Here is a 72089-nt window from a genome sequence, read left to right on the forward strand (position 1 = left end):
ACATCATTAACTTTTGATTTAGGTGATTGCCCGTATATACCAGTTTGGGAAAACCTTTAATGAAAAGGTGAAAAGATATCTAATGAGATGTCAAGTCCACCAACTTCTACTGTATTTTTCATTAGTCGTTAAGACCTCAAAATAAATAAAATAAACAAATAGAAAGCAGAACATTAAGGAAGTGAACTGGTTGGCATATATGGGTAGTAAATACTAATGGAGTATTACATGTGTATACAGAGTAGTAATTCTGAAAGCAGACAGCCAGAATCCAGACTAGTGGCTAGTTGTATAACTTCAAGAAAGACACTTGACAGGTCTGAGGTTCTGTTTTCTCCTTTGACAGGTGGGGTCATTAGAGCCTACTTCAGAGAGATGTGGTGAAAAGGAACTGCAGTGCTTTGTGTCACATACAAGTAGCCAGTGCTTGCCTGCTTGCATGTGCACACCATAAAGTACAACTATTTTATCCTGTATATACTATTTTTTAAAATTCCAGGCTAAGTTACAAAACAAGGAACACAAAAATAATATGCAAATGTGAAATTGTGTACTTACATAAAACAACTATTTTAACATGAGAGCCCACATATCTACATGGAGTGTCTTTCATTAAGGGAGCATTGCTTTGTTTGACCTTTCATTTATGAAAAGTATTAAATTATTATCAGAATAGCTGTCAACCTACAATATTATATTTTTGTAAACTATATGACCCAATAGCACTGTAAAACAGGCAAGTGACTAGAATGAATGCGGTATATGTGATTTAGCATTATGCCCATAGCTCCATTCAAGTTAGGTTACTTATATATTGTTTAAACATACCACTGATGAATAAAAAATTCCATTCTATTTATTTTAAAGGAATATTAATATAGTTTTTATTTGCCACAGTGAGGCATTTCTGCTATGCACTAAATTTCTCTAAATCTTTCTGTTCCCATAATTTGTATTTCTCAACTTCCTTTTTTATATTGGCTCAAAATTCTTGTCTACTATGACATTAACCTCTAATGATTCCATGTGATTCCGTTTATAACTCAGTTCAAAGCCTCTCAGACCTTTTGCATTAGAGCTATAATAAATTCGTATTGTAATATTTTGTTTTACAAAAACATACAAACTTTATCCTATTTATTTGGTACTGAACTAAAATATTCTGATAGTATTCTGAATGTGCAGTATCTTTGTATGTAATATATTATGAATTGACTAAAATGTCAATTTATATACCTTTACAAATTGAAATGTGGTCATTTACTTTTATAAATGAAAGACTCATCACAATGCAATTCTGGGCTGTGTTTTTAAGAGTATTAAAAAATGTGTGAGGAGATGTCAGATACATAAATTCAACAATAAAGATAACTAAAAAGGCATGTGTAAAGTTCAAAAATGGACTATTTATACCCAGGATTATTTTCTTCTCAATAATATTAATCATGTATATGTCTCCATCATAGATTATGTATAGGTGATCTATATCTACCTACATAGACATAGATTTACATATATAGGTATAGATTTACATATATAGGCATAGATTTACCTATATATTTCATACTTTACCACCAAATTCCTAGCCTACTCTCTAAGAACTTTATGAAGTTTTTTTTTTAATAATTTCCTTTTCATGTCCAAAATGTAGTCATTCCCTAATGGTGTTTCATTCCTTATCCTTAACTTCCTTTACTCAACTTCATTCGTTCTTCCTTCTCTGCTACACAGACCCCCTTCTAGCCATGTTTGTCACAGAGCAACATTCTCCGTCATTCAGACTCCATCTCCTTACCTTAACTATTTGTCAAAACTCTCCAATGCCTGGACCCCTAAACTCTGAATCACATTGCAAGATCAAAGCTGTCATGCAGCTTCTAACTCATCTGTTATGTCCTCAGAAGTGACCCAAATTTAATTAGTTTCCTGCTACCACACCCAGGGCATGCTCTACCACATCAACCAGTTTTGTTTCCTTATTAGCACTTCTTTGAAATTATTTTATTTTTTTATTTGATGTATTGTAAATATATATTTTTGCCCTCCTAGATTTTATGCATACTCAGCACTTAACAAACCATAGGTCCCTTAATAATAAATACTTGCTGAATGAATATGTGCTATAAAATTTTCACAAATAGACCTTCTAAACCATGAACTTAGTTGTTAACCCAAAACAAATCACCTTAAAATCAGAATTCTATAAAGTACATAGTTAAATTTTATATTAGGGATGTGAAAATAAAAGGAGCAATAATTCTTAACATCAAGAATCTTCTATATGCCAGACATCTAGATATCTTCACTATATTATATATCTTTTAATTACACTACTACCTGGGAGAAAATAATGACTATTCCTATTTTGTAGACTTAGAACCTGAGATTCATGTAAATTAAATAACCTGTTTATCTTTTCATCAAAAGTAGTTAGCAGACCCAGATGTGATCTCATCTCTGTTTTACTCCAATGACAAGCTCTTTCATGAATACTATGAGATTCTAAATGTTTTTTTAAATGAAGACTATATGCAACTTTTATTCACTTTCTAGTATATTATAAGTTATAGAGACAATAAAATCCTGATTTAAAATAAAAACTAAACTACCAAATTTGGTCCTAAGGCTTTCCAAGAACTGGCTTTTCCCAATTCTTAAATTTCTAATTCTATGTTTTGTACCCTATGCTTTGGCTGTGCTGGCCTTTCACTTTCTTAAGGACCTTAAATATGTCCACAACCCATTGCCTTTACCTGAAGTTTCTGATGTTTGGAATGTTTGTCTACAGACATTGCATGTCTGTCCCCTTTCATTATTGAAGTCCTCACTCCAATATTTCTCCTAAGAGTGCCCTACCTCTGTTACCTTGGCAAAAGAAGTCCCTCCTCAGCTATCTTCTCTGTGGTATTCAAAAGGAAGTCCACCATCTAGTGCTAGTCCAAGAACCGTGTATATCCAGGCAATAACAAGGTAAGTACAGAAAGTACAGAATGTGCTGAGCAAATTTTATATAGCAATTTCATATTGCTATAATATTGTGTTGTATTAAATAAAACTATTAGTCTGTAATTGCTTGGAGGAAGCCCCCAAATTACAGAGAATTTGAGAAGTACTGATGTATCACATTAACTATTTTTACGCTGTTGAGAACACTTATTGATATCTGGATTTGTTTGTTTCCTTTTAATTTCATTTTATTTTTTCCATTCTAACTAAAATTTAAACTCCTTGAGACTATAGATTTTGGGCAACTTCCTTACATGATAATCTCAATGCCTAGAACAGTGTTTAAGCGCTCAAAAGTGCTCAATGTAAATGTGTAAAAAGGCCATGTAATTTATATATTCTTGATTTTTAACCTAATTTTGGCAAACACCATTACAATAAGTCATGTAATTTGTGGAATTCTCTAACAGAAAAAATTGACAATAAATTTGTTCCAAAAATGCCAAAGAAAGTAGGTGGCTTTTCAATAAATTATGAGTGGTTAGTGGGTATCATACAAATATATCTGAATTCACTAGGATTTGCTTATTATCTTTGGATATTATTTGTAAAAAAAAATACAGACCCAATTCTATTTTTTATTAAATTTGATTTATAGAATTTAAATATAATTGGCCATGAAGAAGCAGTTGGTATTTTATTTTATTTCATTTTGCTATTTTTGTGTCTCCTATAAACATCAGATACCTGGATTTTTAAGCTTGCTTTCGTTATTTTGGATATTTAAAATTTTGTATATTCATTCATAATTCTTGCTAAGCTGTGCATTTAAAATGTGTTTATTATATATTGTCCAGCATAATTATTGGTTTCCCAGCAGAACATTTTTTTAGGATACTTAATACCCATACTCTCCTAAGTTGTGTTCTCAATCCATTTTCCCACTGCAGCAAGAATGAGTCAAAATACAAAAAAACTCTGAACATATCTATGTAATATCCTTAAATGACTTCCCCTTGTCCTTGTTGGTCCTTACAATACTATATGGAATGCTGCACTATGGGACCAGGCTGCTTATTTTTCGAGCTTCAACTTTTGTCAATCTTAAGATACACTTTTCATTCCAAACAAACTGCATTTTTTCAGACCTTTAAAATCATTATATTCTCTTACACTGCTTTGCCCTCTACCAAGAATTCATCACCTTCATTAGAAAGCTATCCCAGACTGTCCATAGGTTGAGTGACTTCCTTAAGTACTTCCATAATACCTGGCACTTTTCTTAACTTAGCACATTTTTTTAATTATAACATTCTTTTCTTATATGTATCCTTCATTAGACCTTCATATTATTTGAGAGCAAGTTTTGACCATTCTTATTTACTGTTTTATCTCTAGAGCCTGATCCAATATCCTATACATACTTATTAACTGGATGTGACATATTTCATAATGGGTCAACATTTGGTTAGATTTATGCTGAAATTATCTTTCCTCTGTATTATAAAAAGACAGGGCACTGGGTGGCTTGGTCAATTAAGTGTCTGCCTTCAGCTCAGGTCATCATACCGGAGTCCTGGGATCGAGCTCCGCATCGGGCTTCCTGCTGAGTGGGGAGTCTGCTTCTCCCTCTGCCTCTCCCCCTGGTTTGTGCGCTCTCTCTCTCGCTCATTCTCTCTCTCTTTCAAATAAATAAATAAAATCTTTAAAAAAAAAAAAAAGTCTACTGGGCGCCTGGGTGGCTCAGTTGGTTAAGCGACTGCCTTCGGCTCAGGTCATGATCCTGGAGTCCCTGGATCGAGTCCCGCATCGGGCTCCCTGCTCGGCAGGGAGTCTGCTTCTCCCTCTCCCACTCCCCGTTTGTGTTCCCTCTCTCGCTGTGTCTTTCTCTGTCAAATAAATAAATAAAATCTTAAAAAAAAAAAAAGTCTACTGAGAGGATATCTAACTGTTTTAAAGTCCAAATGTTTTCTGACATTTTGGATTTCTTTTATTTGAAACATTTGAAAGTACCAATTACAAAAATCTCCATTTTATCTATCATACAGGTTTTTTTTTGTGGAATTATATAATTTTAATTTTATGTACATACATGCAGGACAAGATTCAGAACCTGTGAGATGGAATATGGTGGAAAATTCCATTCCATATGGCATATGGAATATGTATATGGTGTACATACATGCAGTACAAGATTCAGAACCTGTGAGATGGAATATGGTGGAAAGTCTTCACCCCATGCTTGTCTTTAGACACATAATTACTCTTATCCAGAGGAATGCTTTTACCAGTTACTCATGAATCCATCAAAAAACAATGTACATACAACCATATAAGTCATCATACAGATATAAATATAGTTATAATGGCATCCAAAAAATTCTGTTGTGTTTTGCACTTAATGTATCTTCAAGATTGTTCCATATCAGGATCAGTATCTATAGAGCTCTCTCGTTATCTTTCCTTATTCATTATCATTCCATTCTATGGACATACTAGAATTTATTTAATTATCCTTTTATTGATGAGCACTTAGATTTTTCCACATTCTTTTGGGTTTATATGCATACAACAGTAACTATCTCTGTAAATATGTTTATTTCACACATGTGCCATTATACCTGTTAAATAAATCTCAAAAAATGAACTGCTGGGTCAAAAGGAATGTACATTTTATTATTAGTAGATATTTCCTAATAGCACTCCATAAAAGTGTTATTAATATACATTCCCACAGCAATGTTTGAGTGTCTGTTTCCTCACACCTTCACCTACCCAGTGAATTATTAAACTTGTCTATGGCCATACTACCCTGAACACACCCAATCTCGTCTATCATACAGTTCTATTACAGTGTGTGTGTGTGTGCATGCACATACATGTATGTGTGTGTGTGACCTCAAGTCTCCAAAGAAGCAGATATCAATAAGGAATAAGATATGTAAGATATTTATTGGAGGAAATATCTGTAAGGCACAAAGAAGAGAGAGATCAGATGTAGGCTGGGAATGTCTTCAAACCACAAATTGACCCTGGAGAGTTTTGAACTGTAAATAAGGTATCATAATGCCTACAGCTCTTTACTTTGCTAAGAGTGAAAAACCAGACACCCAGTCACTAGATATAAAGACAGAGCTTCACCAGTCCAGCTGTAAATCCATTAAATCTTGCATACTTTTCTAATCCCATATTCCATGAGAATAACCCTCTGCACAGCACCATAATCTATAGAGTACTTGATATTCTGTAAATATACCAGTACTGGGTCTTAGACATTTCCTTGCCACTTGCCTGATCGTTTCTAGCTATTGGAGTCTTTCCAGTATAGATATTTATAAGTGTATGTGTATCTCCCCTTGGGTTATGATCTACTTAAAGGCATGGTCCAATCTTATTCATTTAGTAGACATTTAATCACTGGAGATAATTACCCATTTGAAAACAGAAATTATCAAGAAAGTTTTTTTTTTTCCCACTTAGGCAGCAATATAAGCAATTTCACTTCAGAAACATGATCTACTATTTAGACTCTATAAGATCTAAAAGTAAACACATATTTTAGTCTCTAGTTTTTAAGTGCCCACATCCCATCTTTTAAAAGAGTCTGGTAAATATACCTAATCAGAATATTCCATTCTCTGATCCTCTGCATTTAATCTCCTGAAATTGGAGCTAATGCTACTGAAATCTATTTTAACCATCAGTCGCAGCTTCACAAAGTTGAATGCGTTGGAGAGAATGTAAAAGCAAAAGAGGCAATTGGTGACAATTTTCTGAATGAGAGGAGGAAAGTTCTTCAGCAACTCAAGTGTTGTGCGTGTAATTATTGTCTTTACCGCGGTTTTGAAGGTACTTTTTGTGATTTAAGTCCGACACAAGTACACAATCTTTTTCTAGATTAATACAGGTAGGCTGGCAGATGTACTAAGAGGATTGTCACTGCTCCATTCGAACCGTTGCCATTAATTAATCTTTGCACTTAATTAATAATCACTGCCTCTTGATTTGCTGATACCAGACCAGCCAAGTTCAGCATAGGTGATAGCATAGATCATTTTGTTTTCTATTCAAGAATAAATAAAATATTAATAATTTATTTTACTTCTCTTTTTAAAAAAACATTTGATAATGTAAAAGAGGCAGCAGCACCTGACTTTTGAGGAAAAAAAAGCAACGGAAATATCTGTTGTCCAAACTACAATTTTATAAACTTTAAAATATGTGGAATAAAGAAGAATTAGTCCCATGGAGAATTGAAAGTAGTAGTTACAGGGGTTAGAGCATATGGATTATGATTTGGGGCTTTTTACATAAATTTTGATGTTATTCGTTATACCTTTAATACTTGAAGTGCTATTGAAATCACTTTGAAGTCAATAGGTCATCTTGGTATTAGTTACTATTGGTACCTTAAAGAAAATGGATTATCTTGTCCTTTTACCTCTTCCCTGTGTTGTTTTGGGAAAATGACTCTCTACTAGACAGTATGTTTCATGATGCAGAAAATTTTTCTCTTAATTTATTGCTCTATCCCTGAATTTAATAGTGCTTGATACATTGCAGGTACTTAATAATTACTCATTTAATAGATTCAATGAAAAATTATTGTGACAAATAACTATAGTTAGCCAAATTTTCTCATATAACCTAATGCTTTTTTCACAAGTACACTGGAAGGATCTTCTTATTTTCTAAAGCTGAATAATCACCCCAAAATTTAATACCTTAAAACAAAAATAATCACTTTTTATCCCTAATGATTTTTGTGGGTCAGCAATTTAGAAACAGCCTTCCTAGGTGTCTTAGTCCATTTAGGTTGCTATGACAGAAATACCATAGACAAGGTGGCTTATAAACAACTTTTTATAACTTTTTATAACACAGTTTCAGTTATGCCATGCTATATTTGTAGAAAAAAAACTCACAAAATTCAGCCCAACTTGAAAGGAAGAAGACATACATACACATACAATTCACTGTGAATAATAACAAAGAAATTTTTACATACTTTTACAACTACCACAGAAAATTAAGATAAAGAATATAAAGATGTCTTGGGCATAATCAGAATCTACTATTTGTTTGACAATATATAACTAATTGAATTAAATGAACAATTTTAAATTTTTAAAAGACCTGTGTTTATTTATAAATGAATATCCAGTCAAAATAATAAAAAAAATCCCAATGACCTATCTATTGTAAACTTAAAATATAAACTCATACAGAATCTTTGTATGGATAAGTATAGCAATTTTCTTATAATTATCATCTTATATGTGTGATTGGATATTTTATATTCAAGTTCATGTTTGAACAGTAGTTCCAAAAATACATCACATCAATCAAGTGTCATTAAAAAAAAAAAAAAACTAAGAAAGGAGAAATCTATCAGGCTATTGTTTTGTGTCTGCAAGATCCCTGACTTCCCTGGTCCTTATATTACCTGATCATATTACTTGGGGGAATAGAGAGCCACGGTATGCCTTAATGCCAATAATGTCATTCCCAACAAATAGAATTACTGACAAAGCTTGATTCCAGTAATTCCAGTCTCAATAAAAATGTAGGCTGGAAAATTAATTCTAAGGTTAAAGGTTATTTCTAAGTGATGACTTTTCACTGTTCAAATTAGTGAGAATTATGTGCAAAAGTTCTTATTGTCCAAGCCAATTTCTTCTAGTAGTTTTCTGTTGAAATCCCTAAGCAGCAGTTATGCTGGGCTTAAACACACAAACTACCTAACTAACCAAGTAACTAACTAAGTAAAACCTCCTAAAGCTGCCCTGTCCTAGAACTGTCTTGTCTTGAAACCTTCTGACGCAAGCCATCCTTCAAGGGTAGCCTTGAAAACATACACCCAAAAGTCACTTGCTGTTTAGATTGACACATTCTATCACACAAACCATCACAAGGAGGAAATAATCATCTCAGAATTCAACACCCTAGGGTGTTGCTTTTTATATGAGTTGCTGGTATACCAGAAATAATGCATACAGAAGAAGAAGAAACTGTATTTTTTTCTTTAAGATAAAAAAAGAAACAAATGGCATGAAAGTAATTTGATATTAAATCAAGATGACAGTGTTGTATTAACTCCTCTTGTTGAACCTGTAGATGCACTGGGAAGTCAGCAATTACATGAAAGAAGCCCTTGCAAATTGAAAGAAAGAAAAGGAGCAGACAATGATAATTTGGGATAAGTGTAGGGAAAGATGGTAGAGTTGGCATCTTAGGTTTCATGTAAAAGATTCTGAATAGTGTTGATAGGGAGGAAACGAGGCAAAGGATGCATTTCCTTACTTCTGAAGTCCTAGAGAAGCACCCATACGCCCATCAGCTCGATTCTGATTCTATTAGATACTTAATGTTTATATTTTCCTCAAAGATTGCCTAAAGATACACTAGTGAAGGCATTTAAGACAGATCTAGATAAATATAGAATTATTTATGACTATTGAAATTAAAATTGAATTAAAATGACTATTAAGTAGTTCAATAAAATCTGGTTATTTAGCATTATTTAGACAGAACAGATTTTTTTGTGAATGGGGGCTGATACTCAACATATTGTTTTGGTATTATGGAGAAAGTCTGAATCTCTCTTTAAATATAAGACTGGACTGAAACGAATATCTATGCATTTTTGAGAACAGGAAACTGAGGTTTTTATGGACCATTTAAGAAAAGTAGGCAATTTCTAGCCAAACTATAAATGTTGGCTGTTTCAAGAAACGAGAGGGTATAAAGTCCCCAAATCCAATAGTTACCAGGCTCTTCTTAGTTTGAGTGAAAGAGTTACCAGTGGACAATCAGAAGGAATAAAGAACCCCAAGTAAATCTTCTTATAAATATTCTAATGCAATGACTCCCCTTCTGCACCAGACCTCCTCATTTTTTTCCTTCCTATAATATTTAATGCTTTAATGGAATATTTATTAAAGTTTTGGAGGACTATTAACCAGAAGGGGAGAAAAAGTTCAACATAAGAAGAAGCAATAGATTTAGCACCTCTGGTATAAAACATTACTATTTTTAGATCACTATTAAAAATATATATTTGCATGTTGCCTTTTGGACCTTATTTCTCCAGATAAAAAACAGCTTAGTGAAGATAAAATAAATGATCCAATGGAAGCTTTAAGCAATCCATAAAAATATGGGTTACCATTATTGTTTTCTCTTTATAGAGAATGTTCCATTTTTATATCTCATTCCCCTCAATGGTATAGGTTTTGACACGGAATCATACTAGTAGGTAAACTAAAACAAAACATTAAAACAATTCAATCTACTTAAATTTTTTTTAAAGATTTTATTTATTTGAGAGAGAGAGTGAGAGAGAGAGCACAAGAGGGAGGAGCGGGAGAGGGAGAAGCAGACTCCCTGCTGAGCAGGTAGCCCAATGCGGGACTCGATCCCTGGATTCCAGGATCATGACCTGAGCCGAAGGCAGTCGCTTAACCAACTGAGCCACCCAGGCGCCCTCAATCTACTTAAATTTAAATGAATTTGTTTTCCTTTTTTTATTTGGTATTACAATCTATTTACAGAACTGTCTGGGGATAGAGTGAACATATGATATGAACATATATATATATATTCATTAGATGCTTTAAAAGCAAAATAGATCTCTATGAAAAAGTGAAATGTATGTTCCATCTACTTTATTTAATGTTTTTAGGGAAAATCCTATGGAAGTGTAATATATAAGTTAAGATTTGAAATATGAGTAGAAGTCTTGCTTATTTTATTCAATTATTGAGTTGCTTTCTCTGTATATAAAGATTAACAATGTAGTAGCTTACAAAATCATTCAAAAATATATCCAAAGGATTTGAATAAAATATATTCGTGAGAAGCCTCAAGTCTACTCAAGTCTTTATTCACTGTTTAATTTTCATAGGTTGAAGTATTTCAAGAAATACTGGATTGAAAGTTTGTCAAGAGCAGGGATGATATCTTATTTTTTTTTTCCTCTGGCACAAGCTTGGTGCTAATTCTCAATATAGAACCACAGAGGGCATTTCTAACAATAGAACTAATCAGCAAGTCTTCATTAGTACCCTGCTTTAATAAAATTTTTGCATGTTATTTTAAGTATAGTTGACATTTTTCTCCCTTTGATGAATATAATCATTCAAGTAGCAACAGCTACTTCACTGTATGAGAAAGTTAAGCATATTTTAAAATCATATTAACTCTTTTGAGTATGCTATTTTAATAGTCTACTGTTCAGAGCAGTCATTCCCATCCCAGGAGCAATCAAAATGATTTAGTCACTATTGCCTAATAGAAAAAATTGTTTAAATAATAGCTTATATTCTCCCAAAAATAGAAAGCAACAATTTTTGAGGTGAAGGAGGACTACCTCTTACTCAAGAACTACTTCTAGTAATATAAATTGGTTTCAATATCTAAATCTAAATTTTGGTAATATATAACAAATTGACATGCTTTAAGAAAAGCTTACACAATTAAAAATAATTGCAAATAGTACCTAATTCTGTTCTATTTAATTAAATTTTATTATGATATATTGAAGAAAATATTGAGTGGAAAATAAAGTCCAACAGTTTATTAGTAATGTTCAGCTAATACATTTTAATCAGTAAACACACACACACACACACACACAGAAACTTTCGGCACTTCTCTGGGGGCTTAAATGAAAAGCTACAAAGTGTACAAAACATGTAAGTTAGGGGAAATTTCTAAGAATTTTTGTCATTTATTTAAATCTAAATAAAAGTTTATCTTTGGCACGATTCCTAAGAAACCACTTGGAAAAAATAATACACATACAAACAGATACATAAATGTAAATAATTTATGTTGATAAAAATACCTCAAGGTTGCTGGGGGGTTACATGAGATAACTTCTAAAAAGTGCTTCATATATTTTTCAAATTTTTGAATTGATTAAAAAACGAGGCCCCCCAAATAAAACTTTTAATGTGTAATTCACAGCCTCTTTTCTTCTGTCTTCTAAAGAACACTCTATGGTTGGCTATTAAATTTGTGTTATTACGTTTACAGCTGATATAATGTATTTTGTTGTTGACAGTGAAGAAGAAAGTGAGGAGAAACCTAAAAATGTTAAATTAATTTATATAAAAAGAGGTGGAGGTGCTACTGATAGGAAAGTTTGGTATCAAGGCGTAAGAAGACGAAGGATAGAGCTTAGGAAAATGTGTTATTGGGCTGGGTATGGTAAGTATGGCTGATATAATGAGTGGCACTCTGAAGACAGAAATGTTTAAGAAGAAATTGAGAAAAATGCTGAATTGCACATACAGAAATAGGAAGTGGACATACTTTTCCTACTCCTATTGAGTAAGGCTAAAATCTCTCGATATTATATAATAAAATGAACATAAAAGGACTCTGAAAAGTGGGAAAAAAAAGAAGGCAGACTGGCTAGAGACCTTAAGACCCAAGGAACAATATAAATGTTTTTTGTTTGTTTGTTTGTTTCTTGCTTTATGTACTCCAGACTGGGTTCTAGAGAAATCAGCAACTGGGAAGACCAATGGATGTAGACACAAAATGCCGCAGGAAAATCCTGCTCCCTCTAATGAACGGAATGGAAAAGGGCAGTCCAGAAAAACAGAAGACTTTTAGACAATAACTACTCTACTCCAGGCAAATACCACAGGAAGAACAGTGGCCCTCCTGTCATCCCCACCAGCCCGGCCCAGCTAGAGTTCTGAATATCCTGACTCAGTCCACTTGTATGACCTTGAAGTCATTGAAGTGTTGCCATCAGTAGCCTGTAGCCAAAAGCACCTGGCAAAGTCCTTTCCTTCAGGGCTATGAGACTTCCATCTTTGTTAAAGATAAAGCCCACGGGTCTGGGGCTGATTGCAAGAGCCTTCAGGGAAGCATCAGAGCAAAACAAAAAAAGCATCTGTAGATGACAGAACATTAAATTGTTGAACATTAGATGTCCATGACATGTTCCTACAGGGTTGATGGACTTTTGTAACTGGAGAAAGGAGCCTGATACTTATTCCAAAGAGACACAGGGAGCAGAAAGTAAATCAGAATAGATATTGATCCTCCAGATTGCTATCTTGAATGACACTTCTCTCTTATGCACACTTGGACTGACAATAGACAATGATAGCAGCAAATCCCCAGGATCCTCTCCTGCTGGAATTTCTGAGAAGAGCCTATTCTTAATTTGACAGAATTTGGAAGAAAAATTGTAGCGATTGTACCACATGCTTAGACATAGCAATGAATAAAGGGCCAGGGGTCATTTGAGAGCTATTTTTCCATTTTGCAGACACTATAAAACTGTCCCTTCTCCTCACTATTCAAAAAAGGAAACAACAGGGCGCCTGGGTGGCTCAGTTGGTTAAGCGACTGCCTTCGGCTCAGGTCATGATCCTGGAGTCCCGGGATCGAGTCCCGCATCGGGCTCCCTGCTCGGCAGGGAGTCTGCTTCTCCCTCTGACCCTCCTCCCTCTCATGCTCTCTGTCTCTCATTCTCTCTGTCTCAAATAAATAAATAAAATCTTAAAAAAAAAAAAAAAAGGAAACAACAATCAAAATTGCCTACTGAGTCCCTGAAGCCAGTGACTATATATTCTTTCCTTCCCCAGCACACAGTAGCCTGTCAACTCATGTTATTGGTTATAATCTATAAATTGGTTTTACAAAGCTGATAAGGAAGTAATGATTTATTTTAGGACTTTGAATTCTTTTTTTAGCATATCATAACTAAAGTGTATGTTTGCCTGATTTTAGATATCTATGGACATATAGATAGATATACACACACATATACATACATACATATATATGCATTTACATATATATTTATTTACTTATTTTTTGTGGACAAGTGTCTTTAGTTAAAAATCATACATTTTCTTCATTTAAGTAACTTTCACTTTTGGTAAATTTACCTAAATGGGAGGTCAGCCAACATATTGTGCAAGGAAAGCCAGTTGCCAAGATGTTAGTAAAAGATAAGTCTGGGGGCACCTGAGTGGCTCAGTCGGTTAAGTGTCTGCCTTTTGATCAGGTCATGATCTCAGAATCCTGGAATCCAGCCCTACCTTGGTCTGCTCAGTGGGGAGTCTGCTTCTCCCTCTGCCCCTCCCTCCTGCTGGTGTTCTCTCTCTCTCTTTCTCTCAAATAAATAAATAAATAAATAAATAAATAAATAAATAAAATCTTAAAAAAAGATAAGTCTGTAATTTAATAAGACTTTGTGTTGGGGGAGGTCAAGAAAAGGACAACCACCAACTGACCTAAGCAATGGCAGGCTCTCCACCCTCTCCTCAGTCCTTGAAATGTACATCTCATTTGCCTTCCCTGCTCCCAGAAGCTGCCCCTAGGATACAGGCCTAGAATAGAAATGTGATGTGGAAGGCTATTTGCATGGTATATATGACTGAAGACAGTTAAGGCCGATATATAATCTTTTAAGATTTGCTGGTCTTGCAGCTGCAGAAGACAAACCTTGTAACTAAGTTCTTTTGCTTATTAAACTGCTACCTACCAATCTGAAATGATCTGCCTCTTTCATTGGTCTCTCCTTGCCCTCTGTAAAGGGGCCCAGTTTCCAATTACACCCGGGAGGCTCCTGGGCTGGTCTGGGAACCAACACTTTGATATAGCCCCTTCAGATGAACACAATGGTTTAAACAATTATCAATTCAAATTAATTATGTTTTCTTTAAATTATAGACTATCTCATAAGATTGTATAGGTATATGCAAATCCTAGAAGATGAATCATAATTTATACTATTTCAACAGAATATTTCCTGGCTTGAAACAATTAATTTTAAATGAATCTTAGCAATAAAAATAATATACTATTCCATGATATGAATGCAAAATATATTGATAAATATCAATGACAATTATGGATTGATGAGGAAAAAGTAAATCAAATAAGACTTTCTTATTTAAAAATATGGTTTGAAATCATAACAGCCAGAATACATGGAACAGATTGCTTTAAAATTCTCACAGGTGTCAGAAATCTTGGACCTCAAAGCCAGAAAGTTTGGGATGGAAAATGTGGGTAGGTGTGGGTAAGTGAGAACCCAATCATTGCCTTTGTGTTATGCAGCGTACTATTGTCTACAGTGTATGCAGTCAGACATATATATAGTTATTATTTAGGACCCAATGTCTCTGAAACTAACCCAGTCTGGTTCAATTAAATTCTGAAACTTAGGGTTAGGGAGCTAGAATGTAGATTGCCACCAAATCATCTAAGCGGGAGCATTAGAACAGACCCTGGGACCAACTGACAGCAGTGAATATTTAAGAAAAGTTTGGAGCAAATTAAAGACAATTGTTTTTAAACAATTTTAATAGTTCTAACAACTTGTTTCAACAATCCTAATGAACTCCTTCCAATGGCTTAGTAGTCCTATACATTTGTAATAATGCAATGTATTCAAATTTTAAGATACTTCCAACAGTTGTGGTCCTAGGTCACTATGGGTGGCATGAGCCTCCCAAATATTTCAACAGAAGATTTTAGAGAGTAGAGCAAATTCTGGCTTGTAAATGTGAGATAAATGCAAATAGTCTCACCAGTGGGTAAAACTGGTAATAAAATAGGAAACTCCAGAAATAAAGGTAGTCCTTATGGACTGAATGTGTATTTCACTTTATAGGCTTGAGCACTGAATTAGTTTGGAAAGGCAAAAGGTTTCTCAGACATGTACATCTCCACTGAGAGTTGGCCTCATCTTTTTTTTTTTTTTTTAAAGATTTTTTATTTATTTGAGAGCGAGAGAATGAGAGAGAGCACATGAGAGGGCGGAGGGTCAGAGGGAGAAGCAGACTCCCTGCTGAGCAGGGAGCCCGATGCGGGACTCGATCCAGGGACTCCAGGATCATGACCCGAGCCAAAGGCAGTCGCTTAACCAACTGAGCCACCCAGGCACCCTCATCTTTTTCTCCATATTGACTTTACCTGGAGGCCTTGGCTAACTGAAAAGTATCTATATGAAATTCTGGAATAGGAAAGAAAAGATAAATGTCAAGATATGTCCTGGATCTTAAAGCTTCTCCTTTGCAGGAACACTAATCCCTTCCACAAATACTTCACTGGGTAAAAGATATTTCATGACAACTGAGGATAAAAATGACTACATATTTACATCTTTTTTCTCTTTGTCTTATGTTAAATTGAAATAAATTGTGATCATACTTTTCTCACAAATATAAATTTCACCTTGATACAAATAGAACATGTTATATTTGCAAACTTCCTGTCATAAATTCCATTTTTAACTATTGTTTGAAAAAAGATGGTTTAATATTGCTACCAAAGAATAAAAAGTTGCCAACATAAGCTTCAGGTGAAGTAATGGAATTATGACTGGATATATTTCTGGCCTTTTCTTCTGTTTTAAGGTAGATAAAAAGGGTATGTGAATGCTACCTTCCCAACCCTGCATTTAAGCAGGTGAACCTGCAGGCCAAACTATATTTCTGCCCACTCAGGTTCTATTTATGGTCAGACATGAAAAGGACTGAAATCTCACTGACAGAGGGATAAAAACAGCATGATCATATTGAATATAATAGATAAACAAGTTTTTAAGATTAATTAATAAAAGCCATTTTTTTGAGTAGAGAACAAAGGGGCAATAGAAGAACCTTTGGTTTTTAGGAATGTGATATCCTAAGATTTTCATCTCATTGTTTATTTTTAAATAAATTAGATTTTAAATAAATTTGATTTTAAATAAATCAAATAATAATGTTTAATCTAGAGAAAAGATATACTCTGGGTTTTGGATCTAGATAGCCAGAGAATGTTTGAGTGTCAAATGATCAAGACTTCTTCTGTTGAATTTAGGGCTATGAATGCTGAGAAAGAATGATTTCTTTGCCTATGACAAGCCAATCTTTGAGAAAATTGCAGAAGGACAGTACTACCTGGCAGGTCGCAGTGTAGCAGACATGTATGAGGGGTATATGATTTTTTTTTTCTCTTGCTCTTTCTGCATGGAAGAGAGTTAAAAAAACATATTTTTTTCGTTATCTTTAGAATGCAATATTTTATCATTATATGGCTATGTGTGCACTTCTTTTTCCAATTCAATAGGATTTTGATGTGACATTTTGATTTGGAGTCCTCTTCAAAAACCAGGGACCTTTCCTTTTAGTATTTATCTTTGCTGTTCTTTGAACTCTTAGGTCTATACGTAAGTATCCTTCAAGTCTCTTTTCTTTTCTAATATTGGTATTCCAATTTGTTTATTGTTTTCCTTGTGATATTTCCTGTACTTGGTTTTCAGGTCATTATTATTTATGGGTCTCAACAATAACTTTCCTCCCCTTTAAGTCATGTATTGAATATTTTTTCAAAATAATTTTTAAGTTTTATAATGTATATAGTTAAGCAGATGCATAAGCAGATGATCTGCTGGCAAAACCATATTACTGCCTCACTTGGGTCTATTTCTGGTCTAACATGATCATGGAGAGAGAGAGAGAGAAATAGAGATAATGATGAATATACACAGTGATGTTGCACTTGGATCTTTTATTTCACTGGTGTAATAGTTTGAGTTCTATCTAAGAACAGACCCACTTTTGGGAATATATATTTTGGGAATACAGTAAAAGAGCGGAATGAGGGTTTATATGAATATAAAGCTGGAAAAATGAAGGTACAGGAAGATACTCAGAGAATCAGATAATCTGTAGCAGGAAGGTCAGGGAGGCAAACAATTAGGAACTCAGCCTAAAGCACCTAAGCAGGTGGTTCACTGAAGTGCATCCGGAAACTAAAGCCATTCTTGAGAGTGTTGAGTTCGTTCCCAAGCAAGGTCTTTCTACATCTGTGGCAGTGAACTGGACGATGGTCAAACCGTGTATAAAAAAGCTGCTGCGAACATCATGGTTGCAACCTTTTTCAGAATAATGAACTTCCTTCCATTCCACTTTTACATTCTCACTCAAGATCCTCTCTTGGAGAAAACTCTTAAAACCAAACAGGAAAGACTTGGGAAAACACAGCTCCAAGTTTCTTCTCTAAAATGCAGAGGAGGTCCTAGAAGGAGTGGTGACGCCAAGCTGATGAGAGACAATCTGGTACGAAGGGCTCATGTTCTTATTGCTCTTTGTATTCCGTTTTGTGTGTGGTTGATGGAGTCCTTCAAGTTGACCCGTTTGCTGATTTGAGGCTCAAATCTATTAACATATATGTTTTTAAATGACAGGAATTATTCCTAAAAGACAAAGAGGCCCCTGGACTTTGGGAATCATATTGCAAGGGGAGGCTGTTATCTGGAGAAAGGAATTGTTTTCTTTACTAGACTTCACATTCACCTACCTTTTATATTAGTGACTAATTTAACTTTCTCTTTGTCAGTGAATAAATCAGTCTGCACTCTCTTTGCCAGATGCACACAGAGCTGAACGCCCAGCTTGTTCCAACATCAGTGCTGGGGTCCATTCCCTGGGCCCCAGTGTAGCACTTCTGTGGACTGGCCAGCTCACGAAGAAGGAAGCAGCACCCCAGTGCTCTCTCTGGGAACCAAACAAGCTATGGCTTAACTCTTATCCAGTCAGCTTATATTCACCAGAACTGCTTGGCTCAGGCACAATTGAGATTTGGAAACTGGAGAGGAAGTGAAAATAGTCAGGTTGCCATATTCTAAGATTAGCTTCTGAAATATGATTTTTTTCTTGGTGAAGTATTTTTAAATGGAATATTATTAATTAACCTTTTAAAGAACTGTTAGGTTATATATATATATATGTTTATATATATATTCAATCATATATATACGGAAACTAGTTAATTCAAAAATATTATACCATGTTCTTACTGATTACATATTTAGAAGGTTTTTAAAAATACTTTATACAGCTTTCTCTCTAAATGATGGGGATAGGGGCGCCTGGGTGGCTCAGTTGGTTAAGCGACTGCCTTCGGCTCAGGTCATGATCCTGGAGTCCCTGGATCGAGTCCCGCATCAGGCTCCCTGCTCAGCAGGGAGTCTGCTTCTCCCTCTCCCACTCCCCCTGCTTGTGTTCCCTCTCTCGCTGTGTCTTTCTCTGTCAAATAAATAAATAAAATCTTAAAAAATAAATAAATAAATAAATAAATAAATAAATAAATAAATAAATGATGGGGATAATTCCTAATTATTTCTAAAAAATAAGTGAGTTGAAAATAATGTATTTTGTTATAAATTAGACTGTTAAATAAAAGACACAAGCATACATTTTGAAGAAATTATATGGTGATTATATATATTTTATTGTGCATTTTAAGAAATTAAAAGATAAAATCAAAACATAATGCTTTATGTTGTGTTGTATATTCTGCTTTAATTTGAAACTTTTTTTAATGTGGCAAAATATCATAGTTTATTCTTTCATTCTCCAATGTGAAATTCTTAGAGTAGTAGTAGAATGATCTTGGCTCAATATTTATTGAATGCCTACTAGAATTATTTTATAGAGCAAATATCATAGTAATAATAAAAAAAAGCTGTTTTTTTCAAAAAAATTTGAAATACTATCAAATTCCTTTCCTAAAATTTTACTCAGAATAAAGGGTTAAGAAAAAAATCTCAAAATAATTGCACTGATATTACTTTTACAGTGCAAATGACTATATGTGCAATAAAGTTTTTTAAATGATGGCTAATGAAATGTTTGAACTATTAAAAGCCTGCAAATCTTACATGCTTCCCACCAGTGAAATTTAATGACAAGTTGTCTGTTGAACTGGCTTGTTCAGTGAACAAATCTGAAATGCAACAATTATGCAAAAGCAATACAGTACATACAGTGACATTTTCATAAACAAGTACCTACTGTGACAAATTTTTCTATTATTATTTTTGATGTTTCAGAGTCAATCAACCTGGAACACTCAATTTTGTGAGGTTAAGTTTTGCATGACTTCCTTTCTCATAATTGTACCAACTTGACTCTACAATAGTCATATGGGAACAGCTTATGCCTCGGAGCTTGTTCTTAATTGTAACTAACATCTTTTTCAAACAAGCAAGACAATGCCTTTTCATATTTCTATTAAATTACTGTAGACATGGAACTCTCTAGGCCCCATGAGCTAGTAGAGTATGATAAGTAGAAATTTGACTATGCAATTTGAATGATGGGGTGCAGTTTCTAGCTCTTGGAGAGCTAAAAGCTGTGTGGCTTTAAATACACTGGGAAGCATCTTTGAGGATAAACTATATATAATTTGTAATTTATCAGATTTTAGTTGATGAAGAGGAATTAGGTGGGAAGGAGTTGCTGAAAAGGACACTGCTGTGGGATACATGAAAAGGAGAGAAACTCAGAAACCTAAGATCCCTCCCTAACATCTCTGCTAAATAGCTTTAAATGGGGGGGGGTGGGGGGCAAATCACTTCCTGGTTTTGTTTCTAATTTCTTTATAGTAATCTAAAGGGCTCAGATTAGATGATCAAATCCTATTCTTCTAGCAATTCTAGATTTAATTCAGGTTATAAATTAGTTAGGCTTACAGATACACGTCACGTTTAACTAAGAGAATGTGCACAGAATCTGGAATGTAGGAGAGTTCCTCACTGTCCATGATAAGAAACCTGTGCTGTAAGGCTGATTAGAGCAGCTGAGTGTCACAAATATCCCATCAGAAATCATTCTTCTTCCATGTCTAGTAGGTTCTAGCTGCACTGATACCGAAGAGATCATGGCTCCAACACAAGCACATAGATAGTACGCCAATTCTGATGGTTATTCGCTCTGAGAATCAGAACGCCCAGTACTTTCCCTAGGACAATTGAGTTGAAACGCTTTCTCTTCAGATCTAAGAATTTTCTAGCTACTCTTTTGTGTACCTATCAACAGGGATTCATGTTGGATGGACTACAGGTGGACACTAATTATCCTCAGCCTTGAAGGGTCAAGAGTTGAACTGACAAGATATTATATGTTAAAAATGTCTCACAATGTATTATGAGTTTCTTTGAATTCAGTCAAAACACAATTAAAATTTTATTTTTATAAGGAGTATAAAAATAGAAAACTACTTTCTTTTTTTTTAAGATTTTATTTATTTATTTGGGTGAGAGAGAGCGTGATCGAGAGAGAGAGAGAGAGAGAGAGAGAGAGCGCGCACAAGTTTGGGGGGAGGGGCAGGGAGAAAGGGAGAAGCAGACTTCCTGCTGAGCAGGGAGCTCAGTGTGAGGCTGGATCCCAGGACCACAGGATTTCGACCTGAGCCTAAGGCAGACACTTAACCGGCTGAGCCACGCAGGTGCCCCGAAAACTACCCTTTTTTAAGTGCATTTTTAAATAACAACTTTATTGAAGTATAATCTACATACCATAAAATCCTTTTTTTTTTAGAGAGAAAGAGAGTGTAAGTGGTGGTGGGGGAGAGAAAAAAGGGGAGAGGGAGAGAGGAGGTGCCACACTCAGCGCAGAGCCCAATGTGGGGCTCAATCTCATGACCCTGAGATCATGACCTGAGCAGAAATCGAGTGTTGGTTGCTTAACCAATGGAACTACCCCGGTGCCCCAAAAGTCACTCTTTTTAAATGTACCATTCATGTTATATTCACAGAGGTGTGCAAACATCACTATAATCTAATTTTAGAACATTTTCATCACCCTAAAAAGAACTCCATACCCATATTTAGTCAACCTTTTCCCCCTCTTAGCCCCTTTCAACCACTAAGCTACTTTCCTATCTCTATGGATTGATATTCTGGAAATTTAATATAAACAGGATATGTGACCTTTTGTAACTGGCTTTTTTCACTTAGCATGTTTTCAAGGTTCACCCATATTGGAGCATATGTGGTTTATGACTGAATCATTTTCCATTTTATTGCATGCCACATTTTATTTATTCATTCATCAATTGATGAACATTTGGTTTGTTCCATATTTGGCTACTACAAAAAAATGATACCACGGACATTCATTCTTAAGTTTTTATGTGGACTTGTTTTCAATTCTTTTGTGTATATACACCCAGGAGTGGAATTTCTGGGTCATGTAATACCTCCATGTTATTAGAACAACTGGTAAATTGTTTTCCCAAATCACCTGCACCATTTTACATTTCCACTAGCATTGTGTGAGGGTTCCAATTTGTTTATATCATTCTCAACAGTTGCTACTGTCTTTTTCTATTTCATCCATCCTAATGGGTATTTCATTGTGTTTTTGATTATTTGAATTTGAGCATCTTTTTCGTTGTTGTTGAGCATCTTTTCATGTGACTATTAGTCATGTGTGTATTTTCTTTGTAGAAATGTTGATTCAGATGCTTTGTCCATTTTTTGTTGTTGGATTGTCTTTTTATTGTTTAACATTTTTATGTATTGTGAACTCAAATCCCTTGCAAGATCTATGACTTTCTAATATTTTCTTTCTTTCTGTGGGTTGTCTTTTCAGTTTCTTGATCATGTCCTTTAGAAGCCAAAGTTGTTTTATTTTGATGAAGCTAACCTTATCTTTTTACTTGCTTTTGTTGATTGTGCTTTTGGTGTCATATGTAAGAAACTATTGCCTAATCTAAAGGTCATGAAATTTACTCCACTGTTTTCTGCTAAGGGTTTCATAGTTTGAACTCTTCTCAGGTGTATTATTAAGACACCACTTGCTCTAATTACTCAAATATATTATTCTGATTTTTGTGACAATTTATTGAATCTCTCCTTATCTTAAAACCTACTCATTTTCCCACCTACTTTCTGGTTTTCATAGTGAGATCTTTCCTTTAATTTACTTTCTCTTTTGCACTTTTTTTTTTTCACAAAATCTTTTCTGGTGATTCCAGACTGACTTTTCCATTCTCTAAGTAACTTTAAATAAGTTAACTATCCTAAGTAATTATACATTGCTTTATTTTAAAATTTTATTTAAAAATTTCACTCAAGTCCAGCTATATGAAAAACTATTTCACTCTGGTTGGTATAACTTCATAAATTTTTATTAAAATAATTCAAAGTTTATAATTTTTATAAACCCTGTTTTAATGTAAGGGGATGCTTACAAAGATGATGCAAATCATAGTCATCCTTTTAGAAATAATATTTATATGCATATTTTATATGCACTTATAACTAGTTATCAAATAGAGATATTAGGCTGGTGAAGACATTTTAAAACTCCCCTTTTTGGGGCGCCTGGGTGGCTCAGTCGGTTAGGCGGCTGCCTTCGGCTCGGGTCATGATCCTGGGGTCCTGGGATCGAACCCCGCATCGGGTTCCCCGCTCGGCGGGAGGCCTGCTTCTCCCTCCCCCACCCCCCTGCTTGTGTTCTCTCTCTGTCAAATAAATAAATAAAAATATTAAAAAAAAAAAACCAACTCCCCTTTTCTACTGCCTCTGAATTCTCTGCATCCACTGATCTTTTTTTATCTCTATGGTTTTCCTTTTCCAGAATATCATTTAATTAGAATCATACAGTATATGACTTCATTCATTTAGCAAAATATATTTAAGATCCATGCATGTATTCTCGTGGCTAGGTAACTCATTTTTTAAATATCACCTAATAATATTCCATTGTATAAATGTACTACCATTTGTTTATCCATTCACATATTAAGGAGTTCTTGGTTGCTTCCAGTTTCTAACAATTATGACTAAAGCTGCTATAAACATTCATGTGCAGGATTCTGTGTGGTCCCATAGTTGTCAAATCAATGGTGCAACTATCTAGGGGCTCTGTGCTGAATTGTATGGAAAGACTAGTTTTGTAAGAAACTGCCAAATTGTCTTCCAAATGCCTGTACACTTTTATATTCTCACATGCAATAAAAAAGAGGTCCTATTGCTCCGCATCCTCAAATACAATTGGTACTATAAATTAGTATTGTTATCCTCTGTGAGTTCTTAATTTTTTTTAATTTTAAGCATTCTATTAAATTTATAGCAATATCTCATTATTGTTTTAATTTACATTTCTCTAATTACAAATAATGCTGAGCAACTTTTAATATGCTTATTTACCATCTATATATCTTCTTTGGTGAATTGTCTATTCAAATCTTTTGCTTATTTTTAAACTGTGTTGTTTGCTTTCTCACTGGTGAGTTTTATCACCTCTTTGTATATTTTAATACAGTTCACTTGTCAGATATGTTTAATATAAGGGGATGCTTACAAAGATGCACATTTTTTCCAAGTTGATGGCTTGAATTTTCAGTGAATTTTGAGAGATGTTTTTAATTTTAATAAAGTCCAACATAAATTTTCTCTTTCATAAATCATGTTTTTAATATTGTATCTAAAAACAAATTATCAAAATCAAGGTCACATAAATATTCTTCTTTGTTTTCTTCTAGTAGTTTTATAGTTTTGTATTTCACATAGGTCTGTGGCCCATTTGTTAATTTTTATGAATTGTGTAAGATTTGTGTATAATTTTTTTTGCATATGGTTGTCCAATTTTTCACAGTTTGTTGAAAGGACTCTTCTTCCTTTGTTGAATTGCCTTTGCTCCTTTGTTCAGTTGTGTGGGTCTATTTCTGGAGTCTTTACTCTGTTCCATCGACTATGTGTCTATTATTTCTCCAATACCACATTGTATTGACAATGCAGATTTATGATAGTTCTTGAAGTCAAGTAATGTCCGTCCTTCAACTTTCTTTTTTCTCTTCAATGTTTTGTGAGCTATCCTGGGTTTTCTGTCTTTCTATTTAAACTCTAGAATCAGTTAGCTAATATCTACAGAAGAGCTTGCAGAGAGTTCGTTAGAATTGCTTTCAATCTACAGATCAAACTGGAAAGAACGGACATGTTAAAAATATTAGATCTTCCTTGGGCGCCTGGGTGGCTCAGTTGGTTAAGCGACTGCCTTTGGCTCAGGTCATGATCCTGGAGTATTGAGTCCCACATCGGGCTCCCTGCTCAACAGGGAGTCTGCTTCTCCCTCTGACCCTCCTCCTTCTCATACTATCTGTCTCTCATTCTCTCTCTTGCAAATAAATTAAAAAAAAAATTAGATCTTCCAATCCATGAACACTCACTATCTGTCCATTTATTTAGATCTTCTTGATTTCTCTCATGAATCTTGTAGTTTTTTGCATTTAGCTCCTCTGCATATTTGGTTAGATTTTTAATTGTTCATTTCATTTTCTGGGTGCTATTATAATTCTAATTGTTCATTCTAGTCATTATTATAATTCTAATCATTCATTGTAATAATTTCATTTTCTGGGTGCTATTATAATTTTTAAAATTTTTTAAAGATTTTATTTATTTATTTGACAGAGAGAGACAAGTGAGAGAGGGAACACAAGCAGGGGGAGCGGGAAAGGGAGAAGCAGGCTTCCCGCTGAGCAGGGAGCCCAATGAGGGGCTCGATCCCAGGACCCTGGGATCATGACCTGAGCCGAAGGCAGATGCTTAACGACTGAGCCACCCAGGTGCCCCAAATTTAAAACATTTTTAATTTAATTTTATTATTATTGTTATAGAGGAATGTAACTAACTCTTGTATGTTACCCTGTATCCTACAACCTTGCTATATATAGTTTTATAAGTGTTATATTCACTTTTAAATTCCAGGAGATATTTATTATTATTCTCTTTTTCTGCATAGACAATCATACCCTCTGTGAAGAAAGACTTATATTTTTCTTCCCAATATATACACATTTTATTTCCTTTTTTTTGTCTTTACACACGAGTAAGACTTTCAGTACAATGTTGAATAGGAGTAGTAAGAATAGCATCCTGGGGAGGGGGGTGGGAGATTTGGTTAGCTTGGGGATGGGTATTGAGGAGGGCACGTTCTGCATGGAGCACTGGGTGTTATGCACAAATAATGAATCATGGAACACTACATCTAAATCTAATGATGTAATGTATGGGGATTAACATAACAATAAAAAATGTAAAAAAATAAATAAATAAAAAAAAAGAATAGCATCCTGGTCTTGTTCCTAATTTTAAGGATTAAAGTCACTAAAGTAAATGAAAATGATAAAAGAAAAAAATACAGTCCAACACTATGCTATGGGTAAGAGACTGACTTAAAACACAGCGTAGTTATATGAAACTAATATTACACTGTATGTTAACTAACCGGAATTTAAATAAAAACTTAAAAAAAAGAAAATGATAAAAACCAATGTTGGCAAGACTTGCTGATAACACTTATATTTGGTTCATTCTGTCTAGAGAGCAGTCATGTACCATATCAAAAAGCTAAAATGGCTCATATTTTTTGCAAGATAAATTTTACTGTATGAAGTAGAAATAACTCAGGATGGATTTTATTAAAATATAATATATTCATAGATCCAAAGATATTATTGTTTGTAATATACTAAGATCAAAACAACAGCACAGAAACATCTATGCATCCTGTGGTAAACAATGGTATTCCATAAGCACTAAAGTCCAAGGGGAAAAAAAAAACAATTATGTTATTTATTCACACTCTGCAATGTATAGTGCATTATATCAACTTGGAATGATATCTATATTGTCTCATTGCTAGGAAGTTTTCAAAATGCCTTGAATTAATACACAACTAAATAATAAGAGTGTTATGACATTGGAATATGTATTTGAATATTGATAATTTTATTTTCTTAAAATTTATTCTGAAAATACAATTTAGCTCTAGAAAACAACAGGAATGGTCACCTTGTGATGTCATTTGATGAGGGTCACTCAGGTATACAGCACATGTAATTTGCTAAAATCAACCTAAACACAGGCTGTGAATTAAGATGTGATATACATTGCAAAGGTGATATTTTAACAGCTTTAATTTTGCCTCATTTCTAACAAGCCTCTTGCAAAGTAGTAATAAAGTACTAAACCAACAAAGAATTTCTTCTGATAAATCAAAATAGACAAGGACTTGGCACCTGGAACAGATGCCTTTTGCCTCCTTCCCCTATGCCCTTGAGCAGAAGAGGTTCACTGGTCCGCTAATCTTTATTCAAAAGAAAGACAAGAAGTGTTGTTCCAGAGCTGGTGCAGATAAACCAATATTTCTGTTTTTTGAATTATGTGCTGTATGCTACCTTATGATAGGACTCCAAACATAGGATGGGAGAACAATAACAATATGAAAGTGGAAGACAGGTAATGGTCAGGTTACATGTCCCTCTTAAGTTGAATTCTTTAACACTTGTCAACATAGATATGAAAAAATTGACATGTTCATTTAGAACACATTAACATCTGTTGGCACAGTTTGCAGGAAAATAAAAATCAGTGTAAGAAACTAGGTGATTACATGTGACAATGTAGAAAATATTTGTCAGCTTTAGTCATTGTCTTTTGAAGTTGTATTTATGTTGTTGGGTTGAAGTAAAAGATCAAATTACACTCAAAGTAGTGGATCTTTTTTTTTTTTTTACAGGGACTATACTTTCATTTGAGATACAAATAATTTGTGATTTGAATTATCCAATAAGATGACTAAAGTCAGAGTCCCAAGAGCCTTTCATCCAAATGCCCAGAATCCTGAAGGATCTGTCTTAATTGCACTATTCCCATTTTCATAGACATTCTAGTGGTATTGGAATCACACACTGTCATTTCTGCTCATACAATCCATTCTTACAGCTGAGTTAGGAGGACTGCCATCTTATGTTTTAGGAATGTCATAGAAATGATCCAATTATTTCTATTCTTAGAACTCGTCTAAATAAAATACATTTTACATGACAAGTTTTTAGATGACAGGCAATTTCAATGCCAGCAACATGGGAAGCCCTTTATAGTTATAATATAGAACCATTTGATTCCAGTGGTTGGTTTTGATTTCCAAATTTTTGTCAGCACAGACAATTGTTATCAGGGAAAGCAGATAAACATACATGTGTATGTTCACACATAAAACTTGGAGAAAACAGACAGAGACTGAGTTCAGCATGTTATTTTGATATATTACTTAATAACATTCTGATAACTTCTTTTATTCAACATGTTTTTGCCATTCCAAAGAATTCTTTGACAATCATTCATTTAGAAACGTTTTTGAAAATGACCTGCAACTTCTGAAATTAAATTTATCAAAATAGCTGGAGAACTATTTGACAGGCAACAAGAAGAGTGCTTGGTATGTCCTGTTGTGGAAGAATGAGAGACATAAAAATGATAAGATGTGGTTTTTATAAGGAGTCATCAGAATGAGAATTTTATACTCAAATAAAATTCAGTGAAAATATTTTCATTATTTTTGGAAGTTGAGTAATTAAATTAAACACTCTTTCAGCAGGAGATCACCTAACTTTTTAAAATGAGTGCAGGTCTCCAAGCTCTGGTGAATTACCACAAAATGAAAAATACTAATTTTTCGTTTTAGAAGCCCATGGCGTAGACAACATGAAGGGACTTACTCCGATTTTTGTATTCTAGAAAACAAAATACTGGCCTAGATGACATGAAGGGACTTACTCTGATTTTGGTATTCTAGAACACAAAATACATTCATCCACACACAGCAGATCACTGACTTTCAATTATATTTCAATGAGTATGCTCCTTAATGAATATTTTTAAAATAATTTTAAAAACCTGTCCCTATTATTTTATTTACAATCATGGAGTTTTTATGAATTCCAGAGTTCCTGACTGAGCTACATGTCTATATATAAAGTCACTCAATCTCTAGAGCAGTAACTGATTCAGATAAAATAATCCCCATAGAAAAGCTAAGAACTGATCTAAACATCAAAAGTGGCTCTGAGTCTGTGCCCGCCCACACTCTCACCTCTCTCTATAAACACATAGACACACATACACACACACACATATATGCAAAATCAACAACCTTTAAAAGTAAGTACTATTATCATTCCCATTTTATAGATAAGAAAGACCAAAGCTCAGAAGAATTAGGTAACATGACCAATGTCAAGAAAACAGTTGTACTGGTAAATAAACAACAGTTTGAATCTAGGTTGTCCAACTCCAGGGCATGGCTATAAAATCATTATACTATTTGGAAAGCCTTTCTTTGCTTCATACAGAGGAATAATGTTCAGATTTTCCAAATAATTTGGGGTCACTATTAAAGATGTTTAAAAGCCACGAAAGATGCATTAGTGAGTGAGCTGAGAAATATAATGGTGACATTCTCCTAGTTCTACTATCCAAATCTTATTAAAATTTACATATTTATGTCCATAACAATAATTATGCTATAGAAACTGTTATTATGCACTGTACTTAAATTACCTTTGAGAACTTATAAATAATGGGAGAAATTTGAGTCAAAGTAAATGATTGATTCTTTTTTTTTTTTTAAGATTTTATTTATTTGACAGAGAGATAGCGAGAGCAGGAACATAAGCAGGGGGAGTGGGAGAGGGAGAAGCAGGCCTTCCGCCGAGCAGGAAGCCTGATGTGGGGCTCAATCCCAGGATTCTGGGATCACGACCTGAGTTGAAGGCAGATGCTTAACGACTGAACCACCCATTCAACAAGAAAATTATGAGGCCTAGATAGTCACCATATTTATGAATACAAGGATGCTAAAATATATTTCTACTTCTTAGTAGTATGTAACAAATAGAATTATAACATAGAAAGTTAATATGCCCTACTTTCCAAAGAGAATATGAGTTGCTTTGTGCAGGGAAATATGCTGAATTCCTCTGTGTACATCCTGTGCTTTGCACAGTACCTGGACTAAAATTGAATACAGTTCTCAGGTTTGCATTGGCTTAGGGATCTAAGACTTCTCTTTGGCCTCTACACTTTATATTCCACAATAGTGGGGTTAATGAAACTTCCTTTCCTGATGTCTAATTTATACTTTATTAATAATAAATATTAATAATGATATTAAAATTAATAGTCATTAAAATCATAGCAGCAATAGCTATAGCTATTTATAGCTATTTATTGAGAGTTTACTAGAGTAAATATTTATTAAGTATTTTATATATCATCTCATTTATATTTCCTGATAGCCTGGCAAAATACTTACTATCACTGTGAGTATTTACAGTTGAAAAGCCCAAGAACTGCCTAGACTGACACAGCTAAGACATTATGGAACTGTTTTTTTCCTCAAATGCCATTCTGTTCCTCATTTTCCTTGTAGATTCATTCAATTTTAGTTTGGTGTGTTAATGTCTGCTATAAAATCAGCTATACTTCCCCTCTAATTTGCTATTCTGTTGTTAATCTCCCCCCTCCTCCCTTCAATTCTTGCTCTGTAAAGAATTCTTTGTCTATACATTCTTGTTCAGAGCATACGGCCCAGTTCATTTTATTAGTATAAGAACTCTTATTTTGTTTCTCTCCTTGAACCCTCGAATACTCTCTAGGAGTCTTCATTGTTTTATTTATTCCTCTCAAATCGCAGCATCTTAACTAGACGTTCTTTATTTGTACTTCTGTTATTTGTCTCTTGCTTTTCATAATTTTGGTCCCATGTTTAATCTCTCTTTTTTCCTGTCTACATACTCCATTAAAAACTATTGGGAAAAAATGATTTTATTATTTGAAGCCTTAGTTTTTAATATTTCCATTGAAAAAAATTTAATTAGAGCACTTTGACCATGCCCCACTCCTCTCAGGTATTTTGACATAGGGTGTTTGACTTCCTTTTCCTTGGAAATTCTCCATCTTATTTCCATAGTTTTGGATGTTTGTTTGTTTTTAATATAGACAGGTGCATCTCAGTTTTTATACGAACGTAAGCACATACAAGTTATGTGAACTTTTATTGGTCTCAGGACCTTCATTACTAAAATGGACATTAAAATGATAGAATCTATGTGCTACCCCAGGAACAGTGCCTGGCATAGAGTAAACACAATGGGGATGAGGAAGGGGAAGATGAGGTGCATGCAAATCGATGACTTAATACAGTTAGAAAAGTGTTATTGATCAGGTAATTCCACTGGTTTTAATTTATCCTACCAAATTACTTAACATTAAGATGAAATATTCAGCAGCCAATTATTATATGCTGAGAGTCATTTTATAAGTTTTCTTTCATTTTCTTCCCTTTCCCCTTTTAATTCTATACAAATTTTAGCGCTTCTTTTGGACTTCTCAACTCATGAAGTGCATACATGTTTCCTTACATATACTTTAAAAAGCAATTTTGAATTCTGTGTTCTAATTGTTTACACTATGTAGTTTGCTTTTGTTCTTTGTTTTTTTCCCATATTTTTCATAGTTTAATGTGATTTTCTGGAAAAGAGGAATGAAATTATTGAGATCAATGTGATTTTTTAGGGAGTTATGATTTTTTTTAATTTATTATTATTTGTTTATGTTTCAAGTTTTTATTTAAATTTTAGTTAACATACAGTATAATATAGGTGTAGAACTTAGTGATTTACAGTATCTACTTTACTTTTGATTTTTCACTTTATATTTCCATTTAACTTTATTATCTTTCTAATGACTATTAAAATTAAAACATTGTTTATTATGTGTGTATATACACACATCTGTATATATATATATAAAGTTTGTGATAAAAGTTACTTCTCTTTCTATTCTCTTTCTAGCATATATCTGTTTTGTGACTCCAAACACTCATACATATTACCTTTTACTATTCAAAATAATAATACTAATAATCAATTTTCAAATATAAATCTCAAAATTATAGAAATACACATTTTTTATATTTAAAAACATGGCATACTTTCATGCTTTGTAATTTTCTCTTCTTTCCTGCTGTTTTATGCAGACACTTTAATTACTGTTTGATTTTTTCATTCTGTTTTGTTTTACTTTTATTTCTTTTTTTTTTTTTAAGATTTTATTTATTTATTTGAGAGAGAGAGAATGAGAGACAGAAAGCAGGAGAGGGAGGAGGGTCAGAGGGAGAAGCAGACTCCCTGCTGAGCAGGGAGCCCGATGTGGGACTCGATCCCGGGACTCCAGGACCATGACCTGAGCTGAAGGCAGTCGCCCAACCAGCTGAGCCACCCAGGCGCCCTTTACTTTTATTTCTTACAGGAAACTTTATTTTGTAAACCTTTCAGAGTTTAAGGGTTTGACTAATTTTTGTTTTAATAGATCTTACTCATTTTTTCTTCCCTTTTACTCTGTGTTCTCATGGCTGTTCAGAAAATAATAATAACTATGGTGGGGCTACTATATTTGAGTGTATTATGAATTATGTGATGTGCTTCATCTGTGAGGTCTTCCGTGGTAGCTCTACTAGAGTCAATTTAGTGAAAATTAGTACACTCGGCACTTTCCATAATTTTATTTGATTGTTAAAGTGACATCATTATCCCCATTAAAAAATATTAGGAATTTGAAGATCCTTGCTGAATTTAAACAGTCTTCCCAGTATCAAATAGTGAGTAAGAGATAGAATGGCATTTCTAGCTGTCTGTGTCATTCCAAAGATTGTTGTATTTCCCGGTACTCCATACTCCCCTTTTAATTTTGTATTTGCATATTGCTGTGATTTTCTAACATTCCTAAATATTCAGTGTCATTATAGGAGTCATTATTATCTATGCTTATTGATGTTTATTAACAATCTTCCTTGTAAAAAATTTTGCCCGTAATACCAACAATGACAATGTACGTATCATCCTTAAAATATTTGAACTCCTACTTTTTCGACACCATACTACTCTACACTTGTTTTATTTTTGCATTGTTCCTCCCTCAGAGTATTTTTTTAGTGAACATTCTTGTTCACATGTCATGATTTCATTCCTAAATAAAATGGAAAAAGAAGTAGACTTTTCCTGCTCTGTAACCTGCACACATTCTCTATAGTCTTTAGTCCTTTTCCTTTTTGTCTCTAGGATGAATTTTGCTGCTGCTCTGAAGGTTCACAGGATTCTCTGCCAGGATCTGTTGACTGGAAACATGGCCCTTGGGCTCATTTCAGTAAACCTCCTGCCATGTCTCATGCATCAAAAACCCACACTGACTTTTTTCCTTTTACAGGTACTTCACTAGTTGCTACTTTTTTCAAGTTTTTTTTTTTTTTTCATTTTTCTTTCCTTGTCTTCCCTGTCTTCCTATGCATGAAACAAAAAAAGATACTAGCACAGATTATTTTCTCTTGTTCCCTTTCCCTTCTTCAACTTTTATATTTTCCTCTCTCCAATCCACCTCAAACTTTGGAGTTTCCCCCATCTTTGTTTACAGTTAATGTGTTCAATTTACTGATTTCATGGTACAAAAAGTGAGAATTATCTTCTGAGTGACTTTAGATAAGTTCTATAAAAAATTTGATTTCCATTTTTATTTAGTTTCATTCAGTATGGTCTTAGTTTTATTAAATGTGCCCAAACACACACAAATAAGTGAGAGTTAGTAAAATAGTGTGTATCATAGTACTTGGAAGAACTTTTATGATAGATCATGGTGCTGGGACTATTTCTCCAGTGAACTAAGCATAATCTCAGCGTAGACACGTGCTCTTAACTATGTTCATGCTCAGTGTGCCTGGTGTAGTTGCAAGCGCACAGATGTATCTATTGAATAAACAATGCATGAGTGAATAAAAAGAAAAAAATCAAATCTGAGCTTATGTCTCATAAATGAACCCATTACAAAGCTATAGACTAATACTGATCATTTTATCATTAACACCACATGTTTTTGAGGGAAAGGAGAGCTAATTCTACTCTGCCTTGGGAAAAAGTGAGATTATTTTGCTATAAATCTGTTGCATCATATGACATAACTATTTATTTTAGATAATTATATAATCTTATACATCCAGATATATAAAATGTCATATAAAAATTTGCTAAGCTTTTGGGGTGCCTGGGTGGCTCAGTCGGTTAAGCAGCCAAGTCTGGATTTCTGCTCAGGTCATGATATCAGGGTGGTGAGATCGAACCCCGCATCAAGCTCTGTGCTCAGCAGGGAGTTGGAGCCTGCTTGAGATTCTCTCCCTCTCTGTCCCTGCTTGTGTGCACACTCTGTCTCTAAAATAAATAAACATATTTTCAAAAACTCATTAAGCTTTTAATTAAACAAATCTTCATGTCACTATTTCAGATAAAATTCTGGCTATCATTCATCATGATTTTATTTTTTATATGTATAATCTATACAACGGTGATTGGTAAAAATCCATCAATATGGAATATTATAATACATTGCAAATACTGGAAAGTTGAAAATGACACCAAAAAATGGAAAATAGAGATAGACGTTGAGATTTTTGTTTCTAAGTCAGTGTGCTATAAAGAGAAAAGTAGCAATAATTAAAATAATAGAAATAAAAATATTTTTGTTTTATAAGTTTATTTTGGTTATTACAATTTACAATATACATAAAGCTATAGAAGATAGTCTGTTTATTTATTAATTTATCTTTAAAATTTTTTATTTATTATTTGAGAGAGAGAATCTGAGCCCAGCTGGGGGAGAAGCAGAGGGTAAGGAAGAGAGAGAATCTCAAGCATGCTCCATGCCCAGCACAGAACCCGACGATACAGGGCTTGATCTTACCACCCTGAGATCATGACCTGAGCCAAAACCAAGAGTCAGAAGCTTAACTGACTGAGCCACCCAGGAGCCCAGTCTATTTGCTATTTAAATAAGCCACGCCCCCTCCACCGCAAACAGAAATCTCCTTTTTAACTATTTTTTTTTTAAGTAGGCACCACACCCAATGTGGGGCTTGAGCTCACGACCCTGAGACCAAGAGTCACATGCTGTATTGAGTAGGCCAGCCAGGTGGCCCATATATAAATCTTTTACATAAGTTTTACATTAACATGATGCCTAGAGCGTTCACAATTAGTAACTTGTTTATGACCAGGTTTTATGTTTTAGCTTCCCAATTTAATCCTTCAGTAGCTTTCTCTTTGTCTTCTCTCATCAAACTACTTTTAGTTTGAAATTTTCTTTAGTTGACTAAAATTATAAACTATACATACATCCTAAGAATTTTAAAAATCAAATTCATTTAAGTGATCAAAATATTTACAGTTCATTCTAATCATTTTCACTAAAAAAAAAAATAGAAGAAAAGGAAGTAAAACCTACCCAGTGTTTTCTTGTAAGATAAGCTCTTTCATGTTAGAAGAAATGGACACTAAAAGTATAGTAAGAGAGGTTCATCTTAATAATTGAAGTAATAACATAAAATATAGGTCACAGTTCAAAGAGTGTAGCTTCAGTGAGAACAGTCAGTGGTTCCTATTTATCTGTAAGAAGAGAAAATAGATTGTTCTCTGGCTCCTGATGTAGGGTATTTTGTTGGCCTAGGCATGCCTTGATTCCTTTTTTAGTGCTCTGTCATTATAAGTGACTCGGCTGTTTTCTATTTCTCTTTCTTAGTCTTCTGCTGCCATTGACTCACTCTAGTTTGAACTCCCCCGAAGACAGTGTGGTTGATTGTATTGATGTTCTAAATCTGTCACAACCTACCATGTCCCTTCTGTGGGTTTCTCAGTAGGAAAATTGCACATACCAGCTCTCTTGACCACAATATGCCTTACTACTAGTTTGACCAATGTAATGTTAGAAGTGTAGTGTATCACTTTGAAGCAGATGCTGCTTTAAGTCAGAAGATTGTTCAACATGTCTTTTTTCCCTTTGCCAAGAGACTGGCAATATTCGAATAGAGGCTTTTCCATCAATCTATCTCCCAAACTGAAGAAGAAATGGAGGAAATCAGTAGTCAACCACAATGGACATGTACCACGAGCAAAAAATTCTTTATTGTTATTTTATGACACTGAGATGTTGGAGTGATTAGGTATCACAGAGTAATACACTGAGGGGGTGATTAGCCATCATAGAATAATACAATCTATCATGATAAATAAATCATGAGATCAGTTGCTTAGTCATTAATGTAAGGAATTTATCTTGGATGGAGCTATTTTGTCATACCAATCTATGGGTTGACAGTCAGCTTATATATAGATTGACTACATTTTAGTGTCTTAGCTAACCTTATTTAATTATCTATGGCCATCAGAGGAGATTCGGGTAGCAACATACATGATGATGTAGTCATAAATAATATCTCAGAGGTGAGCTGTGGGCATGGCACAAATAACTTTAAAAGAAAGTCACTTAAATGGGAAGCCAACTTGCCTGTTCAATATAGATCCAGAAATACATGAAATGTTTTGAAAATATAGGTGTATATTCTAGAGAAAAGGGAATTCAGATATATAGATGTAGACACATACCCAGAAAAAGATTTTTTTTTAATTTAGAAAATAAATCCCTTCTTAATTCCAATGTATCAATGTAGTAAATGTCATTGTGACATAATTTAAAAATCCGTGCAATAAATTTTAATCTATAGAGATTATATTTATAATGAAATCCTCTCTAGTTTCCTTTGTGAAATAAAATGTCATTGGAAATAGTTTCAATGTGACCTTTATTCAAAGTTGCTACTATTATGCTACACTAAAATATCTTTAAAAATGTACTACTATATAGAACTGTAGGGAAGAAAAATCACTAATTACTTCTTGAAAATATCCACTTAACATGCTTATAAATTTTCATTCACTTAGTCATTTGTTCATGCCTTCATTTGTTCAGTGAATGTTTACTGAGTGTTTATTATGTACCAAGGAACTATGCTAATTCTATGAAAAGCATCAGGGAAAAAAAACACACCAGTCCATATGCAGCTCTCTCAACATAGTTGTCATTAAACTAATAAGCATAAACATCAGTATTCCATAACTCTTGTGTGCATTCCATCAGTCATCTTTATTTTAACTAAAATTTTCAGTCAAATAGGCCAAAATTAAAAAACCAGAAACTAGATTTGAACTATTCTAACTACAAAAATGAAATGATAATTATGTGATGTGATAGAGCTGTTAGCTATCACTACAAAGGCAATCGTATTACAATATATAAATGTATTAAAACAATATTTTTACATCTGAAATTACACAATGTTATATGTCAAATATACTTAAATATGGAAAAGTCAAATCAAAAGAAAACAACCAGAAAATATGATAAACACAGATTTTTCACTAGAAAGAATAACAGTAGAGTACTGAATAATATAAATTAAAGTAATGGAAGATCTTTAAAAATTTAAAGGAGATAGAAAAACGATATTAAATATAATGATGAGCAAATACAATAGATGAAGGCAGTATAAAGTCTGAGAAGGTCAGATTTTTGTCAGAAAAGGGAAACTCAAAGTTCTTGATTTTGGATATGGAACGGTTTTTTAAAATGAGGAGTTCAAGGGGTGGCTATATCTGAATCAGAATCAAAATAAGTCTTGACTTTGTGGGATAAAATCAATTATGCTTATCCCAAGTTGTTTTTTCATAAATTAATTTCCCTTGATAATAGAACCAGATTGCTAAATACCTGGAACTAAGAGAGAAAAGCTCAGCATTTTGTTATATTAAAACCATATCATAGGCATTCCAAATATGATAAAAGTAACAATGTATCAGATTTAACACTATAACTTGTCTACATTTGGCAGGCATATATGCACTCTATTATAATATTGTTTTCTCTCTGAACACTTAACTCTTGTTCTAAAGGAACAACTCAGCATATCTTTCCAGCCAACCTAATACAATTGGATTTTGATGGATATTTGAGTGGAAAAGATAACTTGGGACAAAATTCTTATCTGACAAACCTTGTCATCAACTATTTATAAGTGGCAGGGTTAAAAGTCCACTGTCCCTACAGAGAGATGACACCAGTACCATTTCATTAGTTCCCATTTTATTTCTTCTCCCACCTGATTGAGTAAGGAGAATGTATTGTGCAATAAATACACAGTACTGGGTCATCTTTATTATGGAAACATGAGTATTTTGTCTAGAAAATGCACTCTAGTACAAAATAATGTGAAATAATAATCTATTTAAATAATATTTTAAAGAAGTATTTCATTAGAAAAAATGAAGTGTCAGCATCTAGATCATATCTGAAATAGCTAACAGGGTAAAAAAAATGGAAGTGCTTGCCTAAAACTTTAAACATAATGATATGATTTTATTTTAGTCAGCTTGAATCATAAAAGTAAAAGTTCACATTGGATTTAATGTAAATTTAATTTAATTTAATATATCCATTTATTTTAGAAAGCCTAAATTTAGCTAATGTTGCCCATAGTTAGGTACACTGTTTAAATACTTTTTTAAATGATTCTTTTATGTATTAGATTCAGGGAAACTGTTTTTCCTTTGGAGGAAATATTAGTTATTATTTTCTTTATTTTGTACTTGAATTAAATCAGTAGTTTAGAATATAGATATCTATACTGTTTTGTTTGTTTGTTTTTAAAGAGAGAGAGAGTGCATGTGCAGGGGGAAGGCCAGAGAGAGAGAGGGAGAGAGACAATCTTAAGCAGGCTGCATGCCCAGTGTGGAGCCTGACATGGGCTGATCTTATGACCCTGAGATCATGACCTGAGCCAAAAGCAAGAATCGGATGCTTAACCGACTGAGCCACCCAGGCACCCCAGTCCTTTTTAATTACAGAAGTCTACAACTTGAGGGAGGTAAACTGTTGCCTGATTAACCTGAGGTATTCCAAGTCTACCAACAGGGGTGCATAAACTTCAGGCTCTTGGCTACCCCTCCAACTTGGGCAATTAGTTTTTGCCTTCCTTAGTTCTCTCTGCCTCCCAATTAATATTCTCTTTAAAGCTTCTATTCTGCAGTGTTGTATAGCCTTTAGCATTGTCCTATAATGTTCCAGGGTTTGGTTTGGTTTCATCTTTAATAAGTTCACCAGTTGCCCTCAACAAAGTAGGTTCAGAGGGAACATACTTCAACATAATAGAGGCCATATATGAAAAAACTACAGGGAATATCATCCTAAATGGGGAAAAAACCATCCACTCTACCACTTTTATTCAACATAATTCTGGAAGGCTCAGCAATCAGACAACCAAAAGAAATAAAAGGCATCCAAATCGGCAAGGAAGAAGTCAAACTTTCACTACTTGCAGATGACATGGTGCTATATACAGAAAACCCAAAAAGACTACACTAAAAACCTGCTAGAGCTAATCAACAAATCCAGTAAAGCCGCAGGATACAAAATCAGCACACAGAAATCTGTTGCATTTCTATGCACCAAAAATGAAGCAGCAGAAAGAGAAATTAAGGAATCAATCCCATTTATAATTACACCCAAACCAGTAAGACACCTAGGAATAAACCTAACCAAAGAGGTGAAAGACCTATACTCTAAAAACTATAAACACTGACAAAAGAAATTGAAGATGACACACAAAAAATGGGAAGACAGGGGAGCTTGGGTGGTTCAGTCACTTAAGTGCCTGCCTTTGGCTCAGGTCATGATCTCAGAGTCCTGGGATCGAGCTCCGCATTGGGCTCCCTGCTTGGTGGGGAGTTTACTTCTCCCTCTCCCTCTGCCACTCTGCCTGCTTGTACTCTCTCTCTCTTTTTGTCAAATAAATAAATAAATAATCTTAAAAAAAATAAAGAAATGGGAAGACATTTCATGGTCATGGATTGGAAGAACAAATATTGTTAAAATGTCTATGCTACCCAAAGCAATCTACACTTTTAATGCAGTCTCTATCAAAACATGAACAACATTTTTCACAGGGCTAGAACAAACAATCCTAAATTTGTACAGAAACACAGAAGTCCCCAAATAGCCAAAGCAATCTTGGAAAAGAAAAACAATGCTGGAGGCATCACAGTTCTGGACTTCAAGTTATATTACAAAGCTGTAGTAATCAAAACTGTATGGTACTGGCACAAAATAGACACATAGATCAATGGGACAGAACAGATAACCCAGAAATAAAGTCACAGTTATATGGTTAATTAATATTGGACAAAGCAGGAAAGAATATCCAATGGAAAAAAGACAGTCTCTTCAACAAATGGTGTCGGGAAAACTGGACAGCAACATGCAAAACAATGAAACTGGGCTACTCTCTTACAACATACACAAAAATAAACTCCAAATGGATGAAAGACCTAAATGTGAGACCTGAAACCATAAAATCCTAGAGGAGAACAAAGGCAGTAGCCTCTTTGACATCGGCCAAAGCATTTCTTTCTAGATATGTCTCCAGAGACAAGGGAAACAAAAGCAAAAATAAACTATTGGGACCACATCCAAATAAAAAGCTTCTGCACAGCAAAGAAAACAATCAACAAAACTAAAAGACAACCTACTGAATGGGAGAAGATATTTGCAAAAGACATATCTAATAAAGGATTAGTATCCAAAATACATAAAGAACTTATAAAACTCAATACACAAAACCTGAAAAATCAAATTAAAAAATGGGCAGAAGACATGAATAGACATTTTTCCAAAGACATAGAGATGGCCAACAGACATGGAAAGATGTTCAATATCACTTATCATCAGGGAATACAAATCAACATCTCAAACCTGTCACAATGGCTAAAATAATAACACAAGAAACAACAGGTGTTGGCAAGGATGTGGAGAAAGGGGAACCCTCCTGTTGGTGTGAATGCAATCTGGTGCAGCCACTCTGGAAAACAGTATGGAGGTTCCTTAAAAAGTTAAAAATAGAACTACCCTACAGTTCAGCAATCACACTACTAGGTATTTACCCAAAGAATACAAAATACTAATTCAAAGGAATACATGAACCCAGATGTTTATTGTAGTATTATTTACCTGAGCTAAATTATAGAAACAGCCCAAGTGTCCACTGATAGATGAATGGATAAAGAAGAATGATATCTACCTATCTATCTATCTATCTATCTATCTATCTATCTATCTATCTATCTATCTATCATCTATCTATCTATATCTCCAATGGAATATCATTCACCCATAAAAGAGAATGAAATCTTGCCATTAATAATGACATGTATATGAAGCTAGAGAGTATTACGCTAAGCAAAATAAGTCAGTTAGAGAAAGAAAAATACCATATGATTTCACTCATATGTGGAATTTAAGAAACACAACAAACTAGCAAGGAGGAAAAAAAAGAAAGAGAGAAAGGCAAACCAAGAAACAAACTCTTAACTATAGAGAACAAACTGATGGTCACCAAAGGGATGGTGGGTGGGGGGAGGGGTACAATAAGTGATGGGGATTAAGGAGTGCACTTGTTGTGATGAACACTGGGTGATGTATGGAAGTGTTGAATCACTATATTGTACACCTAAAACTAGTATTACACTGTATGTTAACTAACTTTAATTTATTTTTTGTTTTTTTATATTAATTAATTAATTTTTTATGTCATGTTAATCACCACACATCATTAGTTTTTGATGTAGTGTTCCATGATTCATTGTTTGTGTATAACACCCAGTGCTCCATACAGAACGTGCCCTCTTTAATACCCATCACCAGGCTAACCCATCCTCCCACCACCCTCCCCTCAAGAACCCTCAGTTTTTCAGAATCCATAGTCTCTCATGGTTCATCTCCCCCCTCCGATTTCCATCCCCTTCATTCTTCCCCTCCGGCTATCCTCTTTTTTTTTTTAACATATAATGTATTATTTGCTTCAGAGGTACAGATCTGTGATTCAACAGTCTTGCACAATTCACATCACTCATCATAGCGCATACCCTCCCCAATGTCTATCACCCAGCCACCACATCCCTCCCACCCCCGACCACTCCATCAACCCTCAGTTTGTTTCCTGAGATTAAGAATTCCTCATATCAGTGAGGTCATATGATACATGTCTTTCTCTGATTGACTTATTTCGCTCAGTATAACACCCTCCAGTTCCATCCATGTCGTTGCAAATGGTAAGATTTCATTCCTTTTGATGGCTGCATAATATTCCATTGTATATATATACCACTTCTTCTTTATCCATTCATCTGTCGATGGACATCTTGGCTCTTTCCACAGTTTGGCTATTGTGGACATTGCTGCTATAAACATCGGGGTGCACGTACCCCTTCGGATCCCTACCTTTGTGTCTTTGGGGTAAATACCCAGCAGTGCAATTGCTGGATCATATGGTAGCTCTATTTTCAACTTTTTGAGGAACCTCCATACTGTTTTCCAGAGTGGCTGCACCAAGCTTGCATTCCCACCAACAGTGTAGGAGGGTTCGCCTTTCTCCGCATCCCTGCCAACATCTGTTGTTTCATGATTTGTTAATTTTAGCCATTCTGACTGGTGTGAGGTGGTATCTCATTGAGGTTTTAATTTGGATTTCCCTGATGCCAAGCGATGTTGAGCACTTTTTCATATATCTTTGGCCATTTGGATGTCTTCTTTGGAAAAATGTCTGTTCATATCTTCTGCCCAATCTTGATTGGATTCTTTGTTCTTTGGGTGTTGAGTTTGATAAGTTCTTTATAGATTTTGGATACTGGCCCTTTATCTGATATGTCATTTGCAAATATCTTCTCCCATTCTGTCAGTTGTTTTTTGGTTTTGTTGACTGCTTCTTTTGCTATGCAAAAGCTTTTTATCTTGATGAAGTCCCAGTAGTTCATTTTTGCCCTTGCTTCCCTTGCCTTTGGTGATGTTTCTAGGAAGAAGTTGCTGCGGCTGAGGTCAAAGAGGTTGTTGCCTGTGTTCTCCTTTAGTATTTTGATGGACTCCTGTCTCACATTGAGGTCTTTCAACCATTTTGAGTCTATTTTTGTGTGTGGTGTAAGGAAATGGTCCAGTTTCATTCTTCTGCATGTGGCTGTCCAATTTTCCCAACACCATTTGTTGAAGAGACTGTCTTTTTTCCATTGGACATTCTTTCCTGCTTTGTCAAAGATTAGCTGACCATAGAGTTGAGGGTCCATTTCTGGGCTCTGAATTCTGTTCCATTGATCTATGTGTCTGTTTCTGTGCCAGTACCATACTGTCTTGATGATGACAGCTTTGTAATAGAGCTGGAAGTCCGGAATTGTGATGCCGCCAGCTTTGCTTTTCTTTTTCAACATTCCTCTGGCTATGCGGGGTCTTTTCTGGTTCCATACAGATTTTAGGATTATTTGTTCCATTTCTTTGAAAAAAGTGGATGGTATTTTGAGGGGGATTGCATTGAATGTGTAGATTGCTCTAGGTAGTATTGACATCTTCACAATATTTGTTCTTCCAATCCATGAGCCTGGAACGTTTTTCCATTTCTTTGTGTCTTCCTCAATTTCTTTCATGAGTATTTTATAGTTTTCTGTGTACGGATTCTTTGTCTCTTTGGTTAGATTTATTCCTAGGTATCTTATGGGTTTGGGTGCAATTGTAAATGGGATCAACTCCTTAATTTCTCTTCCTTCTGTCTTGTTGTTGGTGTATAGGAATGTCACTGATTTCTGTGCATTGATTTTATATCCTGCCACTTTACTGAATTCCTGTATGAGTCTAGCAGTTTTGGGGTGGAGTCTTTTGGGTTTTCCACATAAAGTATCATATCATCTGCAAAGAGTGAGAGTTTGACTTCTTCTTTGCCGATTCAGATGCCTTTTATTTCTTTTTGTTGTCTGATTGCTGTGGCTAGGACTTCTAATACTATGTTGAATACTATGGTGATAGTGGACATCCCTGCCGCATTCCTGACCTTAGGGGGAAAGCTCTCAGTTTTTCCCCATTGAGAATGATATTCGCTATGGGTTTTTCATAGATGGCTTTTACGATATTGAGGGATGTACCCTCTATGCCTATACTCTGAAGAGTTTTGATCAAGAAAGGATGCTGTACTTTGTCAAATGCTTTTTCTGCATCTATTGAGAGGATCATATGGTTCTTGTTCTTTTTTTATTAATGTATTGTATCACATTGATTGATTTGCGAAGGTTGAACCAACCTTGTAGCCCAGGGATAAATGCCACTTGGTCGTGGTGAATAATCCTTTTAATGTACTTGTTGGATCCTATTGGCTAGTATTTTGGTGAGAATTTTTTTTTTTTTTTTTGGTGAGAATTTTTGCATCCATCTTCATCAAGGATATTGGTCTGTAATTCTCCTTTTTGGTGGGGTCTTTGTCTGGTTTGGGGATCAAGGTAATGGTGGCCTCATACCATGAGTTTGGAAGTTTTCCTTCCATTTCTATCTTTTGGAACAGTTTCAGAGGAATAGGTATTAATTCTTCTTTAAATGTTTGGTAGAATTCCCGTGGGAAACCATCTGGCCCTGGGCTTTTGTTTTTAGGAGATTTTTGATGACTGCTTCAATTTCTTTAGTGGTTATAGGTTTGTGCAGGTTTTCTATTTCTTCCTGGTTCAGTTTTGGTAATTGATACATCTCTAGGAATGCATCCATTTCTTCCAGATTATCTAGTTTGCTGGCATATAGTTGCTCATAATATGTTCTTATAATTGTATTTCTTTGGTGTTGGTTGTGATCTCTCCTCTTTCATTCATGATTTTGTTGATTTGGGTCCTTTCTCTTTTCTTTTTGGTAAATCTGGTCAGGGGTTTAGCAACCTTGTTAATTCTTTGAAGAAGGAGCTCCTTTTTTCGTTGATCTGTTCTACCGTTCTTTTAGTTTCTATTTCATTGATTTCTGCTCTGATCTTTATTATTTCTCTTCTCCTGCTGGGTTTAGGCTTTATTTGCTGTTCTCTCTCCAGCTCCTTTGGGTGTAGGGTTAGGTTGTGAATTTGAGACCTCTCTTGTTTCTTGAGAAAGGCTTGTATTGCTATATACTTTCCTCTTAGGACTGCCTTTGCTGCATCCCAAAGATTTTGAACAGTTGTGTTTTCATTTTCATTGTTTTCCGTGTGTTTTTTTAATTCTTCTTTAATTTCCTGGTTAACCCATTCATTCTTTAGTAAGATGCTCTTTAGCCTCCATGTATTTGAGTTCTTTTCGACTTTCCTCTTGTGATTGAGTTCTAGTTTCAAAGCATTGTGGTCTGAAAATACGCAGGGAATGATCCCAATCTTTTGGTACTGGTTGAGACCTGATTTGTGACCTAGGATGTGATCTATTCTGGAGAATGTTCCATGGGCACTAGAGAAGAATGTGTGTTCTGTTCCTTTGGGAGGGAATGTTCTGAATATGTCTGTGAAGTCCATTTGGTCCAGTGTGTCATTTAAAATTTTATTTCCTTGTTGATCTTTTGCTTAGATGATCTGTCCATTTCCGTGAGGGGGCTGTTAAAGTCCCCCACTGTTATTGTGTTGTTGTCAATGTGTTTCTTTGCTTTTCTTATTAATTGGCTTATATAATTGGCTGTTCCCATGTTGGGGCATAGATATTTACAATTGTTAGATCTTCTTGTTGGATAGACCCTTTAAGTAGGATATAGTTTCCTTTCTCATCTCTTATCACAGTCTTTGGTTTAAAATCTAATTTGTCTGATATAAAGATTGCCACCCCAGATTTCTTTTGGTGTCCATTAACATGGTAAATGGTTTTCCACCCCCTCACTTTCAATCTGGGGGTGTCTTTGGGTCTAAAATGAGTCTCTTGCAGAGAGCATATCGATGGGTCTTATTTTTTTTATCCTATCTGATACCCTGTGTCTTTTGATTGGGGCATTTAGCCCATTTACTTCAGGGTAACTATTGAAAGATAGGAAATTAGTGCCATTGTATTGCCTGTAAGGTGACTGTTCCTGTATATTATCTGTGTTCCTTTCTGGTCTATGTTGCTTTTAGGCTCTCTCTTTGCTTAGAGGACCCCTTTCAATATTTCTTGTAGGTCTGGTTTCATATTTGCAAATTCCTTTAGTTTCTGTTTGCCCTGGAAGCTTTTTATCTCTCTTCCTATTTTCAATGACAGCCTAGCTGGATATAGTATTCTTGGCTGCATATTTTTCTCGTTTAGTGCTCTGAATATATCATGCCAGTCCTTTCTGGCCTGCCAGGTCTCTGTGAATAGCTCTGTTGCCAATCTAATATTTCTACTATTGTAGGTTACAGATCTCTTCTCCCGAGCTGCTTTCAGGATTTTCTCTTTGTCTCTGAGACTTGAAAGTTTTACTATTAGATGTTGGGGTGTTGACTTATTTTTATTGATTTTGAGAGGGGTTCTCTGTGCTTCCTGGATTTTGATGCCTGTTTCCTTCCCCAAATTAGGGAAGTTCTCTGGTATAATTTGCTCCAAAATACCTTCTGCCCCTCTCTCTCTTTCTTCTTCTGGGATCCCAATTATTCTAATGTTGTTTCGTCTTATGGTATCGCTTATCTCTCAAATTCTGCCCTCGTGATCCAGTAGTTGTTTATCTCTCTTTTTCTCAGCTTCTTTATTTTCCATCATTTGGTCTTCTATATCACTAATGCTCTCTTCTGCCTCATTTATCCTAGCAGTTAGAGCCCCCATTTTTTATTGCACCTCATTAATGTCCTTTTTGATTTTGACTTGGTTAGATTTTATTTCTTTTTTTTCTCCAGAAAGCATTTCTCTAATAACTTCCATGCTTTTTTCAAACCCAGCTAGTATCTTTAAAATCATCATTCTGAACTCTAGTTCTGATATTGTACTAATGTTCATATTGAGTAGGTCTCAGGCAGTTGGTACTGCCTCCTGTTCTTTTTGTTGAGGTGATTTTTTCCGTCTTGTCATTTTGTGCAGAGGAGAATAGATGAATGAGAGAGCAAAATGCTAACAGGGTAAAAACATCCCCAGAAAATATACTCTAAATAAATCAGAAAAGACATGAAACCAGGGAAAAAGAAAGGGAAAGAAAGAAAAAAGAAAAAGAAAAGAAAAAGAAAAAAAGATAAGAACAAACAAAAACAGAACAAAACAAAAAAACAGAATGTGATCAAATATGATCAGGCTGGTGCATAGATCAGTGCCACACACTAGATTTTGGGTGTATTTTGGTCTGTTAGAAGAAAGTGCCTTTTAAGGAAAGAAACACTTATATATGTACTAAAATAAGGGTTAATACAATGAAGGGATGGAATATGACTGTAAGGATGAAAATTATAAAAGATTTTATAAAAGGAATTGATAAGAAGTTGTTTGAAAAAAGAAAGAAGAGGATTTAAAAAGAAAAAAAGAAAAAAAAGGGAGAGAATGTGATCAGGCAGGAGATTAGAAAAAGCCATACACTAGAGATTTATGGTATATTTTGATCTGTTAGAAGAAAGTGTATCTCAAAATTTTAAAGAGAGAATATATATATATATGCCAAAATATATATATATATATATATATGCCAAAAATAAGGATAACTACTATGAAGGGATAGAAAATGACTCTAAAAATGAAAAATAAAAATGTTTTTTAAAAAAGGGATTGATAAGATGTTGGTTGAAAAAGGGAAAAAGAAAAATTAAGAAAAAAAGACAGTTAAAAATAAAATTAACTTTGAAAGACTAAGGAATTAGGGGGGAAAAAGGCATGGTTTCTATGTGCCGTATTCCCCTAGCTCTGGAGTTCTGCCGTTCTCATTGATCGGTAAACTTGGTCTTGGCTGGCTGTTCGTGCTGATCTTCTGGGGGAGGGGCCTGTTGCCGTGGTTCCCAAATGTCTTTGCCGGAGGCGGAATTGCCTCACCCTTGCCAGGTCCAGGCTAAGTAATCTGCTCGGGTTTGTCCTCAGGAGCTTTTGTTCCCTGCTAGCTTTCTGTACAGCTTTGGAGGATGAGAGTGAAAATGGCGGCCTCCCAATCTCCACCCCAGAGGAGTTGAGAACTGAGGGCCCCACTCCTCATTGAGCCGCAGAGAAAAGCAGTCAGTCACTCCCGTCTCCACGGTCTCCGGCCATACTCTGTGCTCACCCGGCCTGTGACCGAGCATTTCTATTTCTGGCACCTGACCCCGTGTGGAGTCTCCAAACCCAGCAGATTCCTGTGGTGCACTCCCCTGCCGCTCCTCTCAGGGGAGGAAGGGGAGTCTCCTTGGATCTGCTGCTTGTTGGGTCCCTGCTGGAAGAGCAGTGCCCTGACTGTGCCGTGAATCACGGTTTATGGCAACCCTGAGCTGAGAGCCCACTCCTCGGCTCCGTCTCTCCAGCCGGCTTCCCCGCTCAGATACCTGAGAGCTCTGCTGCACTCAGGCACCCCCAGTCTTTCTGTGACCCCAAGGGTCCTGAGACCACACTGTCCCAGAGAGGGTTCCACCCCCCGCTTAGCCACTGGAGCAATGTCCCTCAGCGGAACATACTTCTAAAAGTTCGGATTTTGTGCTCCGCTGCTCTATCACTTGTCAGAAGCAGCTGACTGAGGCCCCCCTCCCGCCGTCTATCCTCCCAAATATCGCCTTGGATTCACTTCTCTGCACGTCCAACCTTCCAGAAAGTCGTCGCTTTTCTGTTCAGAGAGTTGTTGCTATTCTTTTCTTCAATCTCCTGTTGAGTTTGTAGGTGTTCAGAATGGTTTGATCCCCATCCAGCTGACGAAATCCAGGTCTCCTACTCCTCTGCCATCTTGCTCCGCCTCACTAACTTTAATTTAAATAAAAACTTAATTCACCAGTCTTAAGGTATAAAGACATCTTCTAAGATAAAGGTTTTCATTGTTGTGTATTTTAACACAACTTGGGAAACAGACTGTGCTAAAAAACTGTGGGTCCCACATCTAGCCTATCAATAAATGGAAGAGTACAAAGCCCATTTTAATGACAATTCTGAATTAAATTTTTAATTTTCCTTTTCTATAATTAAATATTTCATGCTTTTATTAAATAAAAACATCTCTAAATAGGTCATTTCTCTGTAGATACTTTTAGAAACAAAAGTAATAAGATGCACTTGTGATAGTCATGCTTGAAATAGAAAAAATGCCTAAATTATGAATAGTTTTACAAAGAAGAATGAACAATTAAAGTGAAATTATTAGAACAGATGTCTGACATAATAAAAATCTGACTTATAAGTTTCTGTAAAACCCTGTTCAATTACTTTGAAACACATATAATAATCTGAATCAAAGACTAATTAAATGAATCCTGATTGGTTATACTGAAAAGCTAAGGATCATTTAGAATTTGGATAGGGAAAGTTTCATAGTTAAAAACAGTAGGTAAATCTGTCTTCTTTATTTTGTTTATTTTATGAATGCACAACACACTTTGAAAGCTGATGTTGTTAAGGCAAATAATTCATCTGTGAATTAAGCTAAGCAGAATAAATAACATCAAAGTCTAATATATGTATTTTAAGACATTGAGGTATTTGGGTGCAATTCTGTTTTTAAAATAACTCAAAGGCAAAGGCAAAGATACATTTAGGGATAATGTATCATTTTGCCTGCCTTCAGCTTTGAGAAACAAAAAGCCTTTTTAAAAAAGACTTGGAGGAAAATGGAAACATTATCACATACAGCAGGACATTCAAAAGAAGGGCAAGTACCAGATATGGTAAAACTGGGCCCTAGCTCTCTTTCTTGGTGATTCTCTGTTTCACCTTGTTTATCATGCCAGTCTTACCTCAGACTCAATGTTTTCATGTTTGCAAGATGGCTATTATCAGAACCTAGAGCTATTGGCTCTCTTTTCCATATCTAGTGTGAAAGAAAGGAGGCTTCTTTAATAACCACGAGATGAAAATTTATTTTTCCATTTGGATCAGAACAATACAGGATATGTACTTACCTATAACTAGTAACATTTATGTTGGGAATACTCTGTTCTATGTCCTAATTCAACTTAGCCTATTTCTACATTAATTACAGACAAATGTGATTGTTTAGACTGATCAGGACCCACTTCTGGACTGGAGAATGCATTTAGCTTCTTCTGATTTACAAGGTCTCTGTAGGGGAAGAATGGTCAACTGTCAACATTGGATTTCTTTTAGAGGGAAGAAGAAACTAAATGTCTGGTTAGCAACCAATACTATCTACTACAGAGGGGATTTCATATCTTTATATTAAAGAAAATACTGAATAAAGTGACTCAGGTAGAAGTAAGCAGATTTCATAAGTTTGCATTTGCAATATTTGCAATATTTACAACATGTTGTCAGGGATACTTAAAATTTTATTATTTTTTTCAATAAATATATTTTTACTATTTAATATGTGCTGGGCAATCATAGATAATAGCAATGTAAAGATAAGTAAGATAACTTAGCACAAGTAGGTTAGAGGAGAAGTAAAACTATTCACAACAGAGTAATATAGTATTTTCTATGCCAACCTATGACACAAACCTTCTTCTGTAAGCTACTGCAGTGTGTGCACTCATATTATTTTGTGCCCCTGTTCCACTTGATCATCACTGGTGATGTATTTATCTTGGATGAGTACCTGACCTGGATAAGGAAACAAATTTACCCCATTTCCTCTCAGCTTTGCCTGATCGCCTACACCTAGGAAACTATTTCAGGACATTAACTAAGATAATTGGATTTGAAAGTGATTATTTGTGTGCTTAAACTTAAAAAAAAAAAATGTGTCCAATCATGTTGACCAGAAAAGAAAAATAAGCCTTTATGCAATTAGAGAGAAAAGAAGAACAAATTTGGAAAGGATATGAAAGGATGAACCACAAACATAAGACCATAAGAATTTTGATGCCATCTGCTTTCTTAGCTATAGCTTTTCCTGAACCCCAGCCTCATTGTGATCCTTAAGCCACACTAATATCATTTTAATATACTAACCTTTTTGCTTAAACTATCTTTAGTCCCACTTCTGTAACTTGTGATGAACTGATTCCCAAATAGTATAGGCCACACGGGCAAATACCTATTTTTATATCTGTGATGTATTTCAGGCATTTCACATAGACTATGAGATATTATGTGGGAAAGTTTATTTAAACTGTATTTCAGGGACAACTGGTGCCCTAGTTGGATATTCCCAATCCATATCTATTAATTAATCACATAGGCTACACTCAAGTAAGTAACCACTACAAATTCATCAATTTTATGTCCCTTATAACTTTGCTAAAATCTAAAAGAAAATAAAGTAAATTTCAAAACACATCTAGATCTAATGTTCAGGATAAAAAAGTGAATCCATACTTAAATATGGTATGTATATTTGCATTTGATGTGACACTATACATAGAAAATCCTAGACTCCACCAAAAAAAAAAAAAAAGAAGTAATAAATGAATTCAATGAAGTAGCTGAATACAAAATTAACACCCAGAAATCAGTGGCATTTCTATACATTAATAACAAAGTAGCAGGAAGAGAAATTAAGAAAACAATTCCATTTACAATTGCATCAAAAAGAATAAAATACCATGTAATAAACTTAACCAAAGAGGTGAACACCTGTAGTCTGAAAACCATGAAACACTGATGAAAGAAATGGAAGATGACACAAACAAATGGAAAGATATTCCATGCTCATGGATTGGAAGAATTAATATTGTTAAAATATCCACACCATCTAAAGCAATATACAGATTCATTACAATCGCTACCAAAATAACAATAATATTTTTCACAGAACTAGAACAAATAATACTAAGATTGTATAGAACCACAAAAAAACCCAAATAGCCAAAGAAATCTTGAGAAAGAAGATCAAAGCTGAAGATATCAATCCCAGCTTTCAAGATATACTATGAAACTAGAAAAATCAAAACATCGTGGTACTGGCAAAAAAACAGACATAGATCAGCAGAACAGGATAGAGAGCCCAGAAATAAACCCACACTTCCATCGTCAATGAATGTATGACAAAGTAAGATTTTTTTCAAAGATTTTTATTTATTTATTTGACACAGAGAGAGAGAGAGAGCACAAGTAGGCAGAGTGGCAGGCAGAGGGAGAGGGAGAAGCAGTCTCTCTGCTGAGCAGGGAGCTTGATGTAGGGACTTGATCCCAGGACCCTGGGATCATGACCTGAGCCGAAGGCCAATGCTTAACCGAGCCACCCAGGTGCCCCAATGAAGTAAGATTATACAATGGGGAAAAGGCAGTGTCTTCAAGAAATGAAGGGAAAACTGGACAGCTACATATAAAAGAATGAAACTGGACCACTTTCTAACACCAAATACAAAAATAAACTCAAAATGGATTAAAGATCTAACGGGAGACCTGAAGCCATAAAAATCCTAGAAGGGAACACAGGCAGTAATTTCTCTGGCATTGGCCATAGCAACAATTTTCTGGATGAATCTGATAAGGCAAGGGAAACAAAAACAAAAACAAACTATTGGGACCGCATCAAAATAAAAAGCTTTAGCACAGTGAAGGAAATCATCAACAAAACAAAAAGGGAGCCTTCTGAATGGAAAAAGATATTTGCAAATGATATATCTGATGATGAGCTAATATCCAAAATATATCTAAAAAAACTTATATAACTCAATACTGAAAAACAAACAATCCAATTTAAAAATGGGCAAAGGACCTGAAAAGATATTTTTTCAAAGAAGACACAGATGGCCAACAGACAAGAAAAGATACTCAACATCACTAATCATCAGGGAAATGTAAACCAGAACCACAGTGAGATATCTCATCTTACACCTGTTGGAATGGCTAGAATCAAAAAGACAAGAAATAACAAGTGTTGAAGAGGATGTACAGAAAAATGAACACTCGAGTACTGTTGATGGGAATGTAAATTGGTATAGCCACTGTGGAAAACAGTGTGGAGGGTCCTTAAAAGATTAAAAATAGAAATACCACATTATCCAATAATCCCACTACTTAGTGTTTAACCACAGAAAATGAAAACACTAATTCAAAAAGATATAAACACTCTTATGTTAACTGCAAGATATGGAAGCAACCCAAATGTCCATTGATAGAAAAATGGATAAGGAAGATGTGACGTGTGCACACACACACATGCACACACACACTGAAATATTGCACAGCCATAAAAAAGGATGAGATTGTGCCATTTACAACGTGGATGGACCTAGAGAGTATTATGCTAAATGAAATAAGTCAGTCTGAAAAAAAAACAAAAACAAATACCATATGATTTCACTCATATGTGGAATCTGAAAAAACAAATGCATAAACAAAAAGCAGAATCAGATTTACAAATACAGAGAACAAATTAATGGTTGCCAGAGGGGAGCAGATTGTGGGACGGGCAAAATGACTGGAGGGGAGTGGGAGATAATAGGCTTCGAGTTATGGAATGAAGAAGTCACAGGAAGAAAAGGAACAGCATGGAGAATAAAGTCAATGGTACTTCAATAGTGTTGTTTGCTGATAGTTGGTAGCTATACTTGTAGTGAGCACAGCATAACATATAAAGAAGCGGAATTCCTATGTTGTATACCTAACACTAATGTAAATTGTGTACCAACTATAACTAAGATAAAAAGATTTAAAAATATAGAGATATATTATTCCAAGTTTTTATTACTCCTTTAGATAATTATTAACACAGCTAACACAATATTTATAGTTCCTTGTCTCTGTCTACATGATAGGATTTCACTTCCTGGCTCCCTTACACATGAGCAGGTATATTGACTAGTTTCAGCCTTGGGGTTGAAAGTAATGGGACACACATACCCTTCCAAATTCTGCATGGGCACCAACAGTACTTGAGATGGTGGCTTCCCCATCAGCATATGTCCCTGAGAGAAGGTGATGTGCTGAGCTATGAGCTTATTGGTTAAAATTAAGTAATTGAATCTTTTACAACTTGATTGTGAAAATTTAGGGAACATTTTTAATAACTGATAAGTCATAAATTTTACTACAATTTTGCCATAGTTTAAAAAGACAAGCAGATTTTTCATTTTTAGATGAATACTTGCAACACAGATGGACACATTAGTTTATACCCGTATAATGCTTAAAATCACTTTGCTGGAAACAGTCAGCCAAAATCCCTATGTGTGTTTTGAAAAAGCTTCATCTCTGATTGATGTGTACAATTGATTTTTGTTTAAGTGCATTTAACATTTGAGAAACTATTCATCAGTGAAACAAGCAGCACAATGAAAGATCAGTCTTCTGAATCTCCTATAACAAGGGGGAAAATAAACCCAATTGTGAAAAACTTCAGTGAGGCAGAATAAACTAAGTAAAGTTCATCTTCCACCTGGATCTATTATTCAATATTTTAAGCTATCTTCTGGATAGAAATAAGAGAAGGAAATTCACACTATTACACAGGTGTTATTTGTTAAATATTATCTGCACTAATACAATAAAGGTTTCCTACTCAAGAGGATTTGATACATTGTTAATTCAAAGAAAAACAGAATTAATTATATTAAATTTGCAGTAAGAATATGCTTACTGGCTTTTCAGATGTAGTCCAAAAATAATTTAAAAATTGGGCTAAACAAAAGGAAGTTTACCATTGGCTTTGACTAGTTATTTGTTAAAAACACACATAAAATCACATTTGCTCATTTTTCAAACATTATAAATCTTTTTTTCCCTATCTCTAATGTTCTGTGTAATTAAAGGCATCCTACTATGACCTTTTTAGTATTCTGTAATTTGATTCGCTTGCCATGCCCAACTTTCCCTGTTTACCACCCCAGGAACCTGTGATTGGAACAGACAACCAGTCAAAATGGAGAATACTGAAAAGGTCAAAACAGTCGTATTTACTGCACAACTTTTCCAGGACAAGAAGGAATATTTACATTTTGAAATATGCTGCAGATGACAAAGTGTCAAAAGAAATAAAAGTGAGCAAGATTGTATTCAGCTTATGATAACAAACATAAAAGGCAAAGAGACCCAGGAAGGTGGTACAATTAGTAGTAATCCCTGTGTTTATTATTTTGGATTTTTTTTTTTTTAAAGGCCTTCAGGGATGTCTGGGTGGCTCAGGCGGTTAGGCTCTGCCTTCAGCTTGGGTCATGATCCCTTGGGTCAATCCCATGATCCCCTGGGATTGAGTCCCATATCGGGGCTCCTTTCTCAGCTGGGAGCCTGCTCCTCTCTTTGCCTGCTGCTCCCCCTGTTTGTGCTCTCTTTCTCTCTCTCTCTGACAAATAAATAAATAAGATCTTTAAAAAATATATAAATATAAATAAATAAGTAAATAAATAAATAAATAAATAAGGCCTTCATGTCAATATGCCAAATATGCCTTGAGAAGGACAAGACAAAAAACTGCCTTAATTTCATAATTTTCTGACAATTCATGGAATAGCACATTTTTAAATTTTACTAGAGTTAAAATGAATGTTCTCCAATTCAATTAAAAAAATAAGTAAATAAATAAATAAGAGAGAGGTGAGTAGCCCATTAATGCATGTTATTTTCAGAGTGAGAAAATCATTGTACAGTTAATATAGGTATAACTAGCCAGTTTTCTGATAAAGATTTACAACATTTTGGATTTCTGCTTGTTAAGTGAAGCTAACATGCTTTCTATGAACATCATTTAAAAATATATTTAATTTGCCTGAGTGCACTTTATATGCTTTCAAATCATAGAAACTCAGTATAGACTATCACAATCTAGTATTTAATGGAGGAACTGCATTCATCCTCTTAGTAAGTATGGCTTTAGTGTTTAATATGTTCCTATCACTATTTGTTTTGCAAAGATGCAGTAACAACCAAGATGATGACTTGGGTCTTGTTAAGACATAAGACAGGTTAAAGAGGTAAAATAGAGACATAAACTGATAAAAAGTAGCACAAAAAATAAACATGGTATCTCATCAGAGCACCAGTTTGCTTTTTGAAGGCTACAGATTTTTAGATAGAACTTGAAGAGAAGAAATAGCATTGAAAAGAGGTACAATAAAAATATGTCAGGAGTTTCAAATTTGAATGGAAAGGAAAATTGAATGGAGGGATAGCAAAAATTGGAAATAGTGGAAATTATCTTCAGAAGGTAGCTTGGACTTGAACATGGACTGTTTTCAATAATAACCTCTGAATTTTAGAAAAAAAATAGTCACTGGGGATGATTATTGAAAAGAAAATCCAATAATAGAGCACTATCAGGGAAGAAGCTAGGATAGTTCATTACCTGAAACACATGGGTAGGATTAAATGTAGGTCATATTCTTGTGGTCCAAACCCAAGGAGGTAACTTAAATGTAAACCACAATCTGAGTTTTACTAATGAAACAAAACAGGATAACAAGAAGTCCATGGGAGGAATGTTGTTCTATAAATAAACAATTGTGAGAAAATGACATATTTTATTCATTTTTACAAAATCTTCAAGAAGGCGATTGTCCATATTAAACATAAGGCTACTACAGAAAGGCAAAGATTAGAGATAAGCATATAATGCAACAGAGCCAAAATTGCTATGAGCATAAAATCTTCATTGTTTGTATAAAATAGGGACAGACAGTGAAGGAAATTGAATTTAATGCACAAGAAAAAATTAAGAAAAGCCTATAGAATGCATGGGAAATGAGCCAGATAAAAAATAGAGACACAGTAATAAACAGAAGGTAATTCACCTGGAACCATCTATAACTGATCAGCATTCCAATAAAGAGAAGATGATAAGAATAAAGCAGTGATCAAAAGCAAAATAAAAGAAGCATATTTTAAATATAAGGGGAAAAAAAGCAACACATATAAAACCAAACAACAATGAAAAGCAAATCCGAAATTTCAGAATGCATTGGATAGCCAAAATAATTAATGTAAAGATAGTATGTTTTTGAAAAATATTTTGAAAAGTATCAAAGCAAAGAGAAGAGAAATTCATACAAGAACAAAATTAAATGGATGACAGTTGAGAAGTTTGAAGAGAAAATTTTCAAAATGCTATTCCCAGTTAAGTTTTTATAAATTATAAGGGTAATAAAGAAATACTGTCAGTAAATATATAACCAAGAACTTACTTCTTATTAAATATGATTTTCTACAAATCACCAATAGGCTGTTTAAATTAAAGATGTTGATATAGAAAAAGTTGGTAAGTAAAGAAAAAAAAAACTACCCTGTAGAAATAAAGCAACTATAATTGTTAATTGCAGTTATGTTTTTGCATGGGAGGCTCCCACTACTGGAGTACAAAGTTTTTATTATAGGAACTAAATTTTGCTTTTTATAATAGCAAATTTTTAACAGAGTTTCCCTAAAAATATCTGTAGATGGTTAAAAATGTTTAGGTAAATGAAATGCAATAGAAAAATAAATGTTGATATTATATCCAAATAATTCTTGAACTATTTTGATTAAATGAATGAAAGGACAAATGGGGAACATTGAGTTCAGAAAATGATGTTATGCCTCCTACCACAGACTAAAGGCAGAAGATTAAAAGCACTAAATTCACATTTTCAAAAGGGATACAAGGAACTAACTACTTTTTATAGTTTGGTTCCAAATAATTTAAAGCATTTTGTTAAAAACAATGAACAGAAAAATTTGGCAAAGGTTAGCAATACAGGTGTGCCTGAGTGGCTCAGTTGGTTGAGCAGCCGGCTTTTGGTTTTAGCTGGGGTCACAATCTCTGGGAGTCGGGCTCCTGACTCAGCATGGAGTCTGCTTGTCCCTCTCCCTCTGCTCCTCCCCCTGCTTGTGCTCTCTCTCTTTCTCTCTCAAACAAATAAATAAAACCTTAAAAAACAAAAAAGTTTACCAATACATAGTTTATATAAGAGAAAGTACAAATGCTTAATAAGCATATGATATGTTTAAGCTTACTGAAAGATAAATAATTGCAGTTTAAAAAAAGATACAGAAAAATAATAACTAAAGTATGATGAGGTGTATATCCTAGAAGCAATAGTGGAAAACAAAAATTGAGAGAAAGAAACATCATAATAATTTCTAGAGAATATGTAGAAAATTTTACAAATTTGACCTCATAAAGTTTAAATCTCTTGATTCAAAATCTGATTTTATCCGAAAGCATTTCAATTTTCTTAATCTTTAGTCCCATGATTAAAATTCATGCTAACCTGTAACCTTGTAATAAATCCTTCACAAACTGAGGAAACTCTAAATGGTTCTCAACAGTTTACTAACAACAAAAAGACTTAAAACAACGACCCATACACTTGAAAAATTACCAACTGCGTTAGTGATAATAATGCATACCAACCATTCTTGGGCATTAATCTTCTACTCTTTAGGGCAAACATTTTCTACAGAGGCCAGCCTTGAGTTCATGGAGTTAATAGCAGGAAAGCACAGAAACTTTGCCTTTGTGAAGATTCATGAAAAAGATACAGGTGACAATGTGCCTGCCTTTGGGGAACCAGTTGTCCACCCTTACCCTCTAAACTCAGGTTGGCAACACGATGTAAGGAAAACCTGCAACCAATGCTGCTTTCCCCCTAGGCACTGAAGCTGATGTCCCGACTTGTGGAATTGCTTGGTAAAATTTAAAGAAACACACACGCCAAATTTAAAAAAATAAAAAACTGTCTTTCTAGTGCCTGAAACTTTTTTCCCCCTAGAGGAAATCTCTTCACTTCTTGAACTCATCTGGTCTGAAACAGACACGAGTATAGTTTAGCTATTTCTCTACACTGTTGTGAGAGTTGTCAATACCTACTGAGGAGTTTGATTTCCCAGATTCAAAATAACACCTCTGAGGAGTAAAAGCTAATTCTTCAAAAGATAATGAGGAAATATTAAATGCACATGTATCTATGTCTATTTTACAGTGAGAAAAATAATTTTTATTTCACATTTTACAAAGACAAAAAAGGGAAATAAATTGCAAAAGCATTAAAGAAGATCCAAACAAATGGACATATATGCCATGTTCATGAAAAGGAGAATTAACTGATTGAAATTGTCTCCAAATTAACCTATAGTCTGAAAACAATTCTAAGGTGTATATAAACTTAGGGCCAAAAATAGGGAAAAGCACTCTGAATGAGAATAATAAAAGGTGAGAATTTTATCTGTAAGATGTCAGGGTCCATAATACCTGATACTGTATTTTTCCAGAATGATGTAGACAAAATAATCAATGAAACAGTGAGCTCAGAAACAGATACCTGTATAGAAGAGATGTTGATACGTAATAGACCTGGCAACCCAGACCAGAGAGAAAAGGGGCAAATTTACAGTAAGTGAAGGTAAAACATAATTATCCATATAAAAAATGAAATGGATCCACTACTTTGCATCATATACAAAACAAATACATTCCAGACAGGTTAGGGAATTAAATATTAAAAACAAAAATTAAAAAAACACATTGGTGAATGTCTTTCTGACAGTATAAATAAATTTTTAAAACAATATTGAAATAGCATTTACCTTAAAAATTGGTAAATGTGCTTACATAAAAAAGTAATCAAAGACACCTTAAAATAAGTAAAATGAAAATTTTTGACGTAGGGGAAAAATATAATTGAAATAAAAAATTCAATGGATGGACTTAATAATGTATAAAACAGTTGAAAGACAATTCACAGTCTATAAGGTAAGTCTGATAAAATAAAATATTGACTTAAGTATGGAGACAGGGAAAGAGTGTGAGTGAGACCAAAATAATGTTTGAAGAAAAAATAATGCTTAATATTAAAGAATCCTGAGAACTCATATAAGATAAATGCAAAGAGGGGCACCTGGGTGGCTCTGGCGGTTTAGTGTCTGACTTCAACTCAGGTCATGATCTCAGGGTCCTGGGGTTGAGCCCAGCCAGGGAATCAGCTTGTCCCTCTCTCTCTGCCCCTCCCCCTGCTCATGCTCTCTCTCTCTCTCTCAAATAAATAAATAAAATATTTTTTAAAAAAGATAAATGCAAAGAAACCATTGTTAAACATACTATAGTAAAACTACTTAAAACCAAAACCAAAGAGAAAAATTATAGGGAAAAGTACAAAGTTATCACTTGCAAAGGAACTAAAATTAGAATGATAACAAACTTAACAGAATTAAAAAAACACAGGAGGCCAAAATAAAATGAAAGAATATACCTTTAAATGCTAAAAGCAAATAATTGCCAACCATGAATTCTGTAGCTGTCATAAATATCTTTCAAGAATAAAGGTGAAGTAAAGACATTTTCAGGGGGAAAAAGGGGACAGAGACTTCACAAATATTGACTGCATAAATCAACAACAATCCAACAACAGCAATAATAATAATAATATCTTGTCAGATTTAGAAGTATATAGAATCAAAATGTATAGCAAAAATACCAAATAATTTAAGAGGGTGTTAACTGGAGCTAACGATGAATTATGATCCTTTTATTACCTGGAAAGAGATAAGAATTCCTCTTTCCATTAGACTTTGATAGTTAAGAAAGGATTCATGTTGTTATCAGTAATTGTTAACTGAATAAATAAATAACCTTATGTGTAACAAATTATCCCCAAACTTAACAAACACAGAGTATCTCACCCAGTTCCCAAGAGTTCAGAATCCAGAAGTGGTCCATCTGGCCAGTTCTGGATCTGGATCTCTCATGATGCTTCAGTCAAGGTGGTGGCTGGGCTGCACTATCTAGAAGATAACTGGGGCTGGGATTTTCAATTTCCAAGATGGCTTATTTATAAAGTTGTGCCACAGACCACAGGACCTGTCATAGGTCTGCTTGGATGTCCTCAAGACACACAGGCTATCTACCATAGGTAAAGAAATGCAATAGAAAGAGTAAGAAGGAAGTGTGAAGCCTTTTATGTCTGAACCTTAGGCATCAGTCACAATCACTTCTACTACATTCTGTTGGTTATACGCAACTAACGAATCGTTGAACACTACATCAAAAACTAATGATGTACTTATATGTTGGCTAACTGAACATAATAAAAAAAAAGTTCCACCCACACTGTGGGTTCCACCCACAGACACAGCTAAAGCATTTTAAGCCCAAGAACGTCATTCAGTAAGCAATAGTGCACTCTGAATGAATCATTGAGATGGTTCAAAACTCACAATAATAAGGTCAAGACACAAATAGCTTGTCAAGATCTGGCATACATTACCCTTCCGCGGAGCACATACAACCACTATCAGGACAAATGAAAATCATATCCCCTACCCATATAATAAATTTTCTGGATACTTTTTTTAAACAAGGACAGATTGGATTGATTATCGATTCAACTAAGTCCCATGTGAACATATGTGGGTACCCATTCTAAGTTTCCTGTAAGTCCTCCACCTGCTCTGTTTGTAAAACGAAGAATACTCTTTTAAAAATTACATGTTCTTGGGGGCTCCTCAGTCGGTTAAGCATCTGACTCTTGTCAGGTCTTTTTTTTTTAAAGATTTTATTTATTTGACAGAGACAGGGATAATGAGAGCAGGAACACAAGCAGCGGAAGTGGGAGACGGAGAAGCAGGCTTCCCGCGGGAGCCCGATGTGGGACTCGATCCCAGGACCCTGGGATCATGACCTGAGCCGAAGGCAGACGCTTAACGACTGAGCCATCCAGGTACCCTCAGCTCAGGTCTTGATCTCAGGCTTGTTGAGTTCAAGCCCCTGCACTGGGTTCCATGCCCAAGTGTGGAGCCTACTTGAAAAGGAAAGAAAAAAGAAAAGAAAAGAAAAAAAGAAAAGAAAATAGAAAAGAAAAGAAAAGAGAGAAGAGAAGAGAAAGGAGAAGAGAAGATTACATGTTTTTCTGTAGCAAAATGGTATCTTTATCACCATTACTATTGCAGATATGTAACATTTATAGTATGTACTTTGTGCACTTTTTCATGAACATTACATTAGACAAGAGAAGAAAAATGCAGTGACTTTGTTAGGACTGTATTTTAATAACTTGAGCTAAAAGATTTTCTATGTTTTGTGCACAGAATAGAATTGATTTATGAGGAAGGATGAAAGCATGTTAATCTTTTATTCCCCAAATACTCCTGTTCTAACAAAATGTCAATTTAAATTGATTGGTTAGCTAGAGTAGCACACTTGCATACAACTCAGGAAATGGCATGTTCAACCTAAAGCTTAAAAAAACTAACATTTTGGTAATTTCAAATACACGTGCTCAATGTTTAAATGAGTCGTTTTTATATATTTGACATGTATTTTTATTATACTGTTAGTTTAAATGACAATGTATGCTTCCTCGATTTAGCTACTAATAATCATTTTGTCTGAAGTTTTTTATAAGCAATTTTTATTTACATATTGACATTCATTGTTAGTTACAAAAGATCAAATGTTATTAAAATGGATTAGGTAAACTTGTAATCAGAAATTGCTTATAGTTTTTAACACATTGTTAGGTTTCATGAAACATGTAAACTATTTTTTCAATATAAAAATTCAATATATTGGTTGGATTTCAGAAAAGAATGTATCAATATAATATATATAATATAAAACTATTAATTTTAGTTTTTTAAACTATAAATATAGTTTAAAAATAGTTGCATTTACATGAAAGAATCTGCAATCAAGTAAAAACAACAAACATGCTGACAGGTCCTAAAATGCTTTCATTTTAGTAAAATAATGCTCATTTTAAGTTCCGTAGAATCAAACAAGATTCCAGTTGTATACTCACGATGATCAATCGTCATTGCATCTCAGGAATGGGTAGAAATGATGACATCTATTTTTAATGCCATAATTTTCTTAATGTATCAAATTACTCATGAAGTTAAATGTACTTGTTTATATCATGTTACTGATAGAAAACCAGTAATCCATATTTGAACTGAAATTTTTTTAATTGCTATAAAAATAGAATGTCAGTTACTTCATTAGTTATGGATATTTTTCTACTCCTTTCACTGTTTTACTCACCACTGATGTGTTAGTATCTGAACGCTAGGCATTTGAATGACTTATTTTCACTGAAGTTATCAACAGTAGAAAATGACCAACATATATCTTTCAAGGCTATGCATAGTACATATAATTCATATTCATATTAATGAATGTTATTCTATCATAGTGATGTTCAAGCCTGCCCTGCAGTGAAATATGGGCACTTGTTAAACAAACTAGTAAATAAGCACCTATTGCTCATAAAATATTTGGTAAAAACATGTCTTTCATATTCATCACAAAACTGTATTAATCTAAGATAGTGTTGTCCTTCAGTACTGAGAGGTCACAATGGGCCAAAAGACTAAGTTCTAAAGGGATCATTTCTGAGTTCCATTTCACCCCAAAAATATCTTCAGACCCTCTCTGTATTTCGCTTCTGTCATTACTCTATAGTCTGAAAGTAATGGGAGTTTTTTGCCTTTTTTGCAAACCATTCAGTTATAAAATTACCCGTGAGTCTACCAACTTTCCTAAGTCATTTTAAATATTCTTAAATCTTGTACTGAAATTTGGATGATTCTATTTAGTGTGTTGAAAGACTAACAGTAGCATTTGAAAGTATGCTACTCAGTTGGTCAGACATCCATTTGATACTTTTCAGACTAGCTGAGATTGTTCCATTTTAAACTCTAAACACTTGGAATTGATAGGCAATCTTTTTCTCTGTATAAACATATTATACTTTAGTATTTACTGTTCTTTGTTAACAGGGTTTAATTCTATTTTGAAAGTCACAGTTTAGACTATATCAAGCCTGAAAACTAGAAAATTAGAATTCAAGTTGGGGGGTCAGAACATAATTGTCCAAAAGGCTCACAAAGAGAAGTCTTGTCGGGTACCCAAACATCTACTTTGGAGTCATATAGATTTAAATTATAACATAGTGTAAAAAATCCTTCTATTATTAAAATATTGTTGTTACATAGTAAAATAAGAACAGATGCACTATTTTCTAAAGTTCATTATTCACCATTACAATATCCATATGTGGTGCTGAAATGAAATGTTTTTGCTATCCACAACATTTAATCTTACTAGAGCGGATGACTTATGTAAGTATTTAACATCCCCTCACTTAACTCTGACTGCTCAGCTCTGTCCAGGAGGTTGTTCTGCTCCTCTGTTCCACTCCTCAGGCATTTACTAGAACATATTGCCTTTGTTATTGTTGTTTTGTTTTGTTTCCCTCTGCATTTTATCAATGATTTTTGTGTTTGCTTGTTTGGGGAGGGGGTTCTTGAATGTTTGTTCTTGTATGTTTGTTATTTAACTAGTATTTTCAGTTCCACTACTCTCTTGTCTTTCATGATTTATTGAAGACATTGATGTGGAAATTTATAGTATTTGATAAGCTAAGTATTAGTATTTGAACCTCACCATACTAGCAAATTGAATGGAAATTCTTCTTATCTCTATTTTTATATTGCTCTTTTCCCCCTTTTATGGACAGATCTACGAAAGCTAATCTTTATTCATAAAATGTATGTTCACAAGAGAGGATTTCATGTTGCATTTTTGGTACAATTTATGTCATGATCTATTATAGATCTTTTTGTTATGTAAAGTAAAACTGAAGAGGAAATATCCAGGAGAATATTAGCTGTCTTGCTTGAGATAGAAGATGAAACAAAACTTTTTCTGAGAGAGGGAGAAATTTTTATTATTTTGGAATTATTTTATTCCATCATTTTGGGACATTGACCTCTGCCAAAATTTTTCAAATGCCTGTTATTGTCTGAAAACTACTGCCATCTCTACAGTCCCTGGATCTCTCAAACTCTTTATGTTCCCCCCCTTTTTAATTTAAATTTGTTTTATTTTCAGATGCTCCTCCCCTTATTTACAGTTTAAGTTCCACCTGGGCCCTAACTTGTTGGGAACCTAAGTCCAAAGTGATATTCAGAGGAAAACACTGTCACCATCTGTTTTTAAGGGGCAAATTCTTTTTGCAAGGCTTGTTCATATCTACAAATACATAAAATGAAAAATTTTAAGCTCAGAAATTCTGTATTTGTATGTATGACTTTTTGCTGTTTCTTGCCTCTGTCTTAAAACACCCATGTAGACATATAAACACAGGAAATTAATATTTGTGAGAATTAACCTATTTGTATTTTTGCTGATGAAGTTGCTGAATTTAACTTCCTAAGAAGGATGTTTAAACTGATATATCCATGACAGATGTCGATTTCTTAAATAAATATTAATCCCTTTGCAACAATTTTTTCTATTTTCCTATATTATTTTCATACCACTCAGTTGCCAAACCAAATCTTAAATTTTCCCTTTATTGAATAATTGACTGAATCAAGTCACTATTGAAAAATTAATTCCACAAACTTCTCTTAAACTACTACTTTATTATGTATGGTGTTCTGACAAACTGTCTTACTGATCTTTGTTTATTTCTTCAGAAGTTTACATACATTGGAGAAAATATTCTCAGAGATAAACCTTTAAAAACATGTATTAAATTTTCTGTTGATGTCTACATGAATTCCTACAGCCATCTATCTTCGAATGCTTAACCATCTTTGTTTTCATAACCCCATATCCAAGCATAAGTTAATTTTTTCTTTCTCTTCACCTTTCCATCAGTATTTCTGTCATCTATTTTCTTCTCTCAAATCCATAGCTGCTTTTTAGCTCAAATGCTACTTATATATTTTTCTGATTTAATTTTCATTTTTTCAAAGATACATGCAGACCAGGGATTAAATACATTGTTTCTGATATGTTTCTTCACATTCCTATGTAATTTTCTCAGACGAATACTATTTTTGTTTTAGATATTACAGACTACGAGAATATGAAAAATCCATGGGATCTTATATGCCCACATATATTTCGCCTTCCTCTATTCTTCCAATATTGCCATTTCATAACTTTAATTTCAATCCATATTTAATATTGTGGTAAGCAGAAACCTACATTGGTTCCCATGATCTTTAGCCCCTGGTAATATGCCCTGTATAATTCCCTCCCCTTGTGTGTGGGTGGGACCTGTGACTTACTTCTAGTTGATGCAATATGGGAAAGGTGATGGGCTGCTCCTCTCTTGATTGTATTATCTTATAAGAGTCTATATTAGCAGAGTAGAGAGAGAAACCCTCCTGCTTGCCTCGAGGAAGCCAACGGCCATAGGATGAACTCCTATGGGGAGGGCCACATGGCGGAGAACTGCAGATGACTTTTAGAAGCTGAAGGTGTCCTCCAGCCAATGGTCATTATGAAGTAAGGGCTAAGAGTCATTTAGCCACAAGGAACTGAATCTTACCAACAACTGCATAAATTTGGAAAAGGACGCTGAGTTCCAGAAAGAAACATGGCCCAGCCAATATATCATTTGAAACCTTGTGAGACCAGGAGCAGAAAACCCAGCTATACTTTGCCTGGACTCCTGACCTACTAAACCGTGAAATAACTGTGTGTGCTTTTAAGCTGCTGAATTTGGTGGTAATCTGTTATGTGGCAATAGGAAACTAATACAAATAGTTACACTATTGTGACTGAACATAGAAGTTATAGCTACGCATTGCATTATACTAAGTTTATATTTCCTTTCTTATGTAACTTGTTTCCTTTATATGGATTAAGGCTTTTTCTTTTACGCTTAGTTACACATGTGCTTATGATTAATTATCACAAAATTCTCTCTAGATGCATAACCCTTCTCTCAGAATACTGACACACCTGTAGCTTTCAGACACCCTCCTACATGCCCCAAGGTGACTGGATTCCTCTCTATATGCTCCAAAGGTGACTGGATTCCCTCTAGACTGACCTAATGAACAAATGTCATTCTAGCATCTCCCTTTCTCATCAACCTGAAATGTCCTTTTCCTTTCTTTTATGGTGGCTTTTCTGTTTCTTGTATCTTAAGTCTTCCATTTCTCTGTTTTCTTTTTTGCTTGGGGGAGCAATATCCTCCAGTAGTTTCCCAAGGAAGCATACGAGGTAGATGCACTTTGTATCCCCAACCCCAACCTCTTCAGCTATGTCTGGTGACATTCAGTTAGAGTTGCTCTGATTCACTTTCTTCAGAATTAATCCTCTCTTTTCTTTCAGAAGGTACAGGTATTCACTAATATGAGCTGATTGAAAAAAGGAATCTGAATCTTCCTGCTTTCAGTGTACATTCACCTCCACTTCCAAAACTTCCTATGGCTACCAATTTCTGAGTCTTCCAAAAATTTGGCCTTAGTCAGGTTGTTTTTGGTATTTTTACTGCTTTAGACTTGATCTTCCTTTAAAAACAAGTTCTCTAAGTTGGTTACCATGGCTTTCTTTTTTTTTTTTTTTCCCAAAGATCCCATTTATCTATTTGAGAGAGAGAGAATGAGAGAGAACACATGAGAGGGGATAGGGTCAGAGGGCAAAGCAGACTCCCTGCTGAGCAGGGAGCCCGACGCGGGACTCGATCCCGGGACTCCAGGATCATGACCTGAGCCGAAGGCAGTCGCTTAACCAACTGAGCCACCCAGGCGCCCACCATGGCTTTCTTGGATGTAATTTCTGTTGGTTTGCAAAGCCAGGCATTTTGGAAGCTCATCTCTCCTGTGCAGGATCTGGGGGTTGGTGTGCCTGATATGAAGCACAGACCACTCCCTTCTCAGGAAAAATTTCTGTATTTTTGAGATCCCAATTGATTGTGGGATAGGTTTGTTTTTTGTTTTGCGGGGGGTGGCTGGTGAGACTGTGTTTCTGCTTCTCCCACCTGTTTTCTTGCTGCCTTTAATCCTTTGATGTGAAGGCAGTGTTCATTCAGTTTTCGGGTGTTTGTCAGAGGAGATTATTCCGCACATAATTGTAAATTTATTGTGTCCATGGGAGGAATTAAGTTCAGGATTTTCCTATCTTGCCATCTTGGAACTTATCCCTCCTATGTGGTATGTTCCTAATTATTTTGTTTTGAGGTTGAAAAAAGACTTTGAAACCGCCCACATCATCTATTTGGCTAAATCATGTGTAATATACACGTTTCTATTTTCTAGAAACGTGTATATCAACAATGCCATTCATCAGGGAATTAATGGGAAGAAATAGCACAACGCTTCATTTTGTTGTATTAATGTAGTGGTGATGGTATTGTCTTTGATGCAATTCCTTATTTTAATGGAATTGTGGTTATTCTCCAGCTTGAGGTTTCAAAACTCTCTTCAGATTCACAATAACTCACTAGTTGATGATGCCAGCTACCTTTATTACACGATTCAGAATAAAATATTGCTACAAGAGCTGTTCTATTAATACAGAACACATTACCTAAAGCTTGGGTAATTTGGGCTCAGGAGTTCTTCGTCATCCTTACAGTCGAGTGTTGCAATCACTGAAATAACACATTAAATTTGTGTGTTCTTAAGCACCTGGCTTAATTGAAAGTCATGGCAATGATAGCGCTATAACTGGCCCAAATAATAAACTATAGATAATCACTGTGCAGTGAAAGGTGTCAAAGACATGCTTTTATGGAGCCAAAGGCAGTAACAGGGCCTTTTATTTGAATCAAAGGTGGGGGTGGAATTGGAATTTATTTCCCAATATTAAGCTGCAGATTGATAGAGTGGTAGTCTGATTTTTAAACTTTCAATTAACATCGATGTGCTTTAATTACACATCAAAGGAAAACATGAATAAGCTATTATGCTTTTGTTTCTTAATATGCCACATCAACTTTGATTAAAAAAACAAACAAGGGGCCACAGAGACATATTTAAAACAGAAGAATTGGTGGAGATAATACAAATACAAATAATCCAAAGCACAAGGATGATTTGAATCTCTTAATGATGAGTTTATAACTGAAATTAGAGGCAAGAAGCAAATGATTCAGGAACCCTAGTAAGAATCTAGGAACTGTAAGTCGTTTATTAAAAAGAAGACCTACTCTTGGCAAAGATTCCCTGGATGGCTCTGAATTTACATTGAAAATAATTCCAAACACTCTCATCACCTGGAAAAATTGGTACTCGTGTGATTCTAGAATTTTTCACCAAGCTCTAATTGGGCTCTAGTTTCAAATAGATGGCATTCCAATGTAACTGAAATATAGACAGGTGTTTTTATTTTCAACCAAATTGGAGTGTTTTTTAAGGTAAAATGACACAATACCAGAATTATTGTCTATGCTGATTTGTCCATAATTTGTCTGATGTTCTCAGATGGATGACTGTTTCATGGGAAGGAAACAATTTTTCAGTATTATGACAAAGCCTGCTATTAGGGATTATAAAAGAAAACAATGTTTTGATACCATAAAGTATTGAATCACAAATTCATATTAACAAAATTAAAATTTTAAAATAAACAGAAAATATGTAATTGTGTTTGATAAATTTAGGCTTATTATCTTTGCACTTTCAGCTAAAAATCTTTATTTTAAAATGTTACACCCTGTATTAGTCACTGTTCGCCAAGGAAACAGAACCAATAGGGTATGCATAGAGAGAGCTTTAGAGATAAGAGGAGATTCCGCATAAGAATTGGCTCACAGGGTTATGGAGACCAAGAAGTCCCCTGATCTGTCAACTGCAAGCTGAAAAACCAGGAAAGCTGGTGGGGTAATTCAGTCCAAGTTCTGAAGGCCTGAGAATCTAGGGGCTGATGGTGTAGGCCCCGGTTTGAGTCCGAAAACCCAAGAACCAGGAGTGCCAATGTCCAAACGCAAGAAAAGATGGATGTTTCAGCTCAGGCGAAGAGCAAATTCATCCTACCTCTGCCTTTTTGTTCTATTCTGACTCTCAATGAATTGAATAGTGCCTACCTGCACTGGTAGGGTGAACTTCCTTTACTCAGTCTACTTCAAATGCTAATCTCTTCCTGTGACATCTTTATAGACACACTCAGAAATAATATTTTACCAGTTATCTGAACACCCCTTAGCCCAATCAAATTGACATAAAATTAACCATCATACACCTGATATTATAATCCTATAAAAAAAGGTATCATAAATTTTGATACTGTTGTTTTTGTGTTTTATCTTATTTTCTTTTATTTAAATTCAATTAATTAACATATAATGTATTATTGGTTTCAGAGGTAGAGGTCAGTGATTCATCAATCTTATAGACTAGCCAGTGCTCATTACATCACATGCCCTCCTTAATGTCCATCACTCAGTTACCCCATCTCTCCATCTCTCTCCCCTCCAGCAACCCTCAGTTTGTTTCCCATGATTAAGAGTCTCTTATGGTTTGTCTCCCTCTCTGATTTCATCTTGTTTTATGTGTTCGTTTTCTAAAGAAATCAAATAAAATACATTAAAGTGGTTTTAAACATCTGCAGGGACAAGTGATAAGATCTACAACAGTTAGATAATGGAGAATGGAACAGATGCCAAGAAAAAAAAATTTGGAAAGATGAGTCTTGAATCAGGTATTAGAATTTCAAATGCAAATAAAAGAAACCCAAATGCAATTGGATTAAACTCCAATAAAATAGTGGGTTCAGTAATAAGAGTCAAGAGAAGTACAGTAACTTTTTCTTTCCCTGTTTTTAAGATGAAAGATTAAGACCAGTGATATCTAAGTTTTATTCTAGCACTTAAAATGTCATTTTGTGAGCTGCTTTGTGGGACCAAAATATACAACTACTGTGAAATTTATTTTTTAATTCTATTTTTATTTTAGAAAATTACCTGCAAAGTTTAAAAGCAAATACTTAAATAATTTCAAGTAAACAAGTAAATCAAACAAAATTTAATTATAAGAAATCATATGTATTAAACACTTATACTCTTACCATGACTTTGATTATGAAAGTTCCCAACTTTCACAAATTGAAAGACAATTAGAAAATCAGAAGAGAATACTTTAAAACTTATGTTTCAATAGATGGAATAAGGTAAAAATCATTGATTTTAAAATTAGATAAATAAAGGCATAAATCCCAATTCTGTCAGATTTTAGCTGGGTTTTTTAGGATTAATATGTTTACAACTGACAGAAATCCAATTAATCTATCTTAAGTAAGAATGCAGAATTAAAGAAAATCTGGAGTACATCTGGCTCTGAGCACAGCCAGATCCCAGAAACACAAACAATATATTTAGGAAGAGTGAACATACAATCCATTATTAAGACCCATTTCAGAGTGCGAGAAGGTTCCTAAAATTAATTTAAAAAGCATTAAAATTGATTTGCAACAAATGAAAAGGTCTCAGGCCCAATCAGAACATAAGGTCAATCTATTCTGAGGCACGTGCTCTCTCTCTCTCTCTTTTTTTTTTTTCCTGAGTGACTTGAGAGGTTGGGCTTTAATGTTTAAAGACACTTTTGGAATGTTAGGTAGGATTGCTTCCAGCAGTCATAGATAGCTTCATAGTCTTTTAATTTAGCAGTCCTTATGGAAAGATGGCTTTTCTCTTCTATTATCTGCATATCAGTTCCAGAGAATACTTTGCTCTTCTTGGTTTATATGCCTATGAAACCAATCTATGTTATCAGCTGATAAAGTAATATAACTACTCATTTGAGGCATATGATCATACCAGTAAAATAGGTAAACCCTATTAACAACCCTTTTTGGAATCACATATAATAAGGAAAAGTAACTCCCGCTTAAAAAAGGATGGCAGAAAAAGAAACAGATGTGGTACAATGATTTCATGCTTTAAACTTATTAATTAACTCTCATAAGCCTTGACTTTTCATTGGAAACTGAAAAATAATGTATTATCAAATAATTGCTGTTAAGGTTTAAGTTACTTAGTATACTGCCTGGGAAATAGTGAACAGTCATTACATTTTAATTAATTTCACCCTTTTTCTATAGAATATAAATAACCACAAAGTGAAATAACCTGAAATGTCAGAAGAAAGCTAAGAATTATTGGTACAATTAATGCCAAAGAAAAAATGTCTAGAGAAAGACATGTAAATGAGAGTAGAGAAAGCAAACATTTGTGTTGTATTTTGAAAGTTAATGGAGATTTACAGGTGCAAAATATAACCATAAATAAAACCTAATGCATAGGGGGTATATGTAATGATATACATCCCAATGCACTGATCATTTCATTAGTGAATTTTATGAAACATATAAGGAAGAAACCAACATTATTAAATTCTACATTATTTGAGCAAATAAAGGAATAAAAAGCACTTCCAAACTTATTTTATGAGGAAAGCATAACCTATACCAAAAACTTGACAAAGATATTATGAGAAAAGAAAATTATACACTATAACATAATATAAATTCAACATAGAAGAAATTTCACTCATTTCCATAGAAGAAATCAAGAAAGAGCTAAAGAAGCTATTTCTAGAATGGCCTTAAGCACATGGTAATCAAGGCTTATGCCTGTTGTCCGAAAATACGTATTAGTTGGACCTCTTTTTACTGTAAAAAATGTTCCAATTTGGATAATAAATTATGTGTTCACCCCAGTTATTCTCCATAACACCAATAATGTAGATGACTTCACAGTGGAATTATAGTGAAATTTTGATGAGTAGGCAATTCTAATGGCTTTGTAGATAATCAATGGCAGTGTAAAATGTGATTAAATATTACATGTACTTTACCTTAATGGTGTAAGGATGCAAATTTTAATAAAACTTATTCATCCAGGAAAAAAGTGTAGTTTGAGCCATATTTGGCGTTATATACCAGGATCAAATCCTTGAATATAAAAAATCCATAATAATACAAAAAAGGAGTAAATTCTTTGATGTAAGAGCTTTCTTCAAAATTGCTTCAAAATTCACAAAAACTTCTGATAAACTTAATTTCATAAAAATAAAAGACCTGACATGTCAATATTTCAACATGCAAGGTAAAAACACAATGGAAAAATGAAAAAAAGTTATATATTACTTATCACAAAATCTAT

Source organism: Mirounga leonina, unplaced genomic scaffold (assembly GCF_011800145.1).
Source record: "Mirounga leonina isolate KUSES-001 unplaced genomic scaffold, KU_Mleo_1.0 Mir_93, whole genome shotgun sequence".
In the NCBI taxonomy this organism is placed as follows: Eukaryota; Metazoa; Chordata; class Mammalia; order Carnivora; family Phocidae; genus Mirounga; species Mirounga leonina.